The sequence below is a fragment of the Capricornis sumatraensis genome, chromosome X (assembly GCF_032405125.1).
Source record: "Capricornis sumatraensis isolate serow.1 chromosome X, serow.2, whole genome shotgun sequence".
Classification (NCBI taxonomy): Eukaryota; Metazoa; Chordata; class Mammalia; order Artiodactyla; family Bovidae; genus Capricornis; species Capricornis sumatraensis.
Window position 1 is genome coordinate 56,447,846 of NC_091092.1, and position 63,591 is coordinate 56,511,436.

The window sequence follows — 63,591 nt, forward strand, 5'->3', positions numbered from 1 at the left end:
ACGCCACGCCCCAGGGTCCCCCAGGGCTGTCAGGAGGGCCGCACATGCATCCCCTGGGGACCCTCAGCCTCCTCTGGTCCTCACCTCGAGTCTTAGCAGAACATGGGCACCTCCCTCTGCCCACCTGAGACTGCGTCCCAAAGACAAACCCCTGAATCCCCAAGTTCACTAAGGAAGTGAGCGGGGTGGTATCTCAGCCTGACAGCCCGGACCAGGGCCCCCAGGATTCCCAGTAGGTGTGGAGTTGTATTCTATGAGACCCTCTGTTCCAGGGTGACTGGACCCCCTCGTCCTCTCTCAGGAGGGGGCCTCCTTAAGCCTTGAGAGAAGGCTGCAGTCCTAGCTCAGATGCTAGATGGGGGCCTGCTGCACCCATGACCTTGGGGGAGCACAGGGAACCATTCACCTTCCCATGGGGGCCCCTCAGCATCACTAGACTTTGGAGATTTTTGTTTAAATGATGTTGTTTTAGCTGAAGACGGTGAGGAGTGGCAGGTGAGTTAGCAAGAACTCAGCAGCCTGGAGATGGCCTTTGGCCACTCACAGTGGCTTCACTCTCCTCTCTGCTGTATCACCAGAGTTGTCTCCTTGGTGGCTCTCTCCCCACTGGTCTGCACTGATGCCCCCACCATGGGCCCTTCTTGTGCAGAGTGGCCAGAGGGGCTCTCAGGGGCCAAGAACTTGTGACTCGTGGGTTCTAAGTCCCCACTGGCCTGACTTTTTCCCCAGAAAGGAGAGACATTTGGGAGGAGGGTGGGTGGCTGGCCTGCCCTGCTCCTGGGGCCCCTGAGGGCCAAGGACTCTGCCTCAGTGCAGTCCAGCCCAGCCCCCATGATGGCCTGGCTGCCCCAGCCCCCTCAGAGGCCAGAGGTGCTGCCTGAGGAAGGCTTGGGTGTCCCCAGATTTCCTGAGGGCGGGGATGTGCAGAGCTCATCATCTGGTGGGGTTTTCATGGGGCCTCGGGGAGCCCCCTTGCCTAGACCTCAGACCTTGGAGATGGGGACCTTCCCTCTCTTTCCAGAGGCTCAGAGGATGGTTGAGAACCTTGCTGCCCGGTCATAGGCCTTGCTTGTGGGGTCAGGCGTGGACAAGACCCAGGCTATGCTGTCTCATCAGCCTCCCCTGCTGGTTTGTAGCTCGATTCATCCCAAGGGCTTTCCTCATGACAGTTGCCACAGAGTCCCAGGCAGTTCCTCCTGCAGAGAGCTAGCACTCGAGAGCACGGACAGCTTTGCTCACCGCAGGCTAAGCCTTATTTCTGTCATCCAGAAATCAGCCTTTTTCATCCTCCCCACCTCATCCCTGTTTGGCCATGGCGCCTCCCTTTGTGAAGGGACAGAGCAAGGGAGCCCAGGGGCCACTGAGGACCCAACATGAGCACTTGGCTGAGGGAGGCTCAGGCAGGGCTGGGGGAAGTGAGTTGCCCATGGATCACTGGCTCCCCAGGGTCTGCCCAGTTGGGCCTCCAGGGTCACTCTTACCTAGTCGGAGCACTTGTGAGGCAGGGCCCCTCTCTGAGACACCCTGTCTGGTTGAATTGCATTTCCACTCTCCTAGACACTGTCGCCTGTGTGGCCCCGGGGACAGAACTAATTCTGTGCCTCTTGAGCCACCTGGCCTCTCCTCTGGTGACCTGGGCACGCCTGGGGCTCGAGACAGTTTCACTGTCCAGGACCAGCCCATCAAGTTCATGCTCCCTCCCTACACTCCTGCATGACCTTAGGCTGCCGCCTCTGCCTGGCTCAGGAGGACGCGTGCTTAGCCACTTCACTCCACAGACATCAGTCAAAATCTACCAAGGACTGAGCAGTGGGAGTGAAATACCACATGGGTCTCTTACTGTCAGGCAGCCTTGATTTTGTAAATAAAATGTGCCTTTTATGACAAGCAGATGACTTGAGATTACAATCTGCCCATCTCTGTTTTCTCTGTAGGTTTACAGGTAAGCAGGTGCCACACACGCTGAGGTTTCTGGGATCGTGGTATTTAAATAGCAGCATCTGCATGTGATTCCAGGTCAGGAGGCATACAGGAGTCAAGACAAAAAAAGAACGAAACCTTCTGAAAAGGTAAGGTATTCCCGAGGCAGTGCACCTTCGTAAGGGGCTGCATTTTTGCTTGGAAGTGAGCAGCCTGTTCGGGTGTCATGGCAGCTCAGTGCTGGGGCTGACAGAACCCTGGCCTGCACCGCCCCAAGTCCTTTCTCAGGGCCTCCTCTGCCTGTGCCAGACTGCCAACAAGGGAGACCCAGCTTTCTGGTTCCAGTGGACTGGTGTGTGAGCTCTCCCCTCACCTGACCTCGGAGTTCTTGTCTCTGCAGTGCAACCCTCGAGGGCTATTTGCTATGCTCCTCAGGACAAACTTTCTTTTAAGAGAAAACATGTTATGAACTGGACACCCCAGTGATCAGAGGGTGCTGAGGTGTGACACCCTCGAAGTGCTCAGCTGAAAAAGGAAAAGAAAAGAGAAGCAAGAAAATGACACCAGATGTGGGCCCTGCAATGAAGCCAAACCTCGGGCCTGGTGTCCAGACACCAGCGAGCCCCCAGACTAAACACTCACAGACCTCGAGCAGGGACTGCAGGCTCCAGCCCTGTGCATCTTAGGACAGTAAGGGCTCTGTTGGGGCCCCCGACAAGGGGAGGCTTAATTTCTCCTCATCTAGCAAGTGAGGAGCCTGCTGGACAGTGTCCCTGTGCCCATGAAGACACTCAGTCAGGCTCTTGTCCAGCCCTTGATGGGTCTCTTCAGTGAGTGGGTGCAGAGTGTCTGCGGGACTTCCCCAGGTGTGCACGAGGTGCCTGCATTGTGCCGGGGGTGAGTGGCCATCTGTCTTGCCTTCCCGAGCAAGCAGCTGCCTGAGGTGACTCAAACACTCAGCCAGGCCCAGCATGGAGGCACTGAAGACGTGTGCTGGGCGGGAAATTCCTCGTTTTCAGCCTCTTTATTGCCCTGCAGTGTTCTGACCACAGGGCCGCCTCTATCTGTCTGAATAGGGTGCATGTTTGGGGTCCTCTGGGGGTGCACCTGAAGGGGGTGGGGGTTACGGGAAAGAATGGCTGGAGATTATGGGAAAGAGGGGCTGCCTGAGCAGTAGTAGAAGGGGTTCAGGGCCTGAGCGGTCAAGGTCAGGTTGGGGTCTGGCCTGGCAGGCACGACAGGCATCCAGATGGCGCACAGAGGTACCAGCATGGCCACTGGAAGCTGGCCAGGTGGCAGGTTGAAGATTTGGGTGGGCACAGTGGTGGGGCCCACCACCACCATGGGAGGCGCCATCTGGACAGGAGGCCAGGTGAAGCAGAGCCACTGGCTCTCGATGGGCAGGCCCACCTGTCAGGACGGACTAGAGAGAAGGGAACCTGCGTGCTCTTGGGCTGCCAGGTCTCAGGACCCATCAAGGGGAGCAGGGCTGCTGTCCCCAGACCAGCAGCAGGGGTGACATAGCTCCCGGCCAGGCCAGTGTCGGGGACAAGTTCCAGGTGGCTCGCAGTCCCCTGGGCAACCTCAGGGCAAGGTGACAGGCCATCCTGTGGCTACACGGTGCTGGGTGCAGGAGGGACACCCAGGGCTGCCGGCCTGCCCTTTGCCTGCCGAGACGGAGACTTAATGCCCACTCTCCTCTTCCTCTTCCCCAGGAGGTGTGGGCTGTCTCTCTTAAACTGGGGACTGCAGCAGAACTGTAACTGGGGTTCACTGAGAGAGAGAGAGAGAGAGAAAGAGAGAGAGAATAGCAAAGCCCTAGTGTCAAAAGGAGGCTTACTGAAACCAGCACCCTCCTGGCTAGGCTCCTGGGTGCCCTCACCCAGCCATCCCCAGGCCTCATGGAGAAAGTGGGACCCTGTCCCACAAGAGGCAGTGCCCCAGCTTGCCCATCCTCAAGACTCACTAACTCACCATGACCTCTTGCCCTTGGAAAATGACTCAGAGTGGCCCAAGGATATCCATACAAGGTCCTGAGAGGGGACTTGGCATTTGCAGCGGGCAGACTGCAGAAGTTTCTCTGCTTTCTATGCAGGTGTTGACCCTTGGCCTGCACTTCCTCAGCTGAGCAGGACACTTCCCAGGAAAGGACCTGTGCTTCCCTGCACTAAACTTCTGCTCCACAGCTATGGGAGGCATGTGCTTAGTCAGTCGTGTCTGACTTTTTGCGACCCCATGGACAGTAGCCCGCCAGGCTCCTCTGTCCATGGGTATTCTCCTGGCAAGAATACTGGAGTGAGTTGCTATGCCCTCCTCCAGGAGACCTTCCCAACCCAGGGATCTTCCCTCCCCAGGTCTCCCACCTTGCAGGCAGATTCTTTCTGGTCTGACCCACGAGGGAGTCATGGGGGCACACAGACCCCTCTCCCTGCCTGCCTCCACCCTGGGCACATTTGTGCCCTGGCTGGAGGACAGGAGGCCCAGCATTTGAGCAGTGTCATCTCTTTCCTTGGTGTGACTGCAATCTAAGGGCCCATGAGTCAGCAGTACAGAGACACCTCGCCCCCGTGTATCCTGACCTGATCCCTATTGTGCATTCAGCTCACCTCCAGCATCTCACACAGACATCCCCACCGGAGAAAGAGAAGAGGGGCAATGACTTCTTTGTGCTGAGAATGCTCAGGCTCTCCCCCTCACAACTCCCCAACGCAGCATGCACACTGGCAGCTCCGGCAGTCACACTGGTCCCCAGTCCTGTTACACACAGCTTTCCCGCCGGCCCTGAGGTTGGCACCCACCCTGCCCCCAGGGCCCAGCAGGTACTCCTCCACCCTTAACTTGCTCAGGACACAGACAGGCGGCTCCTCCATGAGCAGGCTGGTCAGGCAGAGGGAGGTGAGCACATTCTGGCATACTTTGCTGAATCTGTACAGACTAAGCTGGCAGACGAAGCTCTTCATGCAGTCTGTCTCAAATACCTTGTCTAAGCCACCCTCTCCAAAATGTCCTCGAAGAGCTCCTCATTGATGCCTATGCAAGTGCTGTCTTCCTCCCACCAGAAGGACATAAAGCGGTGACTATTGACGAAGGGAAAGGGGAGGGAGAGGAGACTGCCCTCTCCCCCAGGCAGGGCACCACACTCGGTGTGTGGCCTCTTCAACAAAGGCTCTTCGCTCAAAGCCTGGAAAGCATTCTCTTCCAGCAGCAGCCTGAAGCTGTGGTGGCCCATGGGCACAAGCTGAGCCAGGGCTACCGGAAGGTCCACAGGGAGGGTCACAGCTCCCTGAGCTGAGGGCTAGAGGCCCTGTGTTTGGAAGAAAGGGAGCCCTCCGGAAGCCGGGCACCCCGTCCATCATGGGGCCCTCCTTGTCTGCAGCCCCGTGGAGGGTGGTGCACCCCTCCCTCTTGGAAATGGGACAGTGCAGTGGCCAGGAGCAGTCCAGGCTCACAAGGGTGCTCGGCCCCTCATCAAAGGCCTTTGCTTGCTTGGGGCTGACATTACAAGGCAATCATTAAGTGACCTAATAAAGGGCTGCTGCACCCAGGCTGGTCAGCGTGTCAGCCTCCTGGTCCACGCACATCATGGCAGTGGGCCCCATGATACTCGTGCATGGGCGTGAAGTCTCAGGCTGAGCACTTGTGTGAACTGGGCATGGCCTTCTGGTCCTGGAGTCCCAGGTCTGGGGAGATGTGCACCGAAAGACATGTGACCCTCAAAGTCAGCCCATCCTCTGTGTTCACAGGTGCCTTGAGGGTTCTGGATGGCACCCTTGTGCTCAAGCACAGCCACATCCAGGGTGGGGGTCCATGGCCAAGGGTACAGCCACCTGGCCCTCTGTGCACTGTCGCTGGCTGGGCACCCGGTCCCCCACATAGACCCTCTCTTGGTCCTGCCATTGGTCTGTAGGGGCCCAAGGGTAGGGGCTATAGAGGCTACAGATGAAGTCCCAGGGACACAGAAGGACGGGTTGCCGTCCTCTGGGCTCTGCAGCCTGCCCATGTCTACCCCAGGCTGGCCTTGCTCTGCATACCGTGGTCCCAGGCACATGGGAGGGGGTGGTTGCCCTGGGCCTTCACACACAGTGTGGCTCTTCCCTGTGACTGCCATCCATGGGAATTCTATCCAGCTGTTTCCAGGCTGTGAGAGCTGCCATCCTGCTCTGGGGCCTGGTGCTCTAACATCAAAGAGGCGGCCATGCAGGGCAGACCACACAGGCGGCCCACCCCACTAATGCCCCCCACCTCAACTCTGCTCTTGGGGTTGGAGATCTTCCCAAGATTTCCAGAATCAGAAATGCCTCTGACCTTGAGGTGTCAGCCATCTGGCCCAGGAGTCCGGCTCAGTGGGTGAGAGAGAGGGCTCGGGTGAGGAGATGCCAAGGTGGGCACGGCTGCCCTGCTGATCCCCAGCTGCCTGGCTTGGCCACTCTGAGCCTTTGCTTCCCCACATGGGTAATCCTAGAGGCACCTGCCTCACGGGGTCCTGAGGACTCAGGGGAGGTACAGGAGGTGGCGAGGTTCCTGACACTTATGTCTGCCACGTGGTTATGGGGAAGCCTGCTGTGTCTCACAGCAAGTCTGCATCTAAGGCACATAAGCACTGATCTCCCGGTGGACCTTGGCTCCGTGCTGGAAGCCTCCTGTCACCAGCGAGGAGTGGGCTTCCTTGTCGATTCTTGCAAACTGGGGGCTGACACACCACCTGAATTAAATGTTTCTAGACACAGCTCGAGTGAGCTAGACAGAATTGCCCAGTGATTCCCTTAGACAGAAGCCCTACTCAGTGCCCTCCCACGTGACTCGGGGATGCCTCAGACCCCTGAAAAGGCGAGTTCCATTTTAGACTGTCTGGGACCCCACAAACACTCTCGGCTCCCTCCTCAGCTGTCAGGATTGTGGCAGGGCACTCCCTGCCAATGGCTGAATCCCCGGGCCCGCCCTTTCCTCTCTGTATGTCCTGGCTGCCCCTGCATACTCCTGAGAGATGCTCACCCACCCCTGCTCCCCTCAGCTGGCCGTGGCAGCTCGAGGTTCCCTTTTGTGCTGGCCAAGAGAACTCCCAGCATCCTGGTCCACATCTAAAGTAAGACCTGCACAGTGCACATGGAAAATGAAGAACTAGTTTATTGAACAGCTAAAGGGGAGGAAACGAGTAGACTGGGCTACATTTGTTACATACCAAGCAGGAAAGGCAACTCCATTCCAAGTGTCCCCCTGAAGATAGCACAGGCTTGCTCCAGGCTGGTGCCAGGATGGAGTGGTGGGTGCAGTGTACATCAGCGGAGCCTGGTTTACACAAGGTAGTAGCTGCCCTCTCTCCCCTGCTCCTGGGTGACAAAGCCAGGGCTCCTTTTACCCTCTCCTACTCATGGCCATCTTGTTTGCATCACATCTGCTTTTTTCCTTCTGACTCTTGGCTATACCCCAAGCTCCTAGCTAAAAGCACAGGCCCAGCGTGCGATGGACAGCAAGCCCCACATCTCAACCTGTGCACGCTGCTGGACATTCCTAGTCTTGGCACCCTTGTCCAGCACTCCGGTTTCCAGGCGTGCTTTACGGCTTTCTGCAAGTCAGTGTTCCCAGTGTGGGAGAAAAAGTACAAACCATTTCTTGCTTACTGTGGTGGTTCTGGCAGCAGCAGCTAGTATGTATATGGAGAAACTGAAGAGGAGATGGCAATGTCCCATGAAGGGGGTAGCACTCCAGTGGTCAGGACAGGGGTGTGGTGCTACTGGCTTCTACCTCTGCAACAGAATGTGTATGTCTCCAGTACAAGCTTGTAAAAAAATACTTTAACAGAATATACTGTACAGAACTAGGATTTAACACGGTATATTACAACGCTAAAATATTTGTATAAATACTATACAGGCACGGAGTCACTCCATTAGAAAGGGCTCACCAGTGGGGTCAGTAAAAACCCAGAGAGAAATGATGTGCATGGCAGGAGCACGGCCAATCACAGTGGTGTGGGTGCATGTGAGGCCTGAGGCCTAGTCAGGGGCCCTGACCATACCACAACAGGAGTTTCTGAGCTAAGTGGCCAGGCTGGCTTGGTTCAATAATACATTTTTCAATAACACTTTTGACGGAAATTTTCACTTAGAAAACCAGCTGTGTGGCCATTCCTTCTCGGGCCCAAGCCAGCTCTGAAGGCACCTGCCCACTGGGAGTTGCTTCCTCTGTCTCCATATGCTCCCTCCATCAGGTCCAAAGCCACTGATGTGCACCCTACACCACGCTGCATGTTCCAGGCACCTGCCAGCCGCATGTCCCATGGCGGTGAGTCACTGGGTAGGCATTGAGTGCAAACAAGGCATGAGATGGAAGTCCCTGGAGACCCAGCTCCAGCTTCAGTTCAGGGTGGGAGGGAGGGGGTGAACGGAGAGGCAGAAGAAGGTGGAAAAGAGGGCGGGCCAGGTGCACTCTTGATCTGCCCTGGGAGCAGCACGGTCTAATCTGGCATTTCGATATTTAATTTGGGAGGTGGGAGGACGTATTTCCCAGGGCTCTGGGTGATAACCACCCGGGTCTTCTTTCGAAACATAGGAGCGATCTTAGGAGGTTCTGGAACTGGTGTTTCTTCAGTTTCCTCACTACCTTCATGGTGGAGGTCGTAGGAGATGTTTCCATATTCTCTCAAAAACGGGCAGATTTCAAGCAGAAACTGACAGAAATCCTTGCGAATCCCAAACCACCCTGAAACAGAAGAAATGTACTTTCTCAAACACTAGCCTCCCCTGAATCTCAGGTTGCTTTTCTTTCCTGAAGAGAAGTTTTCCTTGTATAATGTACTGCTTTATCCTGATGTCTTAGAATGAAGCCTGAGCTAGGCCTTAATACCAACAAGGACCAGAAGGATGCCCTGCAGCTCTGTGGCTCTGTAGCTGGGGGTCCTGGACTGGCAGCCCCCAGGATGTCTCCCTGGGGCCTGTCAGGAATGTGATCTTGGGCCCTGGTCCAAACCTCGTGAACCAGAAACTCTGTGTCTGGGGGGGTGGGGGGGGTGGGGTGGGGTCTTGGGACTCTGATGGGTCCTCCAGTTTGAGAACTATTGCCCTAGTGAATCTCAAATGCCTATGGCACCTAGGCAATGTCAACCACTCAATCTTCCTGGCCCAGGAGAAAGGCATGCACAACAAGGAATGTCATCCAAGAAAAGGGTTTCTGTCACCCCTGGAGTCTGGGAAGACAATAGGTATGTGTTGGTCCAGGCCAGCAGGTGGCCTGAGCTCACAGGGCCACCTCAAAGCTCCTTCTCCAAGGCCTGCTCTTCCTGTCTGGGTACCACTAAACCATCAGGTCAGTGCTGGCTTTTCTTGGGTACAACATCTTGTCACATTAGCTTCGAGAAGGGTGTGTTCCAGGGTTACATGCAAAGGAGCTCAAGGACTAGTGAGGAGAGACTCTTATCAAAGAGCACTTCTAAACAGGTATCATTACAGTGGAGAGGGAGAGCGAGCGAGCCAGGAACCACTGCTGAGAGTCAGTGATATCAAGAATGATGCTGCCAAGAGTGAGGAAACAGATCCCAGAGGATGTCCAGAGTTTGGGAGATGATGCAGATTTTCACTGAATCTTCAGGAGCCCCTGGCTAGAAGGGATAATGTTTCCCATGTCACAGTGAATGGACTCAGAGAGGCCACCCACCATGCTCAGTTCTCCAGTCACAGGATTAACAGTGCTCCCTTTCCTGGAAGACTCTAGGTCTTCTCCAGTCCCAGCTTTCCCAGGGAAACTCCTTGACTGGGGTCCTCAGGTTCGTTTTTTCATAGAGCAGGGCCACACACACACCCATATAGCCACACACCAGACAGAGACGTGCACGCCCACCATTCAAGGACTTCTGAAATGCTAAGTACATACAGTGGTTTCCGCCTTTCTGTCCGAAGGTGGTTGCCATCAGAGTGATCAAGGAAAGCCAAAGGGGGACAAATATGGGAATACAGGAGAACGCATTGTGGCCGTCCAGCTTATGAACCAGCAGGATCTAAGGAAAGAGAAATGGTCAACGTTCTGTCGATGGAGCGTCTGAAAACGGACCCTGTCTGAAGCCAGGCTGCCCACCCTCGTCAGGCCTCCTAAGGGGGAAAGGTCACCCCACAGGAGATAACAGAAACCCTCCATTCTGGGGGAAAGGATGAGAAGAGCTTTCACATGGCTCTTCAGGATGAAGCAGAATCCATCCACCTAGAAAATTTCCAACATCTGGCTTGTTATGGGAAACTCTTCCTGGTGGTTTTTTTTTTTTTCAGAGAAGTCAACAGTGCCCACTCTCTAATTCTCCACAGGGCTCAAATACCAAAACACCACATTCAACTTTCTCTTTCTACAAGACAAACCAATACATTCAGATGCATGGTAGCAGGAAAGGTCCACTTCCCACTGCCAGTTCCCAGGCCTCCAAAGAAAGGCAGCTCCACTGTCCTGTACTCCTTCCAAGCCCCGGGGGAGCACAGTCTGCCAGAGAGCTTACCTCGAAAGTGAGGAGTGGCACGACGATGGTCATCCAGCTTAGCGCCATGGTGATGTGTGTCCTCCTCTGCTCTGCGATCACATCCATGGAGCGCAGGAACAGGACAGACCACACGATGTAGTAGAGGACCACCAGACACAGAAAGGACATGAGAATCCACAGGGGGACACACACGACCTGAGGGCAGGAGGAGAGAAGAAAGGTCTTTAGAGGAGGCACGGCTGACTTCATCTTGGATCTCTGCATGTAAGTGGGTGGCAGGCCTGGATGTGGCCAGTGTGTGAAGAGGATCCGCTGCTCCTGGTGGGATCCTCCGCAGCCGGGGCCACCCTCAAGGTGGAGAGCAGCCACTTCCCTGAATCTTGAGCTCACTCAGCTGGCCTGCGCTCTGCCCACCTCCCTTCCACCTGCCAAGGGGAGTGAGGCCGCCCCAGTTCACGAGCATGTCCCCTCTTCCCAGGCACTGCCCATCCTGCCAGGGGTTCTGTAGCCAGAGGCTGGGGATCGTGCTCCCTGGCAACTCAGGCTGCCCAGGGGACCCAGGCCCTCCATGAGCTTGCACATTGAGGCCAGGAGGCTTCCCTGCTGCCTCGCCCAGACGGGTTCTGTGTCTGTTGCTGTCACATCAGAAAGACTTCATTTCACCCCCCATATAAGCCCAGAAGATGAGTCCCGGGGGCCTCACCAAGCTCCCTCTGTTTGACCTTTTCCCCCTTCTCGATGGCCCCTTGGGTACATCTGTAGTCCCTTTGTTTTCTGTTGTGAAACAGTAAAATTGACTGTTTTCTATTGGTGGCCAGTTCCATGATGGTTCATACACGTATGTATAGATCTGTGGGGCCTTGGGTGAGACAGAGGATAACTCCCTCACCATGCCACACTCCCTCATGCTCTGTCTTTGCTGTGTCACCAACTTGCTCCAACCCCAACCCCCAGAAGCCACTGCTCTGTCCTCTAACACAACACTTTTGTCTCTTCAAGAATGTGACAGAGATGGACTCATACAACATGTCACCTTCCGAGGCTGCCTTCTCCCACTCAGCAGGACATCTCTGAGATGCTTCCAGGCTATTGTTGTCTATCTACCGGTCACTGCTGAGTGGTGCTCCACTGGATGGATGCACCCAAGCCTGTTTATCTGCTCACCCTGGGAAGGAAATGAGGGTGCTTTCCCGCTTTGGGCTGTTGCAAATGAAATTGCTGTAAACATTTGTGCCCAGGTTTCTGTGTGGTTGTACATTTTCATTTCTCCAAGGGAAACACCCAGGTTTGGCACTGCTAGGTCACATGGCAACTCTATATTTAACCTTATTAGAAACTGCCAAGACATTTTCCAGAGCGTCTATCCAGTTTGGCCTTTCTACCAGCAATGGGCAAATGTCCTCGTCCCTTGGTTCCACCCTAGCACACCTGGTACTGTTGCTATCTTTGCCATCTGGTAAAGGTATTGTGGCACCTCATTCTGGTTTTTATTTGCTTTTCCCTAGTAGGTAATGCTGTCCTTTACATGTGCATATTCACCATATGTCTATCTTCTTTGTGAATAGTTGGTTCAGTTAATTTTAAAATTTTGTTGCTGAGGTTTTTAGTTTTAAGAGTTCTTTAGATGCTTTGGATATATGTCCTTGGTTACACATGTGTTTTATGAGTATTTCCTCCTAGTCTGCAACCTGTTTTTCATTAATATTACTTTAATTTTAAGCTTCTTTTATGTACCATGTTGTTGGTATCATTTCCGGGAACTCTTCACCTAACTACAGATCCCAAAGACTGTCTCCTAACAATTCTCTGGTTTTCACATTTCATTTTTAGACGTAGGACTTAAGCTGGACTCCTGAAGAGGCTGGACTTCCTGCATGGAGGTTTGCTGTGGTCTTCCTCCTAAAGCACATCTGGGGTCAGGCACAGTGGCCTGGCCCTCGTGAGTAGAATGTCAGTGAGTAGCCTCATTGGGCTTCTCTTGAACACTGTGGGAAACCTGCAGTCAGGCTGTTTCATCTGCTAGGATTTGCACAGCACTGGGGCAGGAAAAATGCCTTCGTTTATCTATAGAAAACATGCATAGTTTTTCCTAATCTTTTTTTTTTTCTGATTGTATCTTACACTCAAATTGTGGTCTTACTCAGATTTGTTTCCGCCATGGTACAAGAGAAGGCTCTGAGCCCAATTACCATTCTGCAGATACAGAACCCTGAAGCTGTAAGATGGATGACTGAACAACAGTTTTTATTATGAATGTTTTATCAAAGATTTTAGAAAGAAGTGATAGATCTTATCTTTATTCATTATAAAGGCATCTTTTATTCTCTTATTTTCTTGTCTCCAAATGATTATTTTCTTTTTTTCAGTATATTTTTTTACCTTTGTTATTTTTTTTAAAGGTAAATCATGTTCATCACAGAAAATGTCTTGTGTACAAAAGTACACAACAAGCAGTGGAGGGACGGGATCCCAAACCCTGGCAAGACCTCATCGCACACAGGCAACGTAAGTCTTCTACCTTTTCTCTCATCTTCTTTCTATGTGTTACTAGTAGAAATTGTACTATATTCTCTAATTTGCAGCTTGCCGAGAATGGATGGAGCCATTTACACGTATGTATGTGTTTGTGTGTGTGTGTGTGTGTGTGTAGCTCCATCCATTCTCCTACCTATGTAAGCATAATCAGTTTTAACCAAACAGCCATTCATGGAAGTCAGAGGTCACTAGTGTGACTTAGACTTCATCCCTGGCAAAAGTATAAACAGGCACAGTTGTTTTTTGAAAAAGGGAGTTGGCAGTGCAGTTTATATTTCAAAATCTCAAAAAGCTATTACTCTCTGGGCCAGTAATACTGTTTTTGGAGTCTTTCCTTAAAAAAAGCAATGAAAAAAAAACCAGGCAAAGATTTATCTACACAAAATTATATGCTGCAGCATGATTTATAATTGTAAAAGCACTGGTAACAAGTTCAATATTCAGAAATGAGAGGACAGTCTGGTAAATGTATTTGAAGAATATTTTATCAATTAAACTTTCAAAGTTATACATATAAAGAGCATTTATTGACATGGAAAACTGCTTATGACACAACATTAGAACAACAAAGGAGGATACTAAATTATAAATGCAGTATGATCTCAATTATCCTTATGAAACAGTAAACCCCCAAACAAGGAAACAAAAACCACTAACTATGTTATCTCCCAGGGGATTATGGGTGATTATTATCCTGTTACCTATGTTTATCTGTCTTTTCCAAGATTTCTATGATGAACATGAGTTTTATAATCAAAACAAGTTTATTTAAAGATTTAAAAAGTTACATACAAGCCAGGGCCAGTGAATGATCTTGTCCAGTCTTAAGGCAATGAATATAAACTGGAGAATGTTGACAGAACACAGGATTTCTAACTAAAAATGAAGAGAAGAATCAGTTAAACAAAGTAACAATTGTATTCAATACCACAGTTGTTTGGTTAACATTTTAAAAAGGCAATGCAAATTATAATGCAGCAAAAGTTTTATTACATCACCCTTGGAACCTCCTGATTTTCAGCAGAGAGGAGCAAAGCAGTGCCGTGCCAAGAAGAAGCCTGGCTCTGGCCTTGTGTCCTGTCTTCTCTGCTCGGTGGCTGCTTGGCCCTTTAAGCTCGTCCATGCAGTGACCTGTTTCCAGGCTTGCAATCTGTAGAGGCAGTCTTTGCTGGACTCGCCAGCTCCCCTCCTGTCCCTGCCCACAAGCGTCTACGTTAGGATGGTTCCTAACCATCACTGTCCTGCCTTCTTCTTGTGTTGGGACTCCACCTGCACCCCACACTTTCCTTTCTGGATTCTGGAGGACCTTGTCACATCAAGATGCCACTCGTGGATGTTTTACTGCATCTTGAATCACGCCATGCCACGGATCCTTCCTGCAAGCACATGTTCAACTCATCTCCGTTAGACACAAAATAACCCCAAGACCGAATGAACCCACACTTCTCTTGATCTAGTGCCCCTACCAGCCCTAGTTCTCTCCTTCCATCACCCCAGAGCTTTGTGAGACACTGTGGACACTGGAGTCTCCATGGCCTCCCTTGCCACTCCAAGCTCCAGGGTCCACTGTGCACTGGTCTCTGTCCCCACAACTACCTGGAAATTGCTTTCCTCTAGGTCCCCAGTCACTTCTGCAGCGTTGGGAACACTGCCACTGGCACCCGACTGGGCACTGCCACACCAAGTGACACTGCCCATCACTCCTTCCCTTGTTGAGGAACCCAGTGTGTTTTCTTGCCAGCCTCCTGGTCTCTGATACTTCCCTGTCAGGTACCTTTTCCTCTCTTTAAATGGTGGTGGCCCCCGAAGTCTGCCTTCTCTACCCACTGGAGAGACACAAACACAAACATGCATACTTCCTTGACTCTGTTGCTCCGTTCTCAGCGGGGAGCAGAGCTGGCCTCCACACCTCTGGCAGGCACGCCCTCCTCCTGCTCGCTTCTGCAACCTCCGTCTCCACTGCAGCCTTCCTGCAGGGCCCAGAGTCAGCTCTCCCTGAGGCACTTCAGTTGACGGCCATCCCCTAGGGATTCAATCATCACCCATACCTGGCTTCCTTCACCCTGTGCCATAGCTTCCCATAGCCTCCTGTCTCACCAGGAGCCACCGCAGCCTGGATTCCCCAAATCAGGACACGGGCGCACAGCTGCATTCCCTTCTCCATGCTCTAGGCTCAGTCACTGCCTGTGTCCTCCACCATGCAGACTTCTCTAGGATCCCTAGCTCAGTCTCTGTCCCAGTGCCCCACAGGTGGCCCTCCTGCTGGCTCCAGCACTTGCTGCTCTTCAACAGCTCACCACCACCCACAGAATGAAAATCATACGACACTACCCAACCTGGCCCAGGTCTGCCCCAAAGCTCCCAGTTCCTGGGCAGTTAGTGATTCAGCCATTCCTTCTAAGGCCTATGGGCGAAAAGAAACATCTAATGGTTCCACTGACTTAAGCCATTAGATCTAAAAGGAATACTGACATCCTAAGTAGCCCTCTATGGATTTTTGCACAGTACTGCCTTCTCATAACAGAGAAAGCGAACAACCTAGACTCTTCTATGACACCACTGAAATCAATGCAGTGTGACCTAACAATAAAACCCAAACTATGTGGAGCTAGTAGTTCACTGTGTGTCCCCACAGATGTCAGGGATCACTGCTTCTCCCTCAAAAATGCCCAATATCCCATGGTGCCCTGTGAGCACCCTGTGGTGCCCTGGGCAGCTGGGCACTGCCTTGAAGACTAAGGACTGGCCCTTAGTCAGCCCAATCCCTCTCTACATAGCCTCTCCCTTCTCCCTAGTTCCTTCATTTACACTTTATGCTCCATGCGTTTTTTTCTGTGGAGAAATACAAATAATGTAAAACTTACCATCTTAATTCTCTTTAAGGGTACAGTTTAACCATATTAAGTATATTCATATTACTACCATATGAGTATGGCTGTGAAACCATCACCAGGACTCTGCATCTTGCAAAACCGTACTGCAGTCATATCTGAGCCACTGGTTCACTTGACATGACAGACTTTCTTCTATGTCTGTGGCTTCTTATGTGTTATTTCCTCTGCCTGAAAAATACCATCCCCTTTCCTTCCTGCACAGGGCACCCTGCCACACCCTGACTCCTCCTGCATGGCCCTGGGGGAGCCTAGGCCCACTAACCTCTAGCCAATGAGTACTCCTCCTCCTGGGACATAAAAACCAAGAGGGGGCTCAAGTCTTGGCACATGGTTTCTTCTCACAGGTAGACTGCCAAGAGTGTGACCCTATGAGTGACATATTTTCTAGAACTCTGCATTAGGAAATTACGGTTTTGTGCCTAGTATAGTTGTAGCCCTGGTATATGCTTTCATTTTCTAAGAAATAAAGTTCCAATTTTTTAGTTTTCTTTAACTTCTTCCTCAGCTCCCATCCAACAGTATTTACATAACTTTCTCAGTGCTTTTCAACCTGGGTAATGCTGCTTGCCTGGGGAGGAGCTAGGAAATGTGCACAGACCCTACTGGATGTGACAATAACCTGCGGGAGCACATCCACTAGTGTTTACTGGGCAGACATCAGCAGTAAGTGACCTGAAATGCAGGGGACAGTCCTGCTCAAGAAGACATTTCCTATCCCAAAGGACAACAGCATATCCAGCCCCCACTGAGAAACACTGCCCCAAATAGGCAGAATCTAGAATGTTTAATGTCAGTGATTTTGTTTAATATATAAATGATTTTTAAACCATGGTACTGTTACTTCATTTGCTCAGATAATAGAAAAGAATGCAAAGCAAAAGAGGCATAAGGTGGAAAGGTAAGTGTGACTGGCTGGAAATGGCACCTTCAACAAATACAGGGAATACAGATTTGGGGGAAGTGAGGTAGGAGCCTAGAGCTCATGTGGAAATCAGAGTTGAGAAATGCAGAATCAGGAAGTGAGAGCACAGAAGTGGCAGTGGAGGCAGGAAGTGTGAATGAGATCATTCAGAGGAAGTGTGCACAGTGAGGACACAAAATGCCCAAGGTTAGGATCCTGATGTTGGGAAAGATTGAAGGCAGGAGGAGAAGGGGATGACAGAGGATGAGATGGTTGGATGGCATCACCGACTCGATGGACATGAGTTTGAGTAAGCTCTGGGAGTTGCTGACGGATAGGGAAGCCTGGCGTGCTGCAGTCATGGGGTCGCAAAGAGTCAGATACGACTGAGTGACTAAACTGAGGAGCCTAAGAAACAGTGACTTGTGAGGAATAGAGGAAGAGGAATTCAGTGAAGAAGCTGAATATAGGCTGAGGTAGCTAGATTGGTGGAGGGACCCAGAGTGTCAGGACCTGCAGAGTGGTCAGCGAGATGAGGGCTCCAAAGGCCTTCAGATGAGGCTGCAGGACACGGGGGTGGGGGGTGGTGGTGCAGTGCCAGAGCAGGCAGCGTGGCTGTAGTACTTGGTCATTTAATCAAAAAATAGTCTAGGTATTGCTGTGAGGGTACTGACTGTAACTAAAGGACATTCCCCTTGATGGTATGGTTAGATCTCATCCAATCAGCTAAAGGGCCTAAAGAGTAAAGATCATGGTTTCCTGGAGAGGGAGAAGTCCTGCTGAATCTCCAGCCCCCATAAGCACGTGAGCCAGCACCTTCCAATAATCCTCCTATGTGAACACCTATCTACATATCTGCAACTATATCTCCATCTGCATCTATCCAACTGGGTCTGTTTCTCAGGAGAAGCTGGCTGATCCAGGAGAATAGGGAAAGACATGAAGCAGGAAGAAGCCTGATGGCCTGGGTGTTTAAGTCAAGAAAGAGAAACATGATCATTTCCATTGTTTTTCGTTTCCTTATATACCATGATCTAGCATTAGTGATCAACCTCTTCTATCACAGTAACTGATCAAAAGATTCTGATTTTTGAACCTTCCTAAATGTATGAAATCTCACCTCCAGTGACCTGTCATGGCGAAAGCCCCAAACACAAGCTGCCACAGACACAGGGGAAACGAAGAAGAGCGGCATGAAGACCAGGAGCCAGAAGTGGCTGCCTCTCTCAATCCTGTCGCACACCAGCACTTCAAACATCAGCAGCAGCAAGTGAATGCCCACTGCAATTAGCATGGCCTTGAACTCCACACATGTTTCCCCTTCTGCTCTAAAGAGGGACAGAAGAAGAAGAAAAAAAAACATCCTCAGTTCAGAATCTCCATAGCGAGCAAGCAGCCCATGTAACACCAACTTACATGGATACTCTGGATTGTATTTGTAAATCTGACAAAAGGCAAAGGGAAATCAGGTGGAAAGCTAAGTTAACATTCCTCTTTAAGGGGCAATCTTTCAAACATCAAAGAACTACTACATGACAAGCAATGAACATTTACAACCAAACCAGACTTAAGAGTTTTAACTGAATATTCTCAGAAGCAATACCACAGTTATTTCCTGACAGTGTACATTAACACTTTTGTTCATAAATTTAAATTCAACTACTTCCAAAATTATTTAAGCTATTGCTTCTAATGCTAACAGCTGACACATATCCCTTAAATCTCATGATCCCCGTCTCTCAATGAATTAAAAACCATGTAAATCATATTTCATGCAATACAATTAAGAAAAACCTAGATTTATTGCATAAGTGTCTGTTATATTTCAAGAAAATATAGCAACTGTTGTTAGGTGCTATTTTAAAATGAAAATCAAATTATGAATGTTATTTTCCTTCCTATTCCATTAGGATAAACTAACACCTGCAGATGCTAAAGAAGAGCCATTAACACTGTTCTTTAAATCAGTTTAAGCTGCTTATGGATCATGCATGGACTTAATAGGTTAACAATTAAAACAATAATAAGGCCACTAATCAGGAAGATGGTTAAAAATGCATCTGCAAGGCCAACAATGCACCTAATTCAATATATAGGTGAACATCTGTGATGCATCATGTTGGTGTGACTTTAGGACACAGAGAAAATGAGATCAGAAGTTATATCCTGTAAGACCCAACAATGTTCCACTGGACAATGTTGATGCTAGAATGACCATGTCTGTACATTCAGGACATTCAACTACACACATACAATTCCTTTTCTTAAGGGAATCTTGAAAGGTATTTTAAACCAAAAGAGAAAAGGTCAAACAGTTTCTAAATAACTAGTGGAACTTGAACTGTTTAGCAATTTCACTTTTCATTCTTTGAGTAGCAAAGGTTGTTGCTCAGTCACTAGGTCGTGTCTGACTCTTTGTGACCCTATGGACTGCAGCATGCCAGGCTCCTCTACCCCTTACTATCTCCTGGGGTTTGCTCAAACTCATGTCCATTGAGTCAGTGATGCTATTTAATTGACTCATTAGAAAAGACCCTGATGCTAGGAAAGATTAAAGGCAAAAGGAGAAGGGGGCAGCAGAGAATGAGCAAACATTTAGTTCAGTTCAGTTCAGTCGCTCAGTCATGTCCGACTCTTTGCGACCCCATGAATTGCAGTGCGTCAGGCCTCCCTGTCCATCACCAACTCCCGGAGTTCACTCAGACTCACGTCCATCGAGTTAGTGATGCCATCTCATCCTCTGTTGTCCCCTTCTCCTCCTGCCCCCAATCCCTCCCAGCATCAGAGTCTTTTCCAATGAGTCAACTCTTCGCATGAGGTGGACAAAGTAGAGCAAACATTAGATATCTGAAAATATCTCATTAAAAAAAAAAAATTGTGGCCACACAGGTAATCTTAAAAAAAAAAAAATCTAAGAATTTATAAAAATCTAAGTTATACACTAATGTCTCCCATCTGCTAAGGCTCTCTGTGTGGCTATTTTCAAGTTCTTAGCTACATATGTGGTAACATATTTTAGATGATCAAAATCTTATTTTTAAAGTTCATAATGAAGATTTAAACAAGTTGAGATGGTCCCAACGTATATACTTTTCTCATATGAGCAGCTGCATGTGTCCCCCTCTTCTCTCCCCACCTGCCTACTGGGCATTCTGTCACTCCTTATCTGCCTGGTGATGGTTTAAAATAGCTCCCCTCAAGTCTCCCCTTTTCCTTTCCCAAGTGGCAGACTTTGCAAGGGAGAGCAGATAGACTCTGGTGGGCCCCAGCAGCAGCAGGATGTGCACTGGAGTTAAGCCCATGACAAGAACTTGGACCAACTGAGGCATCCAAGAAGAAAGGTGTGAGGGGAGCGGGTGAAGGTAAAGAGTACACCTCTTCCTGGCCCCCAGGGCTCTATTCTCCTTCACAGCATCTGGGCCTCATCTTTTCCTGTCTCAGGGCCTCACTGTGTCCTGGCCAAGCTGCTTCCCCCACAGCACTAATAGGCCTAAAATCCCAGGACTAGGGGATTGGGGTAAGGGGAGACACAGTTCCAGAAATTAATGGAGAAGGGTATATCCCTGATGGCCAAAACTAGAACTTTGATTTGTAGAACTGCTCCTACAAATATGATGGTTTCACACTTCCTTGTCTAGCATGGTGTAACAGTTCTATATTTTGGATGCATTTTAGATTACATAAACTTTTGTGGGCCGGCTAGGAACTTAAGCACCTAAAATAACAGTGCTTTTGTTTAACAATGGCTATCAAACACTTAATTTTTAAAAACTTAGAACAGAAATAAGCTTGCTTATATTCTTCTAAAACCTCTGACAGGTAGAAAAGAAAATACTCCTTACTTTTATGAGAAGTGAAAAACAAGATACTCCCCCCGGCACCTGCCCAGGGTAGAGACCAACAGGTTTTATAAAGCAGTATTACCGATACTGGGGATTTCGTGCCCAGACTCCAGTTCCAACTGAGGCTCCAACAATGACCATTAACTTCCACAGCCATATTGGAGCAAAAACAGCCCAGTAACTCCACTGAATGATGCCATCTAGACGAAGGGCCAGCAACACAGAGAACAGCAGTAGACAGGCATAGATGAGGAATTTACTAGGAGAAAAACAAAGAAGATTCACATTACAAATAGGCGATATTAAAATGAGGTGTGGTAACAGCATTACTTTTTAGCATGTGAAAAGAATCATCAATTCAATAATCATATATTGAAAATTCTATGTAGAAGACATACTGTTGTTAGAGGATAAAAGAAATATAAAGAAGACTAAAACAAGTTCCCTGCTTTCCAGGGCTTCCTGGTAAGAGAAGTACATACAGAAACATATATAACATGCATATGTCAGAATGATTCTATGGGTAGAATGTGATGACAGCCCACAGAGGAAACATGGATTCTGTCTGGGGGGACTGGGAAGCAGAGAAATGATAAGCCTGAAGCTGGTCTGGAGGACACATAGAAAGCTACCAGGCAGGAAAGGATATGAGATGAGGAAGCATTCCAAGCAGAAGGAACTAGCCATCCAGACATAGAGACTGAAAAAAGTTGACAGTTCAAGATATGGTCAAGTTGTGTCACTTATTGATTCTATTTTTTAAAAAGTAGCCACCTGCCATATTCATATACAGTTTTAATCCAAGTGTTAGTCTTTTGGTGACTGAATTATACACATACATACACTCATATTTTAGATAAAACAGACTTCAAACTTCATGAAGAGGGTGTTTTAAAAATATTAATTAGAAATTACATTGTTAAGGACTTCTACTTACAACTTTGGTAGAATAAGAGGAATGGAGCTTTCCCTCCCACCTTAAAAAGAAACTGGATGAAATATATGAAATAACAGTTTTCAAACAATGGGCAACAGGCAGTGAAGGACCATGATGGCAGAAAGAAATTAAAAAAAAAAAAAAAGGAAATACACTCTATCAATGCCTCAACTTACTGCCTGGAGGCAAATTCCAGACTGCAGAAGAAGGCAGTTAAAATCTAACCCTACTGCCAATTACATCAAAAGTAAATATTCTCTGTGTGTGTGAAAGTCGCAGTCATGTCCAACTCTTTGCGACCCCATGAACTGTAGCCCACCAGGCTCCTCTGACCATGGAATTCTCCAGGCAAGAACACTGGAGCGGGTTGCCATTTCCTACTTCAGGAGATCTTCCCGACCCAATGCTTAGTAGAAAAGATCTCAAGTCAACAATCTATGATCCACCTTAAGAAACTAGGAAGAGAAGGAAATTTTTTAAAAATGAATGGAAGTAAATAAATATATACACAAATATCAATGAACTACATAAGAAAGATGTTAGAGAAAAATCAATGAAATTAAAAGCTGGTTCTTTGAAAAGATTTTTTAAAAAAAGGCAGAGACATTATTTTGCTGACAAAGGTCCATCTAGTCAAAACTATGGTTTTTCCAGTAGTCATATATGGATGTGAGAGTTGGACCATAAAGAAAACTGAGTGCCAAAGAATTGATGCTTTTGAACTGTGGTGTTGGAGAAGACTCTTGAGAGTCCCTTGGACTGCAAGGAGATCCAACCAGTCAATCCTATAGGAAATCAGTCCTAAATATTCTTTGGAAGGACTGATGCTGAAGCTGAAACTCCAATACTTTGGCCACCTGATGCGAAGAGTTGACTCACTGGAAAAGACCCTGATTCTGGGAACGACTGAAGGCAGGAGAAGGGGACGACAGAGGATGAGATGGTTGGATGGCATCACCGACTCAATGGACATGAATATGTGCAGGGTCCGGGGGCTGGTGATGGACAGGGAAGCCTGGTGTGCTGCTGTCCATGGGGTTGCAAAGAGTCGGACACGACTGAGTGACTGAACTGAGCTGATAGCTAGAGTCATCAGGAAAAAAACAGTAAACATGAATTACTAATACCAGGAATGAAATCAGGGACATCATGACAAATCCTACAGGAATTAGAAGTGGATGTTATGAACAGCTTCAAGCAAGCAAATTTCTTGAAATAAATAAATTATTAAAGTTCACACAAGAAGAAATACTTTCATATTCCTATATCTATTTAAAGAACAACAGAAACTGTAGTTAGAATCAGTCTCACAAAAAAATGCCAGGCCCAGACAAAATCTACCAAACACATAAGGAAGAAATAGTACCAATTTTTCACAAACTCTTGCAGAAAAAGATGAGAGAGGAACATTTCCCAATTTATTTTATGAAGCTACTAGCATTACCCTGATACTCAAACCTGACCAAGAAAAAAAACTACAAACCAGTATCCTTCATGCAAGACAGATGCAAAACCCCTAAAAAACAGGAAATTGTATCCAACAATATATAGAAAGAATACTGCATTATGACTAAGTGTGGTTTAGCCAGGACTGCAAGTTTGGCTTAACATTTGAAATCAATGTAATTCACTGAATTAATAGAATGAAAAAGAGAAGGCATATGATTATTTTAATAGTTCCAGGAGAAACATTTGACATAACTCACTACTCATTCAAGATAAAATCTCTAAGCAAATTAGGAATAGAGGGGTATCTAGAAAAAACCTGACAGTCTCCTTCAGTGTCTGCTACCGAGGGCTCTGGGCCTTTGGACTTGGACTTCCCTGGTGGCTCAGCTGGTACAGAATCTGCCTGCAATGCAGAAGACCTGGGTTCAATCCCTGGGTTGGGAAGATCCCCTGGAGAAGGGAACAGCTACCCACTCCAGTATTCTGGCCTGGAGAATTCCATGGACTGTATAGTCCATGGGTTGCAAAGAGTCGGACACGCCTGAGCAACTTTCATGTTTAGAAAAAACCTAGTTAAAAATGCTTAGTGGTGAAAGACTAAATACTTTCCCCCTAAGACGGTAAACAAGACGTATGTCCACTTCAATACAACTATTCAACACTGTACTGGAAACCCTAGCCACAAATATAATACAAGAAAAGAAATAAAAAGGATAAAGATTTGGAAAGGAAGGAGTAAATCTAATATTTGCAGACAATGTGACTGTCTATGTAGAAAATCCTAAGTACTCGACCAAAAAAGCTACCAAACCTAATTAGTGAATTTAGTAAAGTTGCAGGATACAAGGTAAATAAATGAAAACATTTACTGCATTTCTATATGCTAGCAATGAGAAAATGGCCACAGATTTTTTAAAAACTATAATTTACTGCAACTTTCCTAAAAACAATAATATTTAAAATCAGAAGTTTATGAAAAAACTACCATTTCCAACAGTATCAAAGTATGAAATACCTAAAGACAAATTTAACAAAATATCTTCAAGACTTAGATTCTGAAATCTAATAAAAACTGCCAAAAAAATTTTATAGCTTTGCTAAGTTGCTTCAGTCATATCTGACTCTTTGTGACCCCATGGACTGCAGCCTGCCAGGCTTCTCTGTCCAAGAATACTGGAGTGGGTTGCCATTTCCTTCTCCAGGGGATCTTCCCCACCCAGGGATTGAACCCTCACATGTCTCTCATGTCTCCTGCATTGGCAGGAGAGTTCTTTACCACTAGCACTACCCGAGAAGTCTTAAAATTAAAGATCTAAACAAATGGAGAGATCCATCATTTTTACAGATTAAAAAATTCAATACTGTTAAAATTTACATCCTCTATTCATTTCCTATGGTTGCTATAACAAATTACCATGAACATGATGGTTTAAAACAACACACATTTATTCTCTTATAGTTCTGCAGGCTAAAGGTCCAAAATGGGGTTCACTAGGTTAAAACTAAGGTGTCAGCAGAGCCATGCTCCCTCCAGAGACTAGGAGAGAATCCTTTCCTTGCCTTTTCAAGTTTTTAGAGCTGTATTCCCTGTACTCCTTTGAACTCCTTCGTCCATTATTAATATCAGAAGGGCAGCATCTTCAAATCTCTTTCTCTGCTTCAATCACATTGTCTTCTGTTTATAGTATGTCCTCTGCCTCCTTCTTATATGGAAACCCATGAATGTATTTAGAGCCCACCCGGATAAACCAGGATATTCTCCCATCTCAAGATCTGTAATTTAATCATATCTTTTGCCATATAAGGTAATATTCACCTTTTTGCCAGAGAAGGTAATATACACAGGTTCCATGGATTAGCAAGTAGATATCTTTGAGGGACATTATTTAGCCTACCATACTCATCACGTTATTCTGAAGATCAATGCAAAGTCCCATTTGCTTATTTATGCTTTTGTTTCTTCTGCCTGAGGAGACATATTAAAAAAATATTGCTAAGACTGATATCAAAGAGCATACTACCTATGTTTTCTTTGAGGAGTTTTATGGTTTTGGGTCTTATATTTAAGTTGTTAATCCAAATTGAGTTCATTTCTGTATATGGTATGAGGAAGTAGTCTAGTTTGATAATATCTGACATCTGTCAAAATGACTATTATCAAAAGGACAACAGATAACAAGTGTTGGCGAGGATATAGAAAAAAAGGAATCCACATGCAATGTTGGCAAGAATGTAAACTGATGCAGCCACTATGAAAAATGGTATGAAGGGTCCTTAAAAACTTAAAAATAGAACTATTATGTGCTCCAGCAATTAGACTCCTGGGGATTTATCTGAAGAAAAAAAACAGTAATTTGAAACGATATATGTACCCCTGTGTTTACTGCAACCTTATTTACAATAGCTAAAATATACCTAAGTGGCAACCTAAGTGCTATGAAGAGATGACTGTTTAATGAACATGGGGGAAGTGTGTGTGTGTGTGCGTGTGTGTGTGTAATGGAATATTACTCAGCCACAAAAATAATGAAATCTTGTCATTTGTGACAACTTGGATGAACCTACAGGGCATTATACTAGCAAAATAAGTTAGAGAAAGACAAATATAATGTAACTGCATTTATATGTAGACTCTAGAAAAAGAAATAAACAAAACAGAAACAGAGTCAGGGGTACAGAGAATAAACAGGTGGTTGCCAGAGGTGGTGGGAGGAGGGGAGGAGAGAACTAGGTAAGTGAGATTCAGAATTAGAACCTCCAGCCACAAAATAAAGAAGCTATGGGTATGGAATACACAGTGTGGGGGATATAGTCCCCTTTTAGTGCTAAACAAAGTAATACAGTATCTTTGAATAGTGACCGATGGTAACTAGACATTGTGCGAATCATTTAAAAATGCACAGAAATGGCGAATCACTATGCTGTACAACAGGAACTATTTAATAACGTCATGCTGTGGGTGAATTATACCCCAAAAACAAACAAACCTATAGAAAAATATATTAGATATGTGGTTACTGGAGGTTGGGGTGGGGCAAGGGGGAGTTGGATGAAGGTAGTCAAAACACAGAAAATTCCTTTATAAGTATTAGAGAGGAATTTTACAACATGATAAATGTAATTAACACTGTGGTATGTTATTTATGAAAGTTGTTGAGAGCAAACCCTAAGAGTTCTCATCACAATGAAAAATATTTTTCTTTTATTTTTGTATATGAGATGATTAATGTTCACTAAACTTACTGTGGTAATAATTTCATGAGGTATGTAAGTCAAATGATTATGCCGTACACCCTAAACTTACACAGTGCTGTATGTCACCTATGTTTCAATAAAACTGCAAGAAAAAAATACATGCAATATCTGAAAAGGGCAATAAAGCCAAGCACAATAAAACAAGGTATGCCTGTATGCATTTAAAGTTCCACCGTGTCTTTTCAAGGCTTGATAGCTCATTTCTTTTTAGTGCTAAACAATATTCCATTGGATGTACCAGTTTATTTATACATACACCCATCGAGGGACATCTTGGTTGCTTCCAAGTTTTGGCAATTATGATTAAAGCTGCTATAAATATACAGGAAAAAAAGATTCAATGCAATCCCAATGAAAATCCAAGCAGCCTCTTCTGGAGAAATTAACATACTAATTCTAAAAATTATATGAAAATGCAAAAGAGTGCAAATGGGCAGAACAATTATGAGAGAGAACAAAGTTGGAGAAACTATACTATGTGCTTATACTGCATGCTTTCATGACTTAACTATAGAGCTACAGTAATCAAGAAAATGCAGTATTAGCATCAGGAGAGACTCAGAGAGTAGAATAGAGTCCAAAAACACACCCATACAACATGGTCAAAGATGCCAAGGCAATTCAGTAGAGAAAGAACTGGGCTTCCATAAATGGTGTTGAAACAACTGGATAGATAGGAATAATGAACCTAGACTCTTAACCTCACAGCATATGACAACTGTTGCTAAGGATATGGAGCAAATGGAACCCTCATTTATTACTAGCAGGAATGCAAAACAGTGCAGGCACTTTAGAAAACACTTTGGTAGTTTCTCATAAAGTTAAGTATACAGTTACTCTACAGCCCAGCAATCCCATACCTAGGTATTTACTTAAGAAAAAGGAAAATATATGTCCACAAAAAGACTCGTATTCAAATGCTCAAAGCAGCTTTATTTATCATAGCCACTGGAAACAATCCAAATGTCCAAAAACTGGTGAATGGCTAAACCAACTGTGACATGTTTATTCAAATGGAATACTACTAATCAGTAAAAAGGAACAAACAAACAACACGGATAACCTCAAATGCACTATGCTAAGTAAAATAACTCAGACTGAAAACACAACACACTGTATGACTCCATTTATTTGACACTGTGGAAAAAGCAAAAGTATAGGGACAGAAAATAGATCAGTGTAGTTACCTGCGGCTGTGCTGGGGGAAAGGATGACTACAAAAGAACACAAGGGAAGTTTCAGCAGTAATGGAACTTTTCTATATTTCTGTCTTTAGGTGATGCTTACACAAGTGAATGGGTTTATTAAAACTCATAGGATTGAGCACTAAAAATGATAAAACTCACTGCATATAAAATATACTTCAATAATGTTGGCCTATCTACAATAATATTGATCTATCTACACATCAATGCCTATTTATGAAAAGTCAGCCAATGTCACTTAAGCCTCACAGCAACGCTATGAAGGAGGCACTTTCACTATTCCCATTGTACAGATCAGAAATGAAGGCTTAGATGTTAAATAATTTGTCCAAGCAGATAGTAGCTCACAGGGCTGAGACACAAATTAAGATCTATTTGACTCCAAAGTCCTTCTAATTGAGTACTATTCAATACTCACTTCACACTAGTTTTTCAACATTCTTAGAAAAGCATCTAGATAAATGCATGCTAATGCAGAAGCGCAACAGCTGTGACGGACCTTGCAGAAGCGTGGCCGAGAGGAGCCCATGTCCGAGGTCAGGGAGGTGGCCAAGAGGAGCTACCGATGTCCGAGGTCAGGGGCAGCAGCTGAGAGGAGCTACCCCACATCCGAGGTCAGGGGCGGCGGCCGGGAGGAGCTATCCCACGTCCGAGGTCAGGGGTGGTGGCCGAGAGTACCAGGCTGCGACAGCGCAGGAGCAGCCGAGAGGAGCTACCCCACGTCTGAGGTCAGGGGTGGCAGCCAGGAGGAGTTACCCCATGCCCAAGGCCAAGGGCAGTGGCTGAGAGGAGCAACCCCACATCCAAGGAGCGGTGGCTGTGTGGGTGCAGGAGGGCTGAGAGGACCTACTTCATGTTCAAAGTCAGGAGGGGTGGCAGTGAGGAGATACCCCTCGTCCAAGGTAAGGAGCAGCGGCTGTGCTTTGCTGGAGCAGCCATGAAGAGATACCCCATGTCCAAGGTAAGAGAAACCCAAGTAAGACGGTAGGTGTTGCGAGAGGGCATCAGAGGGCAGACACACTGAAACCATAACCACAGAAAACTAGTCAATCTAATCACATGGAACACAGCCTTGTCTAACTCAATGAAATTAAGCCATGCCTGTGGGGCCACCCAAGACAGGTAGGTCATGGTGGAGAGGTCTGACAGAATGTGGTCCACTGGAGAAGGGAATGGCAAACCACTTCAGTATTCTTGCCTTGAGAACCCCATGAACAGTATGAAAGGGCAAAATGATAGGATACTGAAAGGGGAACTCCCCAGGTCAGTAGGTGCCCAATATGCTACTGGAGATCAGTGGAGAAATAACTCCAGAAAGAATGAAGGGATGGAGCCAAAGCAAAAACAATACCCAGCTGTGGATGTGACTGGTGATAGAAGCAAGGTCCAATGCTGTAAAGGGCAATACTGCATAGGAACCTGGAATGTTAGGTCCATGAATCAAGGTAAATTGGAAGTGGTCAAACAGGAGATGGCAAGAGTGAACGTCGACATTCTAGGAATCAGCCAACTAAAATGGACTGGAATGGGGGAATTTAACTCAGATGACCATTATATTTACTACGCCAGGCGGGAATCCCTCAGAAGAAATGGAGTAGCCATCATGGTCAACAAAAGAGTCCAAAATGCAGTACTTGAATACAATCTCAAAAACGACACAATGATCTCTGTTCATTTCCAAGGCAAACTATTCAATATCACAGTTATCCAAGGCCATGCCCCAACCAGTAATGCTAAAGAAGCTGAAGCTGAATGATTCTATGAAGACCTACAAGACCTTTTAGAACTAACATCCCAAAAAACATGTCCTTTTCATTATAGGGGACTGGAATGCAAAAGTAGGAAGTCAAGAAACACCTGGAGTAACAGGTAAATTTGGCCTTGGAATATGGAATGAAGCAGGGCAAAGGCTAATAGAGTTTTGCCAAGAGAATGCACTGGTCATAGCAAACACCCTCTTCCAACAACACAAGAGAAGACTCTACACATGGACATCACCAGATGGTCAACACTGAACTCAGACTGATTATATTCTTTGCAGCCAAAGATGGAGAAGCTCTATACAGTCAGCAAAAACAAGACCGGGAGCTGACTGTGGCTCAGATCATGAATTCCTTATTGCCAAATTCAGACTTAAATTGAAGAAAGAAGGGGAAACCACTAGACCATTCAGGTATGACCTAAATCAAATCCCTTATGATTATATAGTGGAAGTGAGAAATAGATTTAAGGGACTAGATCTGATAGATAGAGTGCCTGATGAACTATGGACAGAGGTTCATGACATTGTACCAGAGACAGGGATCAAGACCATCCCCATGGAAAAGAAATGCAAAAAAGCAAAATGGCTGTCTGGGGAGGCCTAATAAATAGCTGTGAAAAGAAGAGAAGCTAAAGGCAAAGGAGAACTCGAGGAAAGGTATACGCATCTGAATGCAGAGTTTCAAAGAATAGCAAAAAGAGATAAGAAAGCCTTCCTCAGTGATCAATGCAAAGCAATAGACGAAAACAACAGAATGGGAAAGACTAGAGATCTCTTCAAGAAAATTAGAGATACCAAGGGAACATTTCATGCAAAGATGGGCTCGATAAACGACAGAAATGGTATGGACCTAACGGAAGCAGAAGATATTAAGAAGAGGTGGCAAGAATACACAGAAGAACTGTACAAAAAAGATCTTCACGACCCAGATAATCACGATGGTGTGATCACTCACCTAGAGTCAGACATCCTGGAATGGGAAGTCAAGTGGGCCTTAGAAAGCATCACTACAAACAAAACTAGTGGAGGTGATGGAATTCCAGTTGAATATTCCAGAAATATTCAAATCCTGAAAGATGATGCTATGAAAGTGCTGCACTCAATATGCCAGCAAGTTTGGAAAACTCAGCAGTGGCCACAGGACTGGAAAAGGTCAGTTTTCATTCCAATCCCAAAGAAAGGCAATGCCAAAGAATGCTCAAGCTACCACACAATTGTACTCATCTCACATGCTAGTAAAGTAATGCTTAAAATTCTCCAAGCCAGGCTTCAGCAATACGTGAATCGTGAACTTCCAGATGTTCAAGCTGTTGCAGAAAAGGCAGAGGAACCAGAGATCAAATTGCCAACATCTGCTGGATCATCGAAAAAGCAAGAGAGTTCTAGAAAAACATATACTTCTGTGTTATTGACTATGCCAAAGCCTTTGACTATGTGGATCACAAAAAACTGTGGAAAATTCTGATAGAGATGGGAATACCAGACCACCTGACCCGCCTCTTAAGAAACCTATATGCAGGTCAGGAAGCAACAGTTAGAACTGGACATGGAATAACAGACTGGTTCCAAATAGGAAAAGGAGTACGTTGAGGCTGTATATTGACACCCTGCTTATTTAACTTATATGCAGAGTACATCATGAGAAATGCTGGACTGGAAGAAACACAAGCTGCAATCAAGATTGCCGGGAGAAATATCAATAACCTCAGATATGCAGATGACACCACTCTTATGGTAGAAAGTGAAGAGGAACTAAAAAGCCTCTTGATGAAAGTGAAAGAGGAGAGTGAAAAAGTTGGCTTAAAGCTCAACATTCAGAAAATGAAGATCATAGTATCCAGCCCCATCACTTCATGGGAAATAGATGGGGAAACAGTAGAAACAGTGTCAGACTTTATTTTTGGGGGCTCCATAATCACAGCAGATGGTGACTGCAGCCATGAAATTAAAAGACTCTTACTCCTTGGAAGAAAAGTTATGACCAACCTAGATAGCATATTCAAAAGCAGAGACATTACTTTGCCAACAAAGGTCCGTCTAGTCAAGGCTATCGTTTTTCCAGTGGTCATGTATGGATGTGAGAGTTGGACTGTGAAGAAAGCTGAGTGCCGAAGAATTGATGCTTTTGAACTGTGGTGTTGGAGAAGACTTGAGATTCCCCTGGACTGCAAGGAGATCCAACCAGTCAATCCTAAAGGAAATCAGCCCTGAATAGTCATTGAAAGGACTGATGCTGAAGCTGAAACTCCAATACCTTGGCCATCTGATGTGAAGAACTGACTCACTGGAAAAGACCCTGACACTGGGAACAATTGAAGGCAGGAGGAGAAGGGGACGACAGAGGATGAGATAGTTGCACAGGATCACCAACTCAATGGACACGAGTTTGAGTAGGCTCTGGGAGTTGGTGATGGACAGGGAAGCCTGGTGTGTCCATGGGGACACAGAGTCATACACGACTGAGCGACTGAACTGAACTGATTGATACATACATGCACTACTCTTCTATTATGAGAAACAATGTAAGAAATTCCAATTGGAAAAAAGGGGGGAGATTTCAAGATGATATGACCCACAACTAGAGGAAAACAATAGAATGGGAAAGACTAGAGAGCTCTTCAAGAAAATTAAAGATACCAAGGGAACATTTCACGCAAATATGGGCACAACAAAGGACAGAAACATTATGGATCTAACAGAAGCAGAAGAGATTAAGAAGAGATGGCAAGAATACACAGAAGAACTATACAAAAAAGATCTTAATGACCCGGATAACCACAATGGTGTGATCACTCACCTAGAGTCAGACATCCTGGAGTGCAAAGTCAAGAGGGCCTTAGGAAGCATCACTATGAACAAAGCTAGTGAAGGTGATGGAATTCAATTTGAGCTATTTCAAATCCCAAAAGATGATGCTGTTAAAGTGCTGCACTCAATATGCCAGCAAATTTGGAAAACTCAGCAGTGGCCACAGGACTGTAAAAGGTCAGTTTTTACTCCAATCCCAAAGAAGGGAATGCCAAAGAATATTCAAAATGCTGCACAATTGCACTAATTTCACATGCTAGCAAGGTCATGCTCAAAATCCTCCAACCTTGGCTTTGACAGTATGTGAACTGAGAACTTCCAGACATACAAGCTGGATTTAGAAAAGGCAGAGGAATCAGAGATCAAATAGCCAATATTCGCTGGATCATAGAAAAAGCAAGAGAATTCCAGAAAAAAACATCTACTTCTGCTCCACTACTATAATAAAGCCTTTGACTGTGTGGATCACAACAAACTTTGGAAAATTCTTCAAGAGATGGGAATACCAAACCTCCCTACCTGTCTCCTGAGAAACCTATATGCAGGTCAAGAAGCAACAGTTAGATCTGGACATGGATCAATGGACTGGTTCCAAAGTGGGAAAGGAGTATGTCAAGGCTGTATACTGTCAGCCTGGTTATTTAACTTATATGCAGAGCACATCATGGGAAATGCCGGACTGGCTGAAGCTCAAGGTGTATTCAAGATTGCCAGGAGAAATATCAATAACCTCAGATATGCAGATGACACCACCCCAATGGCAGAAAGCAAAGAGGAACAAAAGAACCTCTTGATGAAGATGAAAAAGGAGAATGAAAAAGCTGGCTTAAAACTCAACATTCAAAAAACTAGTATCATAGCATCTGGTCCCATCACTTTAGGGCAAAGTCACTGCAGACAGTGACTACAGATATGAAATTAAAAGATGCTTGCTCCTTGAAAGAACGCTATGACCAACCTCAAAAGTGTATTAAACAGCAGACACATTACTGATAAAGGTCTATATAATCAAAGCTATGGTTTTTCCAGTAGTCATGTATGGATGTGACAGTTGGACCATAAAGAAGGCTGAACACTGAAGAATTCATACTTTTGAACTGTGGTGTTTGAGAAGACTCTTGAGAGTCCCTTGGACTGCAAGGAGATCAAACCAGTCAATCCTAAAGGAAATCAACCCTGAATACTCCTTGGAAGGATTGATACTGAAGCTGAAGCTCCAATACTTTGTCCACATGATGTGAAGAACTGACTCCTTGGAAAAGACCCTGATGCTGGGAACGATTGAAGGCAGGAGGAGAAGGGGACGACAGGGGATGAGACGGTTGGATGGCATCACCAACTCAATGGACATGAGTTTGAGCAAGCTCCAGGAGATAGTGAAGGACAGGGAAGCCTGGCATGTTGCAGTCCATGAGGTAGCAAAGAATCAGACATGACTGAGTGACTGAATAACAACAAGGACCCACAAAATTTAGCTCAGAAGCTAACCTCCAAGAGTATAAACAACAGTGGTAGGACCATCAAATTTGGAGAGGTTTCTAACTGGAGTGTCTATACAGACTTTTCTTACTGAACTGAATACTTTCATAGCATTCTCTGCTACAAAAGCAGGGTAATATAATATGTACCTCATAAGGTGGCTGTGAATATAATATCATTAATATGAAAAGTGCTTTGTGTAAAGCATTAAAGTGATAGCTCTCAAAATTTTGTGTATCAAGAATCTTTTACACTCTTAAAAGTGACTGAGGACTCTAAAGAGCTTTGTTTATATAGGTTATATGTTTGCTATTGCTATTTACTATATCAGATTTTAAAACCATTATTCAAAATATTTATTACTTCATAAAAATAAAAATAATAAACATATTAACATAACATAATTTTAATGAAAACTTTTTCAAAATTGTATTTAGAGTTTTGCAATTTTTTAAAATATCTGGCTGAACTGTGTGTCTATGGAATATATAAAAGCATAATGAGAAGTCCCTCAAAAGAAACACACTAGCATGGGCACACAGAAGTAGGACCAGATTAGAGTCTGAGCTTCCCCTGCAACAGGTGAAGAGACCAGCCCAGTATTGGAGGGCATCATAGGGTGGACTGTGACTCACAGCGAGGTAAATGACATTGACAACTGAGATCAAAGAAAAACATTCATTATTCTTATATTTTTACTTGTTCTGTAGTTGCTTCTGGATTTTTTCTTTTTTTCCTTTTTTTCCCTCTTTTGCTGTAGTTGTTGATTTTAATAGTACTATTAAATCTATTTACACTTTTGAGAATATTTTTGCTAATCACACCTTTTATTTCCTTTAAATACATCTGCATCTATGGTGGCCTCTTACGATTTTGAGGGTTTTTTCTTTTTTTCTTTTTTTAAAATTTATTATTTTTCTACATATATTCTTTTGTTGCTTTTCTTCTTCTTTTCCTGTCGTATTTACTCTTTCAGTTCAGTTCAGTTCAGTTCAGTTCAGTTCAGTCGCTCAGTCGTGTCCGACTCTTTGTGACCCCATGAATCGCAGCATGCCAGGCCTCCCTGTCCATCACCAACTCCTAGAGTTCACTCAGACTCACGTCCATTGAGTCAGTGATGCCATACAGCCATCTCATCCTCTGTCGTCCCCTTCTTCTCCTGCCCCCAATCCCTCCCAGCATCAGGGTCTTTTCCAGTGAGTCAACTCTTCACGTGAGGTGGCCAAAGTACTGGAGCTTCAGCTTTAGCATCATTCCCTCCAAGGAAATCCCAGGGCTGATCTCCTTCAGAATGGACTGGTTGGATCTCCTTGCAGTCCACGGGACTCTCAAGAGTCCTCTCCAACATCACAGTTCAAAAGCATCAATTATTTGGTGCTCAGCTTTCTTCACAGTCCAACTCTCACATCCATACCTGACTACTGGAAAAACCATAGCCTTGACTAGACGGACCTTTGTTGGCAAAGTAATGTCTCTGCTTTTGAATATGCTATCTAGGTTGGTCATAACTTTTCTTCCAAGGAGTAAGCGTCTTTTAATTTCATGGCTGCAATCACCATCTGTAGTGATTTTGGAGCGAAAAAAATAAAGTCTGACACTATTTCCACTGTTTCCCCATCTATTTCCCATGAAGTGATGGGACCAGATGCCATGATCTTCATTTTCTCAATGTTGAGCTTTAAGCCAACTTTTTCACTCTCCTCTTTCACTTTAAAGAGGCTTTTTACTCTTTAATATATACAAATCTCCTTTATCTAATTCTAACTTTGCTTTTCTATCCTTTCTTTCTTTTCTTTTTCTCAACATGTTTATCAGTCTGTTTTGCTTTCATGGCTTTATTCCCCAGTTGGCATATTGCTTTGGCTTTGTTTTCCAGCTTATGCTTTAATTAGTTTTGTTTTCACCTGTTGGATATCATTTTTGCTTTCCTTTGCTTGCTGGGTCAATCTCTTCTACTTTCTTTCTTTCTTTTTTTTTTGTTTTTTGGACTGTTTCAGTTTTGTTTATATCTGTATATGTGTGTGTATATATATTCCATTATTTCTGTTAGTATTTGTCTGATTTTGTATTTGCCAATTGTCTGGGGTTTGCATTTTGTTTCTTGTTTTAATCCCCTTGAAGGCAATGGCACCCTACTCCAGTACTCCTGCCTGGAAAATCCCATGGACGGAGGAGCCTGGTAGGCTGCAGTCCATGGGGTCGCGGAGGGTTGGACATGACTGAGCGACTTCACTTTCACTTTTCACTTTCATGCATTGGAGAAGGAAATGGCAACCCACTCCAGTGTTCTTGCCTGGAGAATCCCAGGGATGGGGGAGCCTGGTGGGCTGCTGTCTATGGGGTCGCACAGAGTCGGACATGACTGAAGTGACTTAGCAATGCCATAGCAAACCACCTGTGGAATCTCTGTTCACTGGCCAGAGATCAGGCCCTGGGCTTTTGGAGTGGGAGCACTGACAAGACTCTAGACTACCAGAAAACTTCTAACCCAGGGAGTATTAATTAGAGAGAACTCCCACAAAGGCCTCCACCCATATACAAGACCTGGCAGTACCCAACTACCAGCAGAACACAATACAGGATGGCCCACCCAAACAACAAACAAGACAAAAACACAAACCCAATCACCAGCAAACAGGATTACCACTTCACACAGCCCTGACCACCAGAGGACAAAAAAAAAAAAAACAACTTACCTTCTCCCACCAGAGCACAAGCACAAGTCACACCCAACAGAAGCCTACACAAACCACTGAATCAACCTTACCCACCAAGGACAGAAACCAAGAGGAAGGAGGAATTCGACCTCAAAATCTGAGAAAAGGAGATCTCAAACACAATGAATTTTTTTTTAAAAGAAAAGGCAGAGAAGTATGGTGCAAATGAAGGAACAAACTAGAAACAGACAAGACCAACTAAACAAAGAGTAAATAGGCAAACTACCTGAAAAAGAATTCAGAATAATGATAGCAAAGATTCCAAAACCTTAAAAATAGAGTGGAGAAAATGCAAGAAGTGATCAACATGATTAAAACAATTGCCAAGGACATAGAAGAAATAAAGATTAAGCAAACAGTGATGAATAACTCAATTATTGAAATTAAAAATACTCTGGAAGGAACCAATACATTAATGGAAGCAGAAGAATGGATAAGTGAGCTGGAACATAGAATGGTGGAAATAACTGCTGAAGCGCAGAATAATGGAAAAAGAATGAAAAGAATTGAGGATAGCCTCAGAGTTCCCTGGGACAACATTAAATGCAAGAACTTTCAACAGTTGAGTGGGCCTTAGGAAGCATCACTATGAACAAAGCTAGTGCAGGTGATGGAATTCCAGCTGAGCTATTTCAAATCCTCAAAGATGATGCTGTGAAAGTGCTGCACTCAATATGCCAGCAAATTTGGAAAACTCAGCAGTGATCACAGGAGTGCAAAAAGTCAGTTTCATTCCAATCCCAAAGAAAGGCAATGCCAAAGAATGTTCAAACTACTACACAATTGCACTCATCTAACACGCTCACAAGGTAATGCTCAAAATTCTCCAACCTAGGCTTCAACAGTATGTGAACTGAGAACTTCTAGACATACAAGCTGGATTTAGAAAAGGCAGAGGAAGCAGAGATCAAATTGCTAACATCCATTGGCTCATAGAAAAAGCAAGAGAATTAAAAAAAAAGAATCTGCTTCATTGACTAAACTAAAGTCTCCGTCTAGATCACAACAAACTGTGGAAAATTCTCAGAGATGGGAATACCAGACCACCTTACTTGCCTCCTGAGAAACCTGTATGCAGGTCAAGAAACAACAGTTAGATCTGAACATGGAAAAATGGACTGGTTCCAAATTGGGAAAGGAGTGTGTCAAGGATGTATACTGTCACCCTGCTTATTTAACTTGCATGCAGAGTACATTGTGAGAAATGCCGGGCTGGGTGAAGCACAAGCTGGAATCAAGATTGCCAGGATAAATATCAATAACCTCAGATATGCAGATGACACCACCCTCATGGCAGAAAGTGAAGAAGAACTAAAGAGCCTCTTGATGAAGTGAAAGAGGAGAGTGAAAAAGTTGGCTTAAAATTCAACATTCAAAAAACTAAGATCATGGCATCTGGTCCCATTACTTCATGGCAAATAGATGCAGAAACAATGGAAACAGTGACAGACTTTATTTTCTTAGGCTCCAGAATCACTGCAGATGGTGACTGCAGCAATGAAATTAAAAGATGCTTGCTCCTTTGAAGATAAGCTATGACAAACCTAGCCAGCATATTAAAAAGCAGAGACATTAATTTGCTGACAATGATCCATATAGTCAAATCTATGGTTTTTCCAGTAGTTATGTATGGATGTGAGAGTTGGACCATAAAGAAGGATGAGCGTTGAAGAATTGATGCTTTTGAACTGTGGTGTTGGAGAAGACTGTTGAGAGTCCCTTGGACTGCAAAGAGATCAAACCAGTCAATTCAAAAGAAATCAGTCCTGAATATTCATTGGAAGTACTGATACTGAAGCTCCAATACTTTGGCCACCTGATGCAAAGAGCTGACTCATTGGAACAGACCCTGATGCTGGGAAAGATTGAAGGCAGGAGAAGAAGGGGATGACAGAGGACGAGATGGTTGGATGGCATCACTGACTCAATGGACATGAATTTGAGCAAGCTCAGGGAGATGGTGAAGGACAGGGAAGCCATGCATGTTGCAGTCTATGGGGTGGCAAAGATTCAGCTATGACTAAGCAACTTAACAACAAGACCAAGGGAACAAGATAGATAGCCCAGAGATAAACCCACACATCTATGGGTACCTTAGTTTTGACAAAGAAGGCAAGAATATACAATGGGGCAAAGACAGTCTCTTCAATAAGTGGTGCTGGTAAAATTGGACAGCTACATGTAAAAGAATGAAATTAGAATCCTTCCTAACACCATCCACAAAGATAATCTCAAAATGGATTAAAGACCTAAATGTAAGACCAGAAACTATAAAACTCCTAAAGGAAACATAGGCAGAAAACTCTATGACATAAATCACAACAAGATCCTCTATGACCCCCCTCCTAGAATAATGGAAATAAAACAAAAATAAACAAGTGGGAGCTCATTAAACTTAAAAGCTTTTGCACAGCAAAGGAAACTATAAACAAGGTGAAAAGTCAACCCTCAGAATGGGAAAAAATAATAGCAAATGAAACAACTAACAAAGGATTAATTTCAAAATATACAAGTAGCTCATATAAGTCAATACCAGGGGAAAAAAAAACAATCAAAAAAATGGGCAAAAAAAAAAACTAAACAGACATTTCTCCAAAGAAGACATACAGATGGCTAATAAACACATGAAATGCTGCTCAACACTGCTCATTATTAGAGAAATGTAAGTAAAAACTACAATGAGATATTACCTCACACTGGTCAGAATGACCATCATCAAAAAATCTACAAACAATAAATTCTGGAGAGGGTATGGAGAAAAGGGAACCTTCTTGCACTATTGGTGGAAATGCAAATTGATAACAGCCACTATGGAGAATAGCATAGAGATTCCTTAAAAGACTAGGAATAAAACCACCATGACCCATCAATCCCACTACTAGGCATATACCCTGAGGAAACCAAAACTGAAAAAGACACGTGTAACCCATTGTTCACTGCAGCTCTAGTTACAATAGCTAGGACATGGAAGCAACCTAGATGTCCATCAACAGATGAAAGGATAAAGAAGTTGTTGTACATATACAGAATGGAATATTTATTCAGCCATAAAAAGGACCACATTTGAGTCAGTCCTAATGAGGTGGATGAATCTAGAGCCTATCATACAGAGTGCAGTAAGTCAGAAAGAGAAAAACATATATCATATACTAACGCATGTATAAGGAATCTAGAAAGATGGTATTGATGAACCTATTTGCACATCAGCTATGGAGACACAGACATTGAGAACAGACTTATGGACACAGCTGGGTGGGGGAAGGAGAGTGGGAGATATGGAGAGAGTAACATGGAAACATGTATTATCATATGTAAAATAGATAGCCAGTGGGAATTTGCCTTATGACTCAGGGAACTCCAACCAGGGTTGGATAACAACCTAGAGCAGTGGGATGGGGAGGGAGGTGGGAAGGATGTTCAAGAGGGAGTGGACATGGGTAAGGCTATGGCTGATTCATGTTTCTCTTTGGTAAAAACCAATGGAATACTGTAAAGCAATTATTCTTCAAATAATTTTTTTTAAATCAGAAAAAAATAAAACGTTTGGCTTCATAGCAGATACCTAGATTATAATATTTATGTCTGCATTCATTCTGTTGGCGTTGTCTGGGTTCAAGCATGTGAAGAAGAGCTGATGTCACAGAGATATGTCATCAGAAAAAAACTGAGTGTTTTAATTGGTCTTTTAGATAATGGTGGATATTTTTCTTCAATAGGACACCAAAACTCAATAAGTGGTGGTTCCCTGATGTGGAGTCTGAAACACTATCAATGAACTATTTTTCTTGACCATGCTGCAAGGCTTACAAGATCTTAGTTCCCGGACTAGGATCTGAACCCATGCCCTCGGCAATGAAACACCGAGTCCTAACCACCAGGGAATTCCTTCAGTGAACTTTTTTATAGTCTGCTACATTAAAATGCACTGGTCTCTCTTGCACTTTGGATGAATCTTTTATCCTTGGATGATTTTAACTCCATATAGGTCAACCAGAAAATATTAGTGCACTGAGTAATGAAGATCTTTAAATGCTGACGTATTTCACTATATTATAGCAACAAAAAAAGCACATTCGTTGTTATCACAACCTTGGCTCAGATGGTAAAGATTCTGCCTGCAATGCAGGAGACCAGGGTTCAATCCCAGGGTTGGGAAGATCCCCTGGAGAAGGAAATGGCAAACCACTTCAGTATTCTTGCCTAGAGAATTCCATGGACTATAATCCATGGGGTCACAAAAAATTAGACACGACTGAGCAACTTTCACTTTCACTTTTCCTGGCACAGCTTGATTTGTGCTCAGGTGCCAGCAGTTTACTCACCAGAGTGAAATGGCAACCCAGCGAAAGATGTCTTCGTATTATTATGAAAATAGTTCTGACCTCGCAGATCCCTGGAAAGTTTCTCAAGGCCCCAAGGGGGTCTGTGAAAAACAGTTTGATAACTCCTGCACTAAACATATGTTAATTATGATTATTCATGCTCAGAAACAAGGAGAGGCCTTTACAAGCCGCCACACAGAGGGAGAGCGCTACAACTGAAAGATGCCAAGAGAAGAATGATGTTGCTAGACTTCAGAGAAGAAAAGGGTTTGAGGGGTGTTCAAGAGCTAGTAGAAATGGAGTGATCACCAGAAATAAAGTTAGCAGGTAAGAGAACTTTTTCTCTCTGATAGCACAGGGGGATATCACACAATCTAGAAAATCAGAACCAATTTGTCAACCAAAGCCTTCGGCTACATATATCATTGCCAGAAACAATGGACTGGAAAACAGAAAGGATTTTTAAAAGAAAAAGTGGATTAGAACAGTAACAAATGCAAGGACAATGACAAACACAAGGATCTTAGGTAAATTGGATAATATGTGGAGACAAAAATTTTCCAAAGAGTTTCAGACTATAAACAAAAAAATAAATGAGGTGGGGGAGACTAAACCCTGTAAGCTAAATACATTATCTTCCCTAAAAGAGTTCTATTACTTAATAGAAGAAAGAGTAGTGGAAATAATGAAAATTAAAATGTTGGAAAAGTATTTAATAATTTTTGACATAATTTAAAGGGATATTAGAATCCCAGGGACAGGGGAGCCTGGTGGGCTGTCGTCTATGCGGTTGCACAGAGTTGGACACGACTGAAGCGACTTAGCAGCAGCAGCAGCAGACTTCCCTGGTGGCTCAGACGGTAAAGCGTCTGCCCATAATGCAGGAGACCTGGGTTCGATCCCTGGGTTGGGAAGATCCTCTGGAGAAGGAAATGGCAACCCACTCCAGTACTCTTGCCTGGAAAATCGCATGGACGAAGGGGCCTGGAGAGCTACAGTCCATGGGGTTGCAAAGAGTCAGACACGACTGAGTGACTTCACTTTCACTTTTCAAAGGGATATGAAGAGCTCTGGGTCTATTACATGAAAAATTAAAAATATAAAGGAAACAAGGTGACCTTACAAGAGGACAAATAATAAGTTATAATAACAAATAATAACTGTTGCTGGAAAAATCTAAAGAGGATGAAGTGTTGTGGTATCGGTTTTCTATTGCACCCATACAAAATTAGCACAACTGAGTGGCTTAAAAAGCACAAACAGTATCTTTACAGTTTTGAATGTCAAGTCTGAAATGGTCTCACTGGGTGAAAATCAAGGTGTCACCAGGGTTCTGAGCCTCCTGGAGGCTCTATGAGAGAACGTTTTCTTGTCTTACCAGCTTCAAGAAGCTGCTTCCCAGGTGGCTCTAGTGAAAACAACCTGCCTGCCAATGTGGGAGACATAAAAGATGCAGGTTCGATCCCTGGGTCAGGAAGATCCCCTGGAGAAGGGCATGGCAACGCACTCTAATATTTTGCCTGGAGAATCCCATGGACAGAGGAGCCTGATGGGCTACAGCCCATAGAGTTGCAGAGTCAGACACAACTGAAGCACACGCACACACAGAAGCTGTTTCAGAGCTGGCTAGTAACCCCCGTTCCAGTTTCAAAGCTCCAGCACTCCTCCCCACACTGACTCACTCTGACTTCCTCTTCTACATTTAAGACCTCGGATAATGGGCCCAGCCAGAAAATCCAGAATAATCTCCCCTATTTTCAGGTCAGCAGATTAGCAACCATAATTCCATCTGTTACCTTAATTTCCCTTTACTGTGTAATGGAATGTGTTTCGAAGTTCCAAGGATTAGGATGTGGGCATATTTGGGGGACAGGTGTCATTATTCTGCTATCACAGGCCTAAAATAAGAAAGATCACCTACTGGATTAAAAAATAAAATCTAAATCTGTTGCAGTCAACAGTCACACTTGCAACCAATGTCAAAAGTCAAACCAACTACAAGAAAGGAGACAACACAGGTTTATCATGATTGAGTAAGAAAAAGAGCAATTTACTAGTAGATTAATTTGATAAATTAGATTTCAAAGCATAAAGCATTCAAATGACTAATAAGGACAATCTAAATAATGAAAACCTAACAGCACGACCATAAAGTATGGAACTAACCTGACCTTATTTCTTTTAAAAAGATATAGAAAGCACCATTGCAGGGCTTGGCACCAAGCAGGTAATACTCAGTAAATGTTAGTTTCCTTTCTTAGATAATGACTAAACCAAGGACGAAACAGAATTAACACAGAATATTTAAAATGCAACTGAAACATCAATATGCCTAGGCAGCTGCCAAAGCAAAGCTCAAAGAACATGTATCCACTCGAGAAGTGTAAATCAAAGCTAAAAAGAAAAGAGACAAAAGGAAAACCAGACAACTGAGTTCCTCTCCAAGAATTTTAAGGGAAAAAAGCAAAGAAGCCAAAATATGGAAATAATAAAAGTAGAAGTAGAAATGTGGAACCAAAATGAAATCAATAAGTAACATGAATAGCTGGCTCTTTGAAAAAACAAACAACTCCAGAGTCAATCAAATAAAACAAATTAATACCATCAGAAATTATAAAATGTTGAATTTATACACATTTTTAACTGGGAAGAAAAAGAATAGTATCTCAACAATGGCAATACATTTAAACCCAAGTGAAAAAGATGACTGCCTATTAAATAGGAAATTTCAAAGCTGATTGGCAGGAAGAGATTATGACACAGCAGTAACACAGTGATAAGAAAGTTTACTTTTTAAAAAAAGTCTAAAGTTCGGAAGGTGAAAGATTCAGGAGATGGATGATGGTGACAGTTGCACAACAATGTAAACGGACTTAATGCCACTGACCTGAACAGATAAATATGGTTAGAACAGTATGTGATTTTTACCACAATAAAAAAAAAATCATTAAAAGTTAAAAAAAAAAAAAGCCTAAACTAGTATGAGTTACTTTTCAAGGAACTTTCAGACCAGAATCCAAGTATAAAAACAGACTGCTCAATTCTCCACCAATCAGCAAATGGAGGTTCCAGTGGATATTCTGGCATCGAACTACCACTTCCTCAATTTCACTCTTCCAATTACACCTTAAAAATGGATCTACTACACTCTCATCTGAATCTGTAATGTCAATACAAGATCACTAAGTAGAGTCACATGAGTCAAACTACAAAGCTAGCATCCTCTCTGAAATGTACACAGAGCTCTCTGCTTAAGGCTCAAATCCCCTCTCTCCACCTTGGAGTGAGGGGAAAAGGATTTAAGGGCGGAAGGAATATACCAAGTAAAGAGATGACACTGTGAGTATAAAGTTCTAGTATTTTGTTTTCTACAAGTCAAAAGAATGCAACTGGACTCATAGTTTTCTCCAGTAAAAGCCGCTGGCTTTACCTGAAGCAGGCACACATACATGTTCTAGGTGACACATCCCTGTGAGCACCTGTCTATAACTTCAGAGAATAGCTCCAACTGACAAGCTGCTGACACTCTCCCAATATTTTAAAGGAACTGCACCTCTTACACTGAGCAGAAACTTACAAAATTTAGTCATTTACTGGCAAGAACACACAAAAGCCAAATAAAAGCAAATGACTCTTGAGGAGGACTAGATAGAGCCCAGGACTGTGGGAAGTTTCCCAGCTTTGTGGTTGTGGGGTGGGGGTCACTCTCTCCACACTAGGTTGCTCATATATCCACTCATTAAGATAAGGGGATAAGAAAGTACCTGTAAATGATGAATTTTACCTCAGTATGATCAAAGAAACTAGTTGTAACAAGCTCACTTAGCAATCATTTTACTCACTATTAGGTCATAGGTGACAAAGTACAAATTGTCAGTTATAAAGAGCCTATCTCCAGAGTTCAGGGATTTCATCTTAAATTCTGGTCTCCTTGTACAGGCATGGCCTATGATCAAGCAATGCAATTGGAAACCCCAAGCTCAACATTGGGAAGCTTCACTTCCAAAGTCCTAGGAAACTATCTGAAATGCCTCCAATTCACTGTCTCTCCCCTATAACAGAGTTCTCAATGGCTCATAGCTCTCTGTACCCAACACTCTGCACATTTATCGAACCCCTCACCATCCTGCTCTTCAAAGAACTCATACCCAAGAAAAATGTGTGTGTAATTAGCAAGTAATGGGAATGATATTTTCAAAACCAGAAATTCTGCATTCAAGTGAGACTGGTCTCATTTAAACAGTCCCCCTGGGAGGCAGGGCATTAATCCCACTTCACTGCTTAAGTCATCTTTGGACCATTCCTCCTGGACTTGCCTTGAGAACCCACAGTCTGTTCTTTTGAATACCCTCAATGGTGCCAAATCTTCATTGACAGTGGATTTTTAGAAATGGCCAAAAGTCAGTCAGAGCTAAGTTTGGTGAATAGGAAGTGTGATCAAACTAGGTGGCACTATTTTGGTTAAGCAATTGTATATGATTATAAAGCAGTGAGACAGATTTTCTTAGATGATTTGCTTCAAAGGAAAATTTCAGATGAGTAACAAGGGGTATGAGCAATGCAACAGGTATATATTTACCTCTTCCCTAAGTAACTTCTTTGAAAGATAACACTCATTTGGATGTGTCAGCTCAAACACAAGGTTTGCTTTGTTTAATTACCACTCATAAATAGAAGGCTCCTTAGTATATTGGACCTACTGTGCCATGATTGGGGTGGGGGGCATGCCACTAAAATAGAGGGAAGGCATGCGTGGTCTACCCAAAAGAGCAAAGGCTTCAGAAAGAGACCAACCTCTTAGAATCCTGACTTGGCCCCTTGCTGCCTGGGTGGCTTTGAGGAAGTCACAAGCTAAGACTCTACAAAACAAGGCTGATATCAAACTCACAGGGCTGCTGTAAAGATTCAAGATAATGGGTACAGAGCACTGACCTTGTGCCTGGCACGTGGTAGGTGTCGCATAAGTCATAGCTATTATTAATAATAACCTCACTATAATCAACAGGGTTTTCTTACTATAGGTAATCTGAGATGACAGAACGACAGATAAACAGACATTTGGGAGGTTAGGAGTTCGTTAACAGTACCAACATACACTCACCACTGATGCATCTGGAGCATCATTAAAAAAAAAAAAAAAACAGTAATGTGCCAAAAATACTTACAGGAATTGTGAGCACTATGTAGATAATTTTAAAATCACATGATGGGCGTTGTCTGCAATGCCCCTACCACGCTGACCTTTCACCACTGTCTTAACACACCAGGCCTTCCCATGACCCTGCACCTCTGCATACTTCATCCCTCCTAAGATACCCTCCCTGCCCTCTGGGCTGACAAAAGCCTATAATTCTATTCTTCAGGACCAGGCTGTAGAACCCTCCCTGTTGAGCTAGACAGAATTCGTGGCTCTGCCCCTCATGTTCCCACAGCATATGGTTCTTAGGTTCCTTTCCCTGGAATGCCTCATCCTGTGTGTGTTTTAACCTGTTTTCATTTCTGCTTCTTTTGCTGGGCTTGAGGAGCGTGGCAAGGGACCACATCTCATTCACAGTTGTACTCCGAGCACCCAGCACATCTCTGGCATGCAGTAGGAACCAGGGAGATGTTTGATGAAGGAATGCTTTACATATACTTTACAAACACCTCTTAAAGGCCAGGCAGCTCCCTTTTGTTAATTACCAGCAAGCCTTAACCTCTGTAACTAAAAAGAAGCTCATGATCAACCAGTTCTGAGCCAGATGGAACTAGGCAGAAGGTCAGCTGGCAGTCCTGCACATCTGAGTGTTGACAGCTGTGAATCATTCTGTCCGTGCCACTTCCCAGAGCATTGGCAATACAGCAGCGGATTCAGACTCACCAAGATCAAAAGGCTGGAAAGGAGATTTGGAGTCATGGCCCCTGCCTTGACTATTGACAGTGACTATTTCTGTGACACACACAATCTGCAAAGTCAAGGCAGCCACAGTCTGCTTGGTGTCATGGTGTTCCCAGCTCTCTGATGGAAGGGCTGCATTCTGAAGGAGGGAAGGGGGTGAGAAGAAAGAGAAGCAGGCCGCAGACCATGAGGAAGACAGTGACTCTGCAGAGTGAGTCGTTCATTCATTCATCCATCCCTCCCACAAACACCTTCTGGGCCAGGTAGGCAGGCGACCATAACGCACAGAGTCAAGTCCCTGCCCCGACAGAGTTACAGTTACCTTTTCACAGGGCAGACAGGCATTAATCAAACAAGCACACAGACAAGCACAAGGGTCCAGATGAGTGCATGGAGGAGGAGCACAGCACCCTATGCACAGGGGTACAAACAGGGCTCAGTGGGCTGGTCGGGGAAGGCAGAAAAGCTGCCCTCAGCAAGCAACAAGTGAGCTGAGATCTCAAAGAGAAACAGGAGTTTACTAGGTCAGGAGGAGAGGGGAACATTCCCAACAAAGAGAACAGTGTGTGCCAAGGTGCTGGGCCCGGAGGCAGGTGTGGAATGGGCTCTGAATCCCAGGCAGGGGGCAAAGCTGGACGCCCTGCCACAAGCCCTCAGTTTGCTCGTGAGCTCTCTGGCAGGTCCTCCTCGGCATGAAGCAAGACTAAAAATGACAGAACAGTGTCAAAAACAAGGTGTGCCTGTGAGACATAACACACCACCAGCTGAAAACTGGCAGCTGCCAACGTGAGCTGGCCACTGTCTCAGCAGTCTCTGCCGTGAGGAAACACTGCTCACTTCCATTGACCCACCACACCTTTACACTTCCCAGGGAGTTGTGCATCTCAATCCTGGGAGAACTAAAGGGCTGACAAATATGGTGATGTTTACTATAAAGCTGTTTAGATAGCTGGTGCATGTGTGTGTGCTAAGTCGCTTCAGTTGTGTCTGACTCTTTGTGACCCCATGGACTGTAGCCCGCCAGACTCCTCTGTCCATGGGGATTGTCCAGGCAAGAATACTGGACTAGGTGGCCATTTCCTCCTCCAGGGGATCTTTCAAACCCAGGGCTCGAACCTACGTCTCTTAGGTCTCCTGCATTGGCAGGCATGTTCTTTACCACTAGTGCCACCTGGGAAGCCTTTAGATAGCTGGTATTTGATTATAATTTTCATGTGCAAATTTTGGGGGGCAAGGGGAGAAGCTACCGAAAAAAGTGGTTAAGGACGTTATCTGTGCAGCACGGTTTTGCTTCGGCAACTGTTAGTTCCATCACTTCAGGCAGTTCTTTGTAGCTTTAGAATGCTCTTGTCACCTTGCAAAATTGTCCTGGAGCTTTCTATTTGTAAAGCGCTTTGCAATCAATCATTAAATTGGCCTCCTTATTCTGCTACCGATAAAACAGATAAGTGAGTGACCCAAGGACAGAAAGCAATTCAGATCTTATCGTTCTCATCACCACTGTCAAACAGTGTAGCTACACAAGGCCTATCCAACTCTGCTATACCGGAGATGAACCCTAACCCCTACCTAGGAGCAGCAGAGGAAGGCGGTGCATGTAGCCAGTTCTCTGCTACTTGCTCTCAACAAGCTCCTCTATGCAGAGCATCTTGAAGGCCAACGGTGACAATGACTGCACTGGGATGGGCACACTGGCACTTCAGACTAGACAGAAGATGAACAGGACAGTGCTCAAAGAGGAGTAAGAGCACTCAGGAAGTCACAGTGGCTCGCAGCTTAAAACGTCACCATCCCTAAGGAGACGGCACTCCCAACACACACACTCATCCTCTATCTCTCCCTCAAGACTTCCCTGCATCCCCCACAAGCAGCCTGGACAGTGGTCTCTCCGGGCTGACACAGTACAACACTGCACACTGCCATAAATCGTCTATTTCCCTGCCCTTCTCCATTCCCATGGGCCCTCCCAGCATCTGAAGTCCCCAGCCCAGGACCCAGCATAGGAAAGGTTCATCGAGTGAGTGGTTTCCAAACAGCAAATATGAGAGACAGGGCACTCCTTTCACAGGGCAGTGGACTTAAGAGATCAGCTAGACCAACTCCTTATTTTTCACATGAGCAGAAAATCCCCCAGTTACATATGGTCTGGTCTCCAACCCAGGTCTTTGGGTTCAGTTTAGTTCCATATTTCACAAGTGGCTCCTATGTGTGTCAGACACAGTGGGGCCTGTTGGGAATAGAGAATTGAGTAGGAGACCATCTCTGCTTTAGGAGTTCACAGTCTGGGGACATAAGAGAGTTACAGAACACTTGGGCAAGCGCAAGGAGAGACGCTCGATTCCTTAGCCTGAGTGCCTTCCATCCTGTCCACTCGCTAGTCCCCATCTGGGAAACAGAACGGCAATATCTACTTCCTGCAAATAAACATATAATCAAGACTGATGAGACAACACGCACGGAAAATTGTCAGGTTTATCCCCCCAGAAAGCATTACGTAAGGTCCCGCCATACCCTGACACGGACTCCAAGGATTCAACAGTATTTCAGATATCAGTTCCACAAAGAAGCAAACAAGCGAGGTTTGGGCAAACGTCCAAGGCAAACCTCAAGGGCTGGGAGGAACTGGAGGAAACAGCTGGGGAAGGGGGTAGGGGTGTCGGGTCAAGTGAAGCGGCCCTGGCCCGGCGAACGGAGGCAGGCAGTGGGTGCCAGAAGATGGAGTGGTGAGAGGGAAGTTGGGACATCGACAAGGGAGGGCGAGCGGAGGGGCGCGGAGTTCCGGCAGGGTTGGGGCCGCGGCCGGGAGGTTCTAGAAGGGACGGTGGGCCGGAGGTTGAATGTAGCGGACGCGGGAGGAGCAGCGGGTCGGCGCCGGGGCCGATCGGTTTTCCGAGGAGGCTCGGGCAGGCCCCGTCGCCCACCGCGGCATCACGGCCGCCGCGCCTCCCCAAGCCGTGCGGGCGGCGCCTCACCTCGGGTTGAAGTCCTGGAAGAGGCCCCTCAGGTTCATGGCGGAGAACTCACCGCGGCGTCCTCCTCCGCCTCCCCCCGCCCCCCCGCGCAGCGCGGTCTTCGCGTTACAGCGGGTACATGGTGCCAGCGCTGGCCGCGTAACCGTCGTCGCCGCCGCCGCCTCCCGGAGAAACCTGAGTTGCACCTCCCTCCCCTCCTTCCGGGCTTCCGTAAGGCCGCTGCGCATGCGCCCTGAGCCCCGCCCCGCCGGCCCGAGGAGCGCGGTGGGCAACGCGCGACGCCGGTGTCTCCGCTCCCCGTGCGCGAAGGTCCCGGCCCTCGGCCCCGCACCGGGCCAAGGAGGTGGCGGGGACGACGGAGGCCGGAGGGACAGGGGACCCGAGGGAGGGCACGGAGAACCAAACAGGGCTGCTGACTCTGCGCAGGCCCACGGGGAGGGAGCGGCCGCCCGGGAGTCCCGCAGGGAGGTCTTCGCGGACCCCTGACACCTTGGCCCGCGCTGCCTTCTGGAGGTTTCCCTCAGCGAGAACTGAGCCTTGAGGGTAGTGACCCCGGGAATCACGTTGCATTTTGGTGATCTCCTCCCAGGCTTCACCTGTCAAACGTGTCAATGACTGCTTCTCAAATTCCCTCCCAAGGCCCACGTCAGCGCGTGGAGATATGCTGGCCGTCCCAAACTCAGGCCACCCTGCTCCAAAGTCATCCGCCCTCCCTACGACCTTCCCCTCCTCGGTTGCCTCTCTGCGTTGGTAGCAGACCTAGTCACCGGCTTGGTTGCAAGGTGGGGTGCCCAAACTGGATATCTGGAAGCTATCCTGGCTTTGCTAACCTAGTTCAAAGTCTCCTTGGCTCCTGCCTAGACTCTGTGGTCGCGTCCCACCTGGCCCAGCTCTTCCTCCACTATGAGCCATCCTATTTATAACTGCCGGGTTCATTTTCCTTGGGCAAGTCAACATCTTTGAGTCTCATTTTCTTCTCCTCTGCAAAACAGAGATAACAAAACCTACTTCCTAAACTTCGCAAGATTTGGTGAGATAGCGTGCATAACACACTGCCTGGTGCACACTTGGTGCTCAGAGAACACTGTTGCTATCTGGTGCTTCTAAAGGGGCCTCTCTTCAAGGAGTCTGTTGACTTTTGGAATTAGCAGAACAAGCTCGAGGAGGTGGCCTAGTCTACCTTCTTCACTTCCGGACTGATAGGAGTTTTCCATGGGCACAGGAATACCTTAGACATTAGTCTCATATCATTATGGGTAATAGTTATACTTTGTTACAATTGCATTTTCTCAAATGGCAATTTTATAGGATTTAGCCCTGGAGGCAGCTTGAGAATATCACAATTATGAGAGTCATACTTTGCCGTGATGTATTACCTTTCTTCTGAGAACTTGAAAAACATTTCACAAGTGGTAATTAGGCTTCCCAAACCCACTAGGAAATGGGTATTATTATATGAGCTGTTTTTAAGGATGAGTGACCTAAATCAAGTTTGTTAGCTGCTGAAACACCAGAGGACTGTCCTAGAGTTTGAGTCTATCTCCCCAGCCCATCCTTCCAGGGAGTCCTTTGTCTACCCCTGAGGAGGTTCTCAATGAGCATAGAAATACAGAAGGGAAAGCTGAGACACAGAAAAGCTTGTATAATGTGCCCTGAGCTGCCCAGCAACTAAGGAGGTAGGACTTGGAGTTCCTGACAAACATGCAGCCCACACTCTGCAAAATACTTGCCAGTGACCAGATTGGCCAGCACCACTTCCTTACTAGTGGCATCACTCCAAACAGGCATTAAGGTTGAGATTGTTGGTCAGTTAAGACACTTGAGTACCAGGTACTGTTGCCCTTTCAAGAGATTCATGGACAGAGACCAAACAGGCTGCTCAGACTCCAGAGCCTTGAGAGCAGGCACTACTTTGGTGAGGTCCCAGAGGATCTCAGAGCTGAGCCACTGCTCTGTAGACTGGTAGTACCCCCCACATCCAAGATGATCAACCTGTGGGGGCTGCCTAGCCTGGGGGAACAGGATGCCAACGCACAAACAACTGTCACTGTATTCTCTTGCCCTAACAAGCCAAGTTGCCAAGGGAGCATAAAGGCCTGTCCATGAGGACATATAGGAAAAATTGGACTACCCAAGCCTCCCATCCTGAACCTTTGAGAAGTGGAGGTACCTGGACTGCCTCAACTTCACTGGTGGCCCTGCCATGTATTTTTCTGGGGCTCCCATGGAAATAAGATTCAGAGCATCCAGGTGACCCTCTTGTCCTCTCTCCAAGTACAAAAGACTCTGCTGCCAATCTGCTGCCCACCTCAGACCCCTCATTCAGTGTCTGACCATGTGCAGCAGCCCAAAGCTTCAATGGCCTGTGTGGACAAATCCATGAGTGACCCGAGCATTGAGGAAAGCCCCTGAGCCATGCAAAGGATGACACCTTCATCATCTCTAGCCAACCTGGACTGGCTACCACATTTTAGGGCCACCTTACTTAGAGGCTGCCAATAATCTTCATACAAAGGCCTGAAATGGTTCTGGATTGAAAAGGCATGAACTCCAAGTAAATCAGAAAGCATATCCATGTGGCTTTGGAGTGGACACGTGTTACTGAGTTCAAGAAACTTCAATGTATATCTGGACCATGGTTTTAAAGACCACCTTGGATTTATGCTACGCTTCGGATAAGTAGGTGACTTTTCCAATTCAACATTCACATTGACTCCAATGTGGTGGGTGGAAGGTGGGCTTCTAAAGAGCAGGGCTCTAAAAGGAGCCAATGCTGCCTTCAGACACTCTGGTCATGGAAGACGTGGGTCAGGGAACAAAATAGTTGTTGCCCAGCTGTCCATGCCACCAGGGCTGCTCCCCCAGGCAACCAGAGCAGCAGAATGAAGGGGACACAGAAGACTCAGACCAGTGTCACTGTCCCTCCAGTGGAGAGAGGGATAGCTAGGAGCCAATGCCAGGCCTACTGGGGGACAGGGCCTGCCCCAGGGTTCCTGGGGAACCTGCTTTAGAGCTTCTTCATCCAGGCTGGCCCTTGTTGTTGTTCAGTCCTTCAGTTGTGTCTGACTCTTTGCGACCCATGGACTGCAGAACACCAGACTTCCCTGTCCTTCATGTCCTGGAGTTTGCTCAGATAAATGTCCATTGAGTTGATGATGCCATCAAACCCCATCTCATCCTCTACCACCCTCTTCTACTCCTGCCCTCAATCTTTCCCAGCATCAGGGTCTTTTCCAATGAGTTGGCCCTTCGCATCAGGTGGCCAAAGTATTGGAGCTTCAGCATCAGTCCTTCCAAGGAATATTCAGGGTTGATTTCCTTTAGGATTGACTGGTTTGATCTCCTTGCTGTCCAGGTGACTCTCAAGAGTCTTCTCCATCATCACAGTTCAAAAGCATCATTTTTTTGGCATTCAGCCTTCTATATGGTCCAACTCTCACATCCATATATGAGTACTGGAAAAATCACAGATTTGACTAGACAGACCTTTTTAGGCAACGTGAGGGCTCTGCTTTTTAATATGCTGTCTACGTTTGTCATAGCTTTTATTTGAAGGAACAAGTGTCTTAATTTCATGCCTGAGGTCACCATTTGCAGTGATTTTAGAACCCAGAAAAATAAAGTCTGTCACTGTTTCCATTGTTTTCCCATCTATTTGCCATGAAGTGATGGGAACGGATGCCATGATCTCAGTTTTCTGTTGAGATTTAAGCCAGCTTTTTCACTCTCCTCTTTACCTTCATCAAGAGGCTCTTTAGTTCCTCTTCATTTTCTGCTATTAGAGTGGTATCATCTGCTTATCTGAGGTTGTTATTTCTCCCACAAATCTTGATTCCAGCTTGTGTTTCATCCAGCCTGGCATTTCCCATGATGTACTATCCATATAGGTTAAATAAATAGGGTGACAGTACACAGCCTTGACATACTCCTTTCCGAATTTGGAACCAGTCAATTGTTCCATGTTAGGTTCTAACTATTGCTTCTTGACCTGCATACAGGTTTCTCAGGAGGCATTTCATGTGGTCTGGTATTCCCATCTCTTTAAGAATTTTCCACAGTTTGTTGTGATCCACACAGTCAAAGGCTTTAGTGTAGTCAATGAACCAGAAGTACATGTTTTTCTGGAATTATCTTGCTTTCTCCATAATCCAACAGAAGTTGGCAATTTGATCTCTATTTCTCTGCCTTTCCTCAGTCCATCTTGAACATCTGGAAGTTCTTGGTTCACGTACTGTTGAAGCCTAGCTTGAAGGATTTTGAGCATTACATTGCTAGCACGTGAATTGAGTACAATTGTGTGGTAGTTTGAACATGCTTTGACATTGCCTTTCTTTGGGATTGGAATGAAAACTGGTCTTTTCCAGTTCTGTGGTCACTGTTGATTTTTCCCAGTTGGCTGCCATATTAAGTCCAGCACTTTCACAGCATCATCTTTTTGGATTTGAAATAGCTCAGCTGGAATGGGAAAAATAAGAGATCTCTTCAAGAAAATTAGAGATTTTTCATGCAAAGACAGGCACAATAAAGGACAGAAACAGTATGGGCCTAATAGAAGCAGAAGAGATTAAGAAGAGGTGGCAAGAAAACACAGATCTATTAAAAAAAAAAAAAAGATCTTAATGACCCAGATTATCACTATGGTGTGATCACTCACTTAGAGCCAGACATCCTGGAGTGCAAAGTCCAGTGGGCCTTAGGGAGAATCACTACAAACAAAGCTAGTGGATGTGATGGCATTCCAGCTGAGCTACTTTAAATCCTAAAAGATAATGCTCTAAAAGTGCTGCACTCAATATGCCAGGAAATTTGGAAAACTCATCAGTGGCCACAGGATTGGAAAAGATCAGTTTTTATTCCAATCTCAAAGAAGGGCAGTGGCAAAGCATGTTCACACTACCACACAATTGCACTCATTTTACCTACCAGCAAAGTAATGTTCAAAATTTTCTAAGCTAGGCTTCAACAGTATGTGAGCTGAGAACTTCCAGCTGTACAAGCTGGATTTAGAAAAGGCAGAGGAATCAGATATCAAATTACCAACATCCATTGGGTCATAGAAAAAGCAAGAGAATTTCAGAAAAATATGTAATTCTGGTTCATTGACTACATTAAAGACTTTGACTGTGTGGATCACAACAAACTGGAAAATTCTTAATGAGATGGGAATACCAGACCACATGAAATGCCTCCTGAGAAACCTGTATGCAGGTCAAGAAGCAACAGTTAGATCTGAATATGGAACAATGGACTGGTTCCAAATTGGGAAAGGAGTGTTTCAAGGCTGTATATTGTCACCCTGCTTATTTAACTTATATGCAGAGTACATCATGGGAAATGCCAGTCTGGATGAATCACAAGCTGGAATCAAGATTGCTGGGAGAAATATCAATAAGCTTAGATATGCAGATGCCACCATGCTTATGGCAGAAGGTGAAGAGGAACTAAAGAGCCTCTTGATGAAGGTGAATGAGGAGAGTGAAAAAGCTGGCTTAAAACTCCACAGAAAACTAAGATCGTGACATCCAGTCCCGTAACTTCACGGCAAATAGATGGGAAAACAATGAAAACAGTGACAGACTTTAATTTGGAGGGCAGATTGTGACTGCAGTCATGAAATTAAAAGACACTTGTTCCTTTGAAGAAAAGCTATGATAAACCTAGATAGCATATTAAAATAGCAGAGACATTACTTTGCTGACAAAGATCCATATAGTCAAATCTATGATTTTTCCAGTAGTCATGTATGGATGTGAGTTGAACCATAAAGAAGGCTGAATGGCAAAAAATTTATGCTTTTGAACTTTGGGTTGGAGAAGACTCCTGAAAGTCCTTGGGACTGTAAAGAGATCAAACCAGTCAATACTAACGGAAATCAGTCCTGAATTTTCATTGTAAAGACTGATACTGAGGCTGAAGCGCCCATACTTTGGCCACCTGATGTGAAGAGCTGACTCATTGGAAAAGACCTTGATGCTTGGCAAGATTGAAGGCAGGAGGAGAAGGGGATGACAGAGGAGGAGATGGTTGGTTGGCATCACAGACTCAATGGACATGAGTTTGAGCAAGCTTCAGGTGATAGTGAAGGACAGGGAAGCCTGTCATGCTGCAGTCCATGGGGTGGCAAAGAGTCGGATACAACTGATCGACTGAACAACAACAACGGGAATTCCATCACCCTTACTATCTTTGTCCATGGTAATGCTGCCTAAAGTCCACTTGACTTCACATCCCAGATGTCTTTCTCCAGCTGAGTGGTCACACCATCCTGGTTATCCAGGTCATTAAGACCTTTTTTGTACAGGTCTTCTGTGTATTCTTGCCACCTCTTCTTAATCTCTTTTGTTTCTGTTAGGTCCTTTCTGTTTCTATCCTTTGTTGTGCCCATCTTTGCATGAAATTTTCCCTTGATATCTCCAGTTTTCTTGAAGAGATCTCTAGTCTTTCCCATTCTACTGTTTTCCTCTATTTCTTTGCACTGTTCACTTAAGAAGTCTTTCTTATCTCTTCTTGCTATTCTTGAGAACTCTGCATTCAGTTGGGTATATCTTTCCCTTTCTCCTCTGCCTTTCACTTGTCTTCTTTTATCAGCTATTTGTAAAGCCTCCTCAAACAACCATTCAGCCTTCCTACATTTCTTTTTCTTTGGGATTATTTTAGTCATCACCTCCTGTACAATGATGCAAACAAACTTTTGTCAGTAGTTCTTCAGGCACACTGTCTACCAGACCTAGTCACTTGAATCTACTTGTCACCTGCACTGTATAATCATAAGGGATTTGATTTAGGTCATACCTGAATGGCCTAGTGGTTTTGCCTACTTTCTTCAGTTTAAGTCTGAATTTGGCAATAAGGAGTTCATGATCTGAGCCACAGTCAGCTCCATGTTTTGCTTTTGCTGACTGTATAAAGCTGCTCCATCTTCAGCTGCAAAGAATATAATCAATCTGATTTCAATATTGATCATCTGGTTATGTTCAGGTGTAGAATCATCTTTTGTGTTGTTGAAAGAGGGTATCTGCTATGACAAGTGCTTTCTCCTGACAAAGCTTTGTTCATGTTTGTCCTGCTTCATTTTGTACTCCAAGGCCAAACTTGCCTGTTACTCCAGGCATCTCTTGACTTCCGACTTTTGCATTCCAATTCCCTATGATGAATAGGACATCTTTTTTTTGGTGTTAGTCCTGGAAGGTCTTGTAGGTCTTCACAGAACTGTTGACTTCAGCTTCTTTGGCTTGAGCGGTTGGGGCTTGAATTGTATTACTGTGCTGGCCCTCTCGACCTGAAATTCTGCACTCTTGAGTTCCTGAAAGGGCTCATCCTGAATGCCACCAATGAGAAAATCCCTGGAGTCCCAAGACTTCACTTATATGATGCAACCCCCCATGCCCATGCCCACTTCCAGAGAGGACCCTTTGTTTCTGGCTTCTTTAGCTAGACTCCATGAGTGCCTAGTCTTTTGTGCCCTGAGAGCTCCCTGGCAGAGGCTGGGTTTGGGGGCTTGAGGAGCTCAGGGAGGGGCTTCCATTCTGCTTGAACTTCGCCCCCCTCCCCCACTACATCTTCCTCCAGAGATCAGAAAGGCCACCCCTTGCTGGGAGGAATCCCTTAGGATTAGCATACTGCTGCTGCTGGGACAAGAGGGAGGGGTGTGTCCAGGCCCCTCTGGCCCTCTTGTCACTTATCCCTGGGAGCCAGTGGATGAACACCTCTCCTGGAGCAAGCTACCCACTAAAGCAAGCAGGGACCATTTCCTGTTGGAAGGTCAAGCAGGGAGGCTGTGTCTGGGCCTCTAGAGCCACCAGGATGTCCCTGTGGCTTCTGCTGTGGACCTCTCTTGCCACCAGAGACTCCAGGAAAGTGTCCCAGGGCTTCTGAGAAGCACCATTTGGAACAGTCAAGCAGCTGTAGACATTTGTCAGATGGATAGATTGCTCTGTCAAAGTCTCCTGTCTACAGTGGGATCCTGCCACCTCCTAAAATGTTTTCTCCAGCCCCACACACAGCACTCCACTCTGCCCTGACCTCTCTGCATTGTAAGGGGGTAGTGCTCTCCCCAAACTCTGTGTCCTGACAGCTGAGCCTCCCTGCAGCCCCTTAGATCATAGGTGCTCAGGAGATGAATTTGGGAGTCCAACCTACACAAGAGCCACGCTAGCAAGCAGTTTCCCCGCACCCTAGACCTCACCCTGGGTCCCCCACCTCTGTCAGAACCATGATCTCTGCTTCCTAAGTTTCCAGTAGCTATAGGCATTATCTGTGGGCAGCTGCCCTCTCATTCTCCCAGGGCATGGACATGCTGAGGCTTTTTGAATCTTATTATAGAACAAGTTAAACCATGTTTGCACAGACATGAGATAGGTCATCCATTTGATAATATTTTAACTGGAAAGAGAAAAATATGCATCAAGCAATGCATAAATGGATCCTTAGACATACATAGATATGGGAATATTAAAATGTGGGGGAAGGTACATTTTGAATACTCAGTAACAATAGCCCCTTGTCACTGAGCAGCAACTCTGGATCAGCCACTTCATATGCAGGTAACACCTTGTATCATAATTGTTAGGGTTTGAATTATATCCCCGAAAGGTATGCTGAAATCTTCATCCCCATAGCTTCCAGGGGAACGGAAGGGGAAATAGGGTCTGTGCAGATATAGTCACATTAAGATGAGGTCGTTAGTGGGCCTGATCCCATAGTTTTCATTCCAATCCCAAAGAAAGGCAATGGCAAAGAATGTTCAAACTACTACACAATTGCAGTCATCTCATATACTCGTAAAGTAATGCTCAAAATTCTCCAAGCCAGACTTCAACAGTACGTTAACCCGTGAACTTCCAAATGTCCAAGCTGGGTTTGGAAAAGGCAGAGGAACCAGAGATCAAACTGTCAACAACAGGTGGATCATTGAAAAAGCATGAGAGTTCCAGAGAAACATCTATTTCTGCTTTATTGACTATGCCAATGCTTTTGACTGTGTGGATCACAACAAACTGTGGAAAATTCTCAAAGAGATGGGAATACCAGACCACCTTACTTGCCTCCTGAGAAACCTGTATGCAGGTCAAGAAACAACAGTTAGATCTGAACATGGAAAAATGGACTGGTTCCAAATTGGGAAAGGAGTGTGTCAAGGATGTATACTGTCACCCTGCTTATTTAACTTATATGCAGAGTACATTGTGAGAAATGCCGGGCTGGGTGAAGCACAAGCTGGAATCAAGATTGCCGGGATAAATATCAATAACCTCAGATATGCAGATGACACCACCTTCATGGCAGAAAGTGAAGAAGAACTAAAGAGCCTCTTGATGAAAGTGAAAAAGTTGGCTTAAATGTTCAGAAAACGAAGATCATGGCATCTGGTCCCATCACTTCATGGCAAATAGATGGGGAAACAATGGAAAAGGTGGCAGACTTTATTTTTGGGGGGCTCCAAAATCACTGCAGATGGTGACTGCAGCCATGAAATTAAGACACTTACTCCTTGGAAGAAAAGTTATGAGCAACCTCGATAGCATATTGAAAAGCAGAGACATTACTTTGCCAACAAAGGTCCATCTAGTCAAGGCTATGGTTTTCCAGCAGTCATGTATGGATGTGAGAGTTGGACTATAAAGAAAGCTGAGCGCCAAAGAATGGATGCTTTTGAACTGTGGTGTTGGAGAAGACTTGGACTGCAAGGAGATCCAACCAGTCAATCCTAAAGGAAATCAGTCCTGAATATTTATTGGAAGGACTGATGTTGAAACTGAAACTCCAATAATTTGGCCACCTGATGCAAAGAACTGACTCATTTGAAAATACCCTGATGCTGGGAAAGATTGAAGGCGGGAGGAGAAGGGGACGACAGAGGATGAGATGGCTGTATGGCATCACTGACTCAATGGACATGAGTTTGAATAAACTCTGGAAGTTGATGATGGACAGGGAGGCCTGGCATGCTGTAATCCATGGGGTCGCAGAGTCGGACATGACTGAGAGACTGAACTGAACTCTATCTCATAGGATTGTTATCTTTATAGGAAGAGGGCAAATTGAACATAGGCATATCCAGAGGGGAGACAGCCACGAGAGCATGAAAGCAGAGCCTGGAGTAATCCAGCCATAAACCAGGGAACACTTGGAGACATCACAAGATGGAAGAAACAAGAAAAATCCTCCTCCAGAGCCATCAGAGGGAGCATGGCCCTACCAGCACTGTGATTTTCAGAAAATCACTTGAGCCTTGAGGAAAGAGAGAGAAGTCACAACCCCCCTCCCTGCCCCCACCCGCCAATTTGTGGTGCCTTGTTGGACAGCTCTAGGAACCTAATATAATCTCATATCAAGGTTCAGAAGTTGTACTGTTACAGTCTCCATTCTACAGAGAGCCTGACATTGGACCCTGCCCACAGCAACTCTCCTAAACCCCTCAAGACACCATCTCCCCTGGAATGAAAATGAGACCCTGGATGCGGGGTGAGATCTAGCACAGAGAGTGTCAGGATGGAGAAGGCTCCTGGACATGGAGGCTTGGAGGCACAGCCCACTGAAGGCTGCTCTTATGTTCAGGTTACAGTCCTGCTCTCTCATTCCATGCCCACTCTCCTCCCTTCTCTCCCAGCTGCTGCGGAGTTCCATGTTCTCCTGCAGGCTCACTGCTCCGGGCAGACTGAATGTCAGGCAAGGGGAAGCCTGTCCTTTAAAGGACAGTGATTGCAGGGCTGGTGGACTCTCATCCAAAGCAGGGTGAGTGTCTGAGAATGTGGGTCTTTGAGATGCCCCTCCTTCTGGATGCTTGAGCACACGTGGCTTTCCACCCAGATGTAATCCTGTGAGTATCCCTTGGCTTCACATCCAGCATCCCACCACCATCCCAGCCCTATCCCTGTACCCAGGCCTAGCTCAGGGATCCAGGACAAGCAAAGGCCTGGGATTCCTTCCTTGCTCATGAAGGTCCCTAAAGCAGTAGCCAGTGATATTTGCCACAGAGGAGGGTAGGTGAGAGCCAGACAGGAGGTCACTCCTTTGCCAAGGAGGTTAGAGGTCAGAACAGACATCAGCTGTGGCTGGGGAATGGGGGCTTCTCCGGAAAAGAACCGTGGCTGAGACAACTCCCACCAGCACCTAAAGGGGCAGGCTCAGGGCACTTAGAGAATGCGAGAGCTTCACTCTGATGGGCAGGGAGCTCCTTGTGCTTGGCCCCACCTTGGTGAGAATGACCTGGGTGCCTGGGTGGTTTGTGCTTATGCAGCGTCTACTGGAGAAGATGGTGCCTCCCCACCCCCTCCCCGGGAAATGCCCCTCCCCCAGAATGCCCTGGGTTGCTCTTGATATGGCTGCTATTGTCATGCTTGCTGAACTCCCCCTGGGCTAGTACTGTCACCCATCAGTCAGTTCATTTCATGAATAGACACAAAGAATACCTGCTTTTCCTGGGAGAGCCCCCAACCGAGGCCAGGTATAGACCTGGAACCCTGTATTTGCTAGAAAACCACTTTAAGACATCTGCCAGTGTTATTTGCCACAGAAGTCTGTCAAGATCCAGGCAGAACTCAGATTGTTGCCAAGGATACAAGGGTCCAGAGCAAAACTTTAGCTGTGCGTACATGTGAGTGTTCATTCACTCAGTCCTGTCCAACTCTTTACAACCCCAGGAGTGTAATCCCCCGGGGCTCCTCTGTCCATGGGAATTCCCAGGCAAGAATACTAGAGTGAGCTGCCATTTCTTCCTCCAGGGTATCTCCCCACCTAGGGATCGAACTTGCATCTCCCACATTGCAGGCAGATTATTTAACACTGAGCCTCCAGAGAAGCCATAAGGAAACACAGGGACTTCTCAGAGGAACAGAACATTCACTGAGACTCCTTAAGCCAGGGGAGGTGCCTGTCCAATCTGTGATGCCCTGGGCAAGATTAGCTGGGGAACAGGGTGGTGTGTGTCCACACAGAGACTGCTGCAGAAGATGCTGGATCCTGGAAATGACCTCCAGATAAGTCGGTGGGGATGTGGGGGGGGGGGGGCAGTTTGGGCCTCCTAGCAGCCAAAGGCCTGAGGTTCTTATATACCCAGAGCAAGAACCCATCCACACCTAGCAGTCATATCCAATGAGGGGCATGAGGAGTACCTGTTATGAGAGCTGTCACATATACATCCTGGAATGCCCCCTGGGGCTGTGGTCCCAGCCTTGGCCCCAGAGCACAGATGCCCTCATGGAGGCCGGGGCAGCAGCTCACCTGCAGTGGCATCTGCTCCCCCCTCCCTCTCCCGGCCAGCCCCGGGCAGGTCTGATGAGATCTCCAGGGGCTTGCTGCTTCCACCTCTCTGGGGCAGCCAACCCTCTTTGCAGACTGTACCCCCAGGACCCCACAGTCCTCCCCTGCCTGGATCCTTTCTGAATCCTCATTGGAGTCTGGGGCCTCTGGTGCCTGGGAGAGTGTCCTGGGGACCAACCCTGCCAACTGCTAGAGCCTATCCTCTGCTCAAACAGCCATAACAGGGACACCGAAGTCCTAGCTGGCTGCACAGGTGGCTGACCAGGCACCCCTTTGCCTCTTACACTCAGGCTCAAAAGCCAGGACCTCACAGTCACATTCACAAGACCCTGAGTTTGCTCCAACATGTGGGATTCCACAGGGAATGGTCTGATACACCTCGGGATCATAGAGATGTGCCCCGCACTTCCATGGCAATGATTACTACTGACCCACCACCAGGAGACTCGCCTACAGGCTGCATTAAGTCCTGCCAGCTCCAGCTGAAGCACAGTGGAAGGGGATGCTGCCCTGGGACTTCCAGATAAAGATACAACATTAGGTCATCAGGACCAAGGCCTAAGCCGCTCTCAGTTAGGGGGCAGACAGGACAAATCCCAAGGCCAGGTTCCGGGGAGAGGGGGCACTGTGGGCAGCAGGGGTGGGGGCCCTCGGGGCTGGGCCCCAAGAGGAGGATGCCCCCAACCCCAACAGGGGCCTTTGGCAGCTGGCTGCTGGCCTCCTGATGGGGACTGAGCACAGCCCCAAGGGGGCTGACAGTGCAGCTCATGGGGGGCGGGGGCGGGGGTGTGTGTCTGTGTGAGAGGTGAGAGGAATCCCTGCAGCCAGCTTCCTGTGGGGCAGCCTCTCTCAAGGGTCAGAGTACAAGACTTTAGTCTCTGGAAGAGGAACCACACTCAGAGTAGTCTGTGTCTGTGTGTTGTCCCGGTTTGAGGATTAAGCCCTGGGCACCTGTGTCCCTTCGAAACAAATGCTCATGACAAAAATGCTTCTGCTCAAAATTCACTGGTCACAGGTCATCACATGACCCTTCCTAAGTGAAGAGACCTGGCAGGGTGGTGTTCCCATGTGTGCAGGGAGAGAGGAAGACAAGAGGTGGCCGAGCACCTGCCATCTCTCCAATTGCACACTGCCTAGCAGATGCTCAACGAAGAGCACCGGTTAAAAATCTCCTTTGTTTTGGGAGGAGAGTCTGAGCAGGTCACATGGGTCTTGAAATTCTCCACCTTTTCCAAGAGTCCACCGACTATCTGGCAGCTGCCACATATGTGGGCAGAATCACGTCTCCTGTTCCCGTTGTTCTCTGGCACTCAGCACAGAGCTGCCCCCTTAGCCCCCTGCACCCATTCGCAGCCCCCACTGCAGTGACCTTACCACCTCCTTAGGCCCAGAAGTCACTCCTGCCTTTTGATGCCAGGCACAGCCTTAACCTGTGTCTCTGCTGCCTCCACACTTCTCAACCTGCCTGAACCCAGGGACGATGGCAGATGTTGCATCTTTCCTGGCTACTACTTATTTCTAGTGTTATTTGGATCTCAGACTCTGTCCCTCTCTCCTCTGGAATTGTTTTCTTTTAAGACACCTCAGAGAATTGGCAGCTCAATAGGAAATGAAATAGAAAACCACTCAGAATTGCTGTTCTGTGTGTTTTCCTCCCCGGTGATATATTATTCAATTTGGGTGTTTGTGAGGGTTTGAGGATGGGGAGCAGTGTCTTTCCCAGCTGGGCGCATCTCACTCAAAGATCCCAGGATTCTAGTCACACAGCAGGTCCTGTCCACTTTTGTAGCTTCTCTCCACTCATTTCATCCAAATGAAATCTAGACCATGCTCACAAGTGAAAGTAATAAAGTCCACATGACCAAATAAACTGTTATTTCAATGTACTTGGTAATCAGCTTCCCAGGGCAGAGACAGGAGGGCCAGCACAGGGAATACTGGGCCATACATAAAAGAGCAAGATTCACATTTCTCTAGGATTCCTAGCAGATGGTGG

General features: G+C 45.7%; 1 protein-coding gene across 1 annotated transcript; it reads right to left on the reverse strand.

Moving 5' to 3' along the window:
- Positions 1 to 7,074: 7,074 nt before the first annotated feature.
- Positions 7,075 to 49,449, reverse strand: TMEM185A (transmembrane protein 185A). The gene is made up of 7 exons (XM_068962401.1): positions 49,335 to 49,449; positions 20,633 to 20,809; positions 17,829 to 18,036; positions 13,706 to 13,789; positions 10,397 to 10,573; positions 9,787 to 9,910; positions 7,075 to 8,619 (listed from the first exon to the last, which is right to left on the reverse strand). Exons 1-7 carry the CDS (start codon positions 49,370 to 49,372, stop codon positions 8,375 to 8,377), a joined length of 1,053 nt encoding a protein of 350 aa, XP_068818502.1. The 5' UTR covers positions 49,373 to 49,449; the 3' UTR covers positions 7,075 to 8,374.
- Positions 49,450 to 63,591: the final 14,142 nt, after the last annotated feature.

What these genes read in the sequence shown, in the direction of transcription:
- TMEM185A (XM_068962401.1), bottom strand. Translation starts at nt 49,372, where the DNA reads ATGAACCTGAGGGGCCTCTTCCAGGACTTCAACCCGAG. An exon ending in TCATTCACTGGCCCTGGCTT is followed by an intron (nt 10,574 to 13,705) that starts GTATGTAACTTT and finishes TCCTGCCCTCAG; the next exon opens with GTCGTGTGTGTCCCCCTGTG. An exon ending in TGCCACTCCTCACTTTCGAG is followed by an intron (nt 9,911 to 10,396) that starts GTAAGCTCTCTG and finishes CTCTTTCCTTAG; the next exon opens with ATCCTGCTGGTTCATAAGCT.